The following is a 72,089-nucleotide window of genomic DNA, read 5'->3' on the forward strand; positions in this document are numbered from 1 at the left end:
GCGGCGGCGGCGGCGGCGGCAGCAGCGGCAGCAGTGGCTGCTCCAGCTGAAGGGCCATCAGCAGTGGAACCAAGGCGTCACAGGGACCAGTTAGGCCCTGCGCCCACGACCACTGACCTTCGCTGACCAGCCGGACAGCAAGCAGCTGCAGTTGTGCGGCGCCTTTCCTGCACGGAGGCCACTTCAGAACTCGGCCTCCCACCAGTCAGGAGAGGAGGATCCATCTTGGTTCCGTACTCCAGGAATCGGACAGACTGAGGTACACAAACATAATCCGAGGCCAACACCGCGGTGGTCTGAGCCCGCGGTGGTCTGAGCCCAACGGGCGTTGGCCTGCACCCAGGCCCTGGGCGGGTCGGGGGGCCATCGGGGTGCCAACCCAACCAGGAGGTTTTTTGCCCAGGCCTGCGAGCGCGCCGCCGCCATTTTGCCTGCAGGACGACAGAGAGCTCAGGCGGGCAGACCTGTAACAGGCATAGCCTAAGGCTAACAAAGCGGGGGTCCAGGCCCCAAAAGGCACAGGACTGACCCCAAGAACTGGGCGGCTTGGTGGGCCATCTGTGAGTCAACCCGCCCAGGTGATTGTTAGCAAAGCAGACTCTCCCGGCGCTTTCAGGGAGCGCGGGCGCACACGCCCGCCATCCTAGTCACCTGGCAAACCCAATTAACAGTCAAAGCCGTAGGGGAACTTTGCTGGGACCTTGGCCTCCCAGGCTTTTGCCTGGACTCAGGGACTGGGCGGCCAGGCTAACCTTGTGTGCGATAGCCCGGTTGGCAGATCGGCTGCCCAGCGGAGTGAGCGGAACTCAGGGGAGGTCACAGTAGCATACACCTTCGGCACTCCCTGGGAGTGCACACGGGCTCCATCTGCTCCACAGACACAATCTGGGGCAAGGCCTCAGGCAGAAGCCCTTAGCTCTACTCTCTCCGCTTCCGGATCCAGATCAGTCTGGGCGGCAGCATTACATCTCCAAGACCTGCAAGTGGCTAGCTGGGCTTCCGGGCGGCCAGCTGGGAGAAGTCAGTGTGCTCCAGTGAATCCAGCGGGCCCCAGCGGGAGCCTTCGGGTGCCTGCTTTGGGATCTGAACAGCCTGGGCAGCAGCACACTGTCTACAAGCAGTGCAGGAGGTAAGCTGTGCACCAGAGGCCAACTGGGAAGGGGCAGCTTGCACTGGTGAGTCCAGCACTGACAAGATAAACTAACACCAGTGAGATCTAGATGGCAAAAGGCAAACGCAGGAACGTCACTAACAGAAATCAAGGCAATATGGCAACATCTGAACCCAATTCTCCTCTACCAACATGTCCTGGATACCCCATCACACCAGTAAAACAAGATTTGGATTTAAAATCACTGGTCATGATGCTGGTACAGGAACACATGAAGGTCATACATAAAGAAATTCAGGAGACAATGGATCAAAAGGTAGAAGCCCTTGCAAGGGAAACACAAAAATCATTGAAAGAAATCCAGGAGAATACAAAAGCCAACAAGGAGGAAATGCAAAAAACACTTAAAGAAATACAGGAGAACTTTGCTCAACAGGCTGAGGTCATGAAAGACGAAACACAAAAATCTCTTAAAGAAATACAGGAGAACTTTGGTCAACAGGCTGAGCTCATGAAAGAGAAAACACAAAAATCTCTTAAAGAATTACAGGAAAACACAAACATGCAAGTGAAGGAGCTAAGCAAAACCATCCAGGATCTAAAATCAGAAGTAGAAACAACTAAGAAAACTCAAAGGGAGACAACTTTGGAGATAGAAAGCCTTGGGAAGAAATCAGGGGACAGAGATACAAATATCAACAACAGAATACAAGAGATAGAAGAAAGAATCTCAGATGCTGAAGATTCCATAGAAACCATGGACTCAACAGTTAAAGAAAATGCAAAATGCAAAAAGCTTGTAACCCAAAATATCCAGGAAATCCAGGACACAATGAGAAGACCAAACCTAAGGATTATAGGCATAGAGGAGAGTGAAGATTTACAACTTAAAGGGCCAGCAAATATCTTCAATAAAATTATGGAAGAAAACTTCCCTAACCTAAAGAGAGAGATGCCCATGAATATACAAGAAGCCTACAGAACTCCAAACAGACTGGACCAGAACAGAAATACTTCCCGTCACATAATAATCAAAACACCAAATGTTCTAAACAAAGAAAGAATACTAAAGGCAGTAAGAGAAAAAGGCCAAGTAACATATAAAGGAAGACCTATCAGAATCACAGCAGACTTTTCACCTGAGACTATGAAGGCTAGAAGGTCCTGGGCAGATCTCATGCAGACTCTAAGAGAACACAAATGCCAACCAAAACTACTATATCCAGCAAAACTCTCAATCACCATAGATGGAGAAACTAAGATATTTCATGACAAAACCAAGTTTACCCAATATCTATCCACAAACCCGGCCCTAAAAAGGATAATAGGAGGACAACACCAATACAAGGAGGGAAACTTCACCCTGGAAAAAGCAAGATAGTAACCCTTCATCAAACCCAAAAGAAGTTAAGCATTCAAATTTAAAAAATAACGTCAAAAATGATAGGAAGTAACAATCACTATTCCTTAATATCTCTTAACATCAATGGACTTAATGCCCCAATAAAAAGACACAGACTAACTGAATGGATACGTAAACAGGACCCTACATTTTGCTGCTTACAGGAAACACACCTCAGGGTCAAAGACAAACACTACCTTAGAGTAAAAGCCTGGAAGACAATTTTACAAGCAAATGGTCTCAGGAAACAAGCTGGAGTAGCCATTTTAATATCAGATAAAATTGACTTTCAACCCAAAGTCATCAAAAGAGACCCTGAGGGACACTTCTTGCTGGTCAAAGGAAAAATACAAAAAGAAGAACTGACAATCCTGAACATCTATGCCCCAAATGTAAGGGCACCCTCTTTTGTAAAAGAAACTTTATTAAAACTAAAAGCACACATTGCACCTAACACAATAATTGTGGGTGACTTCAACACTGCACTTTCCTCAATGGACCGATCAGGAAAACAGAAACTAAACAGGGACACAATGAAACTAATTGAAGCTTTGGACCAATTAGATTTAACAGATATATATAGAACATTCTATCCTAAAACAAAAGAATATACCTTTTTCTCAGCACCTCATGGTACCTTCTCCAAAATCGACCATATAATTGGTCACAAGACAGACCTCAACAAATATAAGAAGATCGAACTAATCCCATGCCTCCTATCTGATCACTATGGAGTAAAAGTGGTCTTCAATAGCAACAGAAACAACAGAAAGCCCACATACACGTGGAAACTGAACAATACTCTACTCAATGATACCTTGGTCAAGGAAGAAATAAAGAAAGAAATTAAAGACTTTTTAGAACACAATGAAAATGAAAACACAACATACCCAAATCTATGGGACACAATGAAAGCAGTGCTAAGAGGAAAACTCATAGCCCTGAGTGCCTCCAAAAAGAAAATGGAGAGAGCATACATTACCAGCTTAATGACACACCTGAAAGCCCTGGAACAAAAAGAAGCTATTTCGCCCAGGAGGAGTAGAAGGCAGGAAATCATCAAACTCAGGGCCGAAATCAATCAAGTAGAAACAAAGAGAACCATACAAAAAATCAACAATACCAGGAGCTGGTTCTTTGAGAAAATCAACAAGATAGATAAACCCTTAGCCAGAATGACCAAAGGGCACAGAGAAAGTATCCAAATTAACAAACTTAGAAATGAAAAGGGAGATATAACAACGGAAACTGAGGAAATCCAAAAAATCATCAGATCCTACTACAAGAGCCTATACTCAACACAACTGGAGAATCTGGAGGAAATGGACAATTTCCTTGACAGATACCAAATACCAAAATTAAATCAGGACCAACTAGACCATCTAAACAGTCCCATAATGCCTAAAGAAATAGAAGGAGTCATAGAAAGTCTTCCAACCAAAAAAAGCACAGGACCAGATGGCTTCAGTGCAGAATTCTACCAGACCTTCAAAGAAGAGTTAACACCAATACTCTTCAAACTATTCCACAAAATAGAAACAGAAGGAACACTACCCAATTCCTTCTACGAAGCCACAATTACGCTGATACCAAAGCCACACAAAGATCCAACAAAGAAAGAGAACTTCAGACCAATTTCCCTTATGAACATCGATGCAAAAATACTCAATAAAATTCTTGCCAACCGAATCCAAGAACACATCAAAACGATCATCCACCATGATCAAGTAGGCTTTATCCCAGGAATGCAGGGTTGGTTCAATATACGGAAATCCATCAATACAATCCACTACATAAACAAACTCAAAGAACAAAACCACATGGTCATTTCATTGGATGCTGAAAAAGCATTTGACAAAATTCAGCATCCCTTCATGCTTAAAGTCTTGGAGAGAACAGGAATTCAAGGCCCATACCTAAACATAGTAAAAGCAATATACAGCAAACCGGTAGCCAGCATCAAACTAAATGGAGAGAAACTTGAAGCAATCCCACTGAAATCAGGGACCAGACAAGGCTGCCCCCTTTCTCCTTATCTTTTCAATATTGTACTTGAGGTACTAGCTCGGGCAATTCGACAACATAAGGAGGTCAAAGGGATACAAATTGGAAAGGAAGAAGTCAAACTATCATTATTTGCAGACGACATGATCGTCTACCTAAGTGACCCAAAGAACTCCACTAGAGAGCTCCTACAGCTGATAAACAACTTCAGCAAAGTGGCAGGTTATAAAGTCAACTCAAGCAAATCAGTGGCCTTCCTATACTCAAAGGATAAGCAGGCTGAGAAAGAAATTAGGGAAATGACCCCCTTCACAATAGCCACAAACAGTATAAAGTATCTTGGGGTGACTCTTACCAAACATGTGAAAGATCTGTATGACAAGAACTTCAAGACTCTGAAGAAGGAAATGGAAGAAGACCTCAAAAAATGGGAAAACCTCCCATGCTCATGGATCGGCAGAATCAATATAGTTAAAATGGCCATTTTGCCTAAAGCACTATACAGATTCAATGCAATACCCATCAAAATCCCAACTCAATTCTTCACAGAGCTAGAAAGAGCAATTATCAAATTCATCTGGAACAACAAAAAACCCAGGATAGCTAAAACTATTCTCAGCAACAAAAGGAAATCTGGGGGAATCAGTATCCCTGACCTCAAGCAATACTACAGAGCAATAGTGTTAAAAACTGCATGGTATTGGTACAGTGACAGACAGGAGGATCAATGGAACAGGATTGAAGATCCAGAAATGAACCCACACACCTATGGCCACTTGATCCTCGACAAAGAGGCTGAAAACATCCAATGGAAAAAAGATAGCCTTTTCAACAAATGGTGCTGGTTCAACTGGAGGTCAGCATGCAGAAGAATGCGAATTGATCCATCCTTGTCTCCTTGTACTAAGCTCAAATCCAAATGGATCAAGGACCTCCACATAAAGCCAGACACTCTGAAGCTAATAGAAAAAAAACTGGGGAAGACCCTTGAGGACATCGGTACAGGGAGAAAGTTTCTGAACAGAACACCAATAGCGTATGCTCTAAGAGCAAGAATTGACAAATGGGACCTCATAAAATTACAAAGTTTCTGTAAGGCAAAGGACACCATCAAGAGGACAAATCGGCAACCAACAAATTGGGAAAAGATCTTCACCAATCCTACATCAGATAGAGGGCTAATATCCAATATATATAAAGAACTCAAGAAGTTAGACTCCAGAAAACCAAACAACCCTATTAAAAAATGGGGGTACAGAGTTAAACAAAGAATTCTCACCTGAAGAACTTCGGATGGCGGAGAAGCATCTTAAAAAATGCTCAACTTCATTAGTCATTAGGGAAATGCAAATCAAAACAACCCTAAGATTTCATCTTACACCAGTCAGAATGGCTAAGATTAAAAATTCAGGAGACAGCAGGTGTTGGAGAGGGTGTGGAGAAAGAGGAACACTCCTCCACTGCTGGTGGGGTTGCAAATTGGTACAACCACTCTGGAAATCAGTCTGGCGGTTCCTCCGAAAACTGGGCACCTTACTTCCAGAAGATCCTGCTATACCACTCCTGGGCATATACCCAGAAGACTCCCCACCATGTAATAAGGATACATGTTCTACTATGTTCATAGCAGCCCTATTTGTAATTGCCAGATGCTGGAAAGAACCCAGGTATCCCTCAACAGAAGAGTGGATGCAAAAAATGTGGTATATCTACACAATGGAGTACTATTCAGCCATTAGAAACAATGAATTCATGAAATTCTTAGGCAAATGGATGGAGCTAGAGAACATCATACTAAGTGAGGTAACCCAGACTCAAAAGGTGAATCATGGTATGCACTCACTAATAAGTGGATATTAACCTAGGAAACTGGAATACCCAAAACATAATCCACACATCAAATGAGGTACAAGAAGAAAGGAGGAGTGGCCCCTGGTTCTGGAAAGACTCAGTGAAACAGTATTCAGCAAAACCAGAACGGGGAAGTGGGAAGGGGTGGGTGGGAGGACAGGGGAAGAGAAGGGGGCTTTCGGGACTTTCGGGGAGTGGGGGGGGCTAGAAAAGGGGAAATCATTTGAAATGTAAATAAATTATATTGAATAATAAAAAAAAAAAATGCTCAACTTCATTAGTCATTAGGGAAATGTAAATCAAAACAACCCTGAGATTTCACCTTACACCAGTCAGAATGGCTAAGATTAAAAATTCAGGAGACAACAGATGTTGGCGAGGATGTGGAGAAAGAGGAACACTCCTCCACTGCTGGTGGGGTTGCAAATTGGTACAACCACTCTGGAAATCAGTCTGGCAGTTCCTCCAAAAACTGGGCACCTCACTTCCAGAAGATCCTGCTATACCACTCCTGGGCATATACCCAGAAGATTCCCCAGCATGTAATAAGGATACATGTTCCACTATTTTCATAGCAGCCCTATTTATAATTGCCAGAAGCTGGAAAGAACCCAGATATCCCTCAAGGGAAGAGTGGATGCAAAAAAATGTAGTATATATACACAATGGAGTACTATTCAGCCATTAGAAACAATGAATTCATGAAATTCTTAGGCAAATGGATGGAGCTAGAGAACATCATACTAAGTGAGGTAACCCAGACTCAAAAGATGAATCATGGTATGCACTCACTAATAAGTGGGTGTTAACCTAGAAAACTGGAATACCCAAAACATAATCCACACATCAAATGATGTACAAGAAGAATGGAGGAGTGGCCCCTTGTTCTGGAAAGACTCAATGAAGCAGTATAGGGCAAAACCAGAACAGGGAAATGGGAAGGGTTGGGTGGGAAAACAGGAGGAGGGATGGGGGCTGATGAGACTTTTGGGGAGTGGGGGTCCAGAAAAAGGGAAATCATTTGAAATGTAAATAAAAAATATATCGAATAAAAAAATGCTGTCTTTTTTAAAAAAAAAAAAAAAAAAAAAAAAAAAAAAAAGAATGAAGGGGCTTATACATATACATACAATATGTGTCATATATATACATAAATATACAAAATATACACACATAAATATATACACAAGTAATATATGTTCATAAATATACACACAAGTCATATATATATATATGTATGCATATATATATGTATATATATATATACATATATATATACACATATTGGTGCCAAGAGTTCATTGGGCATTTTATAGAGACAGCATCCTTCCCTGGTCTCCAGGAGCTTTCTGTCCTTTTTAATGTTGGGGGAATGAGGAAAGCCTAGTTTATATAGCACATGTGAGTGTTGGCAATATTCATATAGGGAGACCTGTCAAGGGAAGCCTTTACTGGCACTTGAAATCAATGCCTTGTTGACAGAACTCTTTTTTTAGAGCTGGAATTCTGGCAGTTCCACAGGCCTTGCAGTGCTGTCCCCAGGAAGCCTGGCAACGGGCAGGAGAATCTTGTTCCAGCTCATTCAGAAAGGAAGTTGATTGTGCCTCACATAAACTAGACATCAAATACAAGTCTCAAGATTCATCTGGTGTTGTCTACCTCATGCCTGAATTTCATAGTTTCAAGGCATCTTTTCCCCTTGGGGAGGAATTAACTGGGAAGATGCTCTGTAAGAAAATAGGTATCAATTCTCATTTATTTTTTTTCACGAAATACTTTCACATGGTAGGAGGATTTGTAGGTATAACAGAAATAAGATTAGTTTAAAGAAAATCAGGCAAAACTCCTTGTTTGCTGTTATTGAAAACCAAATAACAACCGGATTGCATGATACTAATATTTTTACTTAAAATTATTTTCAAATCTTTTGGTTACAAAGCATACAAACACATTTAGTTCCATAGTTTGCATAATCTGTAAGAAAAAAATAAAATGTATCAGAGAAAGTCTGATACTCTAAAAACAAGTACATGGACTCTGTACAAATAACCACAGTGAAATAAGTTATCCATTAGAAGAAATCAAGAGAAATTGTGAAGGGTAAAATTACAAATTCAACAAAGTGCTCTGTGATTTCATGAAGAAAAGCATCTGTGCCTTTCGAGGAGCTCTGGGCTCATCTGCAATGCAGCGTGAGATGATGAGCTTTTCCACACACTTTGATACAACACTGATGTTAGACGACAAGCACTATGAGGGGAACAGTTATTAACAATGGTGGAGACACAATTCAATGACAGTAGGACCTAACAGGAAAATAGTCTTTATGGAAGTCCAGATCATAGCAGAGACACTTCTTAAACTAAATTCTTTTCATTCCTTTAGAGCAGGAGGCGGGCCTAGCAGCTTGTTTCTGCAGAGGACAGAATGGGAGGAAATGGGACTCACCACTCCATCACCAACCCTCATTCCTATATCTGCAGAAGTATCATGGTCACGTGCAAAGTTAACATTAGAGATGTTGTGCAGATGGTAGAAACATGGTACTTCTTATTTTCAAAACTGTTTTTAAAAAAAATTACAAATGTGTACTTGTTTTTCCTTTTCTAGAGGTAGGTTCCATGAGCATGGGCTTAAAGCCTTCAGCCAGTTTCCCTGCTTGTCCCTTTATAAATAAGAGCAGATAAGAGAAATTCCTTTGTTTTTATTTTTTTTTAATATTCCTGACTTTTGTCTTAGGTGCCATGTGGTCCCAATTTACTTATTCAAAAAACACGCTTATCTTTATTTGTAACATCTAGACAAAGCACATTTCAAAAATTAGAAATAAAAGCATAGCATCCTCCCAAATTTAAATTCAAATGAATACAGAGATGAGGGCTCCCAAGGAAAGTTGAAACAAGAGTAAATTGTCTAGTATAGTGAAATGACACCAATCTTGAAGTTCTCCTACAGATTTCTGAGTATATTAGCTGAGAATGTCCAGGCAAAAGTCAAAGGGTATAAAGATGCTTCCTATTTTCCCAGTGCTTTTCTTTCATTTTATTGCAGGGTCTAGGAGTAAGCTCTCAGCATAAGCTTACTGTTCACCAATCACTTGCTAATAACTAGAGCTGAAAGAGGGCTCTGCCCTAATGCTATTATGTTCAGGAGCCATGATTGATTGTGTTATAGTATGTTTTTGAAACCTAATTACTGTCTGAGTGAGTATCTGTACTCATTAATCTTTAGTCCTGTAAATAAGTAAAATTGACTAAATAACTGGATTTCTCTAATGATGGCTTAGGTTATCTTTGAACCACTGCCTTGCCCTACCCTCTTCAGAGCAGCAAATTATTTTCTTAATGGTAATTGCTCCCCAGTTTTGAAATCAATTTGTAAAAGTCGGCTTATAAAACAATTTTCTGTGTTGCCCTGTGGTTGCTTGGTCCCTGTTCTGTGTTTGCGGTATAATGAGTGTATCCTGTGCAGTGCTCACATCCACTGTGCTTGCTGGTGACCTCCATGGCACAGAGGGTCACATCACTTAAGAAGAGAAGAGGCTGGAGACGGGCCTGGTTCTGTTTCACCTTGTTGAACTCTACCTCATTCTCACCCAAATGGAAAGAGTTCTGTTTAGTACAGCCTAAGCCATGTACTCCAAACAAGGCAGTAATTATCACAAACACAATTTCCATTTCTATCTCTTAATAACCAACACTGCAAAGCTAAGGAGTTGGATTTAATGATGCATTTTTCTCTCTCTCTGTTCCCCATCCCACCTACCTACCACTTTATTACCCATTAGAATTGTTCCTTAGAGAGCCAGCTTGAGGATTATGTAATGCTCATAAATTCCATGGGACTTCTACTTCCTGCCAAAATCAAAGAAAATTGACCAGACATGCTCTGTTCTCAAAGAGTTCAAATAATAAAATGTACACAAAAGAAATGATATTTTGGCACATTGGACATAAGCATTGAAGAAGAATGACGCTTGAGATACAAGGTCAGGTGAACTGTGTTCTATTGCTGTCACAACCTCAGGAAAATTTCACAGTGGTGATTTGGAGAGGAAAGACACAGAGATGAGGCAGCCAGTGACCACAGCACCAAACTGATATAGGAAGAAAGTTCTAGCATTCTGTGGAAGGTTCACTTTGAGTATCCAGTTAAAAATGAGTTGAAACGTCTGCTTATCAGGAAGAAGAAAGGTATTTGGTAGAATCCAACAGTACAGGATGCTGAACCTGGTCATAACCCTGTGAATAAGGATGACTGAAATAGAGTGATCAGGAAATCATCTAGGTCATGGGGACTTTTGAACTGAAATGTGAGAGATGACGAGATAGACGGTTGTTGAAATAAATAAAGAGAATTACCAGCTGATTAACTGCCAGACAGTAGGGCTTTAAGGTGGATCAGAATGAAGACATTTATAGAAATGTCTAGGTACCCATGTGATAAGTGTGTAGTAAGAAAGGGGAAGGTAGGGGTGATGCAGAGCAGAGCAAGAGTCTCTCTCTCTCTCTCTCTCTCTCTCTCTCTCTCTCTCTCTCTCTCTCTCTCTCTCACACACACACACACACAGAGGGACTTGAAGTTGCTCAGGAATTGGACTACTCCCTTTAAAACACAAAGGGAAAATACTGCAGTGTTTTCAGTCTGTATGAGCGATGGCCTGTTTCACTTTAAAACACAGAGGCCATATTTTGTGATCTGTAGAATGGAAGGTTAGGAGCAAGCAAGATGAAGGCCGTGACAAGATGAGCATAAGAAATAAGCATATATTTTTGAAGCAGAACTGACAGGCCTTGACGTGAAAGCTGAACATGAGAAGGACCTACCAACCAATGAAGATGGGCTATGGCCCAGTTTTGCCTGAGTCCAAGGTTCTTCGTATTGAATGTTGACATTAACATGCTGGGCACTCACTATGGATGGCCTGTCATTCATGCTTGCAGCATAAGAAAGTGCACCACCATAGACCCTGTTGTCAAGGACATTGGCAGTGGATATAAAAAAAGATAGAGTCTAGGGACTAAGCGAACTTGGGCCAAGAAGTACAGAGTTAGGTCAATGGTATTTGGCAAAGAAGGAGTTAGTGTTGTTTGAGGGCAGTGGAGTCAAGGCCTGGAGGAGGTGGGGGTTCACATAGTTCTCAGGGAATAATAAACAAAATAGATGTCCCACATGAATCAACTACGCAGAGAGGAAGGTGTGAGGTAGTTGTGGGTGGAGCTCAAGAACTAGATGAAACGACTGCATATAGTATAAAAGTTTTAAATGAAAACCCTCAAACCAATTTATCCTCATTTTGGAGTTATTGATTTATAGTAGAGAATTAATGTCATATATTACATTCCTCATAGCATTATTTTAAGTAAAAGTTGGAGGTAGCACCATTCATTAACAAGCATCTAGACACAGCCTGGCATACATAGCAAAAGCAGAAATTGAATTTTTGTGTTATGTTTTTCTATCACTTTGCATAAATGAAAGGCATTTTCTTACCTCTGCCATCTTTTTATTCTCTTCTGTTCCTTTACACTTGACTCTAAGTAGAAATGTACTATGTGTCTTGACTGCAGGGATACATCTGCTATCTATGATAGTTGGAACTTCCCTTAGACTTATGGGAACATATAGATTTTGTAGATTATCCTTTATCATTGATATATTTTTCTGAAAAACTGTAGCCAACTCCCAGTACCAAAGGGAAACACAGTTGAGAGCTTCGTAAATTGGGTCCTGAAAATCCAAGTCTCCATATTTCCAGCCCTGTGGCTATAGGGAAGACCACTGGGGAGTCTGCTGGAATCTCAGTAGTTGGTTCCGAAACCCAAGGGTGTCACTGCCAATCTTGGGTCCCAACCTCAGGGCTGGCTGGCTGATAAGCAGTTTATGAGCTCAGTTGCAAATTGCTTCCAACTGAATCTTACATACTGAAATATTCACCTCTGAGCTTCCAGCTGTGCAGCGAAAGGAAATGAGTCATTTCTGAAATTGTAACAACTGAATCAAGCTCTGCTGCTTTTTTTTCAGCCCAGACTCCATGCTGTATTCAAATGAAGGACAATTGGCATCCGTATACTTTATCACCACCTTTACTCGCATCAATCTTCTGGTGTACTGAGCTTGTCTAGGCTCTAAATTAGGTTTAAGTTATGAATCATTGGTCCAGTGTGCTATTATTCACACTCCGTCTGCACACACACACACACACACACACACACACACACACACACACTTCTCAATTCTTGGGCAAAGTGCTCCATCCAGTCAAATGATTCCTCCTTTGGTGGGAAAAAGTCAGAACATTTATTAAGAAAGATTCATAGATTGAAAACTTCATTTTTGTTTTGAGCCCCATGAGCAACATTATTTGTTCTATATAAAATATTTGAACACATGAATAAAAAGAATGTATTTCCACAGACTTTTGACTGTTTCATATGCAACAGCTCCATTTTTTCCATCTTGCTAGTGACAATTTGCAAAGCTCTGACATTTGAATCAGACTATAAGCTCAAGAAGGTCAGTATATATTTAATGCTTCGTGTAATACAAACTTCTATTGTTTAGAGATGGGTTGTTTGCTGTTCATTGTTACACACCATCTAAAACCCTTTATTAAAAAAAAAAATCTTAAAAGGGGCGAAGTCAGAAACCAGGTGCAGAGATCACTTAAACTAGTCTTTTACTAGGGCCTTGACCTTGCCATGGGTTTCTCTGCCTCTGCACATTTGCTGAGCTTACTTCCATCTTTCTCTACTGAGTTATTTTCCTTCAACATGGCACTGCCAGTTTTTTTGCAAAGTCACTTAACTGTACTGACCTAACCTGGTGGCCTCCTCTTTTGAGATCTTTCCTTTGACTTCTTGCTGCTTTGGGTTACCAATTATACTCCCATTCCTCTGTCCAGCCTTTCAACTAGATTTATGCAGGCAGCTGCAAACGATGTCAGAGTCAGATGATTTCTACCTCAGAATTTCCACTCTTCCAGCTCCAATCTGGTAGTTCCTTGTTCACTTTCTCACATCTGTTGACATTTGCCCTATCCTTTAGCAAAACAACAGTAGTAAGATCCTGTCTGGGGCCTGTGACTCCCAGAGCCCTGAGCTTTTGACCAGGCTTTCAGTACAGGGTCTGGATTCTTACCTGTGGAGTAGGCTCAAATCCAATCAGAAAGCGGTTGGTTACACCAATAACCTTTATGCCACTATTGTACTTGTTGCCATCATTTGCCTAGATCTTTAGTATCAGAGTGCAGGTCTGGCTTCAGGAATACTATTGGTGTCATTTCTTTCTAAGGAGAGGTCTCTAGAGCATTTCCCAGCATTATGATACCTAGTCAGCAGGGGCAGGGCTGGGGAATGTTTTACATAATTATCAGCTTTATTTTTCTATGTCCTGCAACTGAAATATGTTGTTTTCAATGTAAGATTTTATTATCTGATTCTGATGCCAAGAGCAATGGCGATAGTCTGTGCTGTTTTAAGAGGCCTCCTGGGCTCTCCCTGACCAGTAACTCACAAGGAAGTATCCTATGTCTGTTACTGAGAGATGAGAGATTTTCATTTAATAACCCATGTCTACTAGGGGAATCATTTTCAAGCTATCTGTGGTTTTAATTATATTTTCAATTGTTTTAGAAAGTAGTGGCTTTCCAAAGTTGTTTTTATATATTCTTAGTTTTCATTAACTAATCCCACCCCTTCTGTTAACTGTTGAGGGAAACAATCTACGTCTTCTCAATAATCAAGTATCTATAGACTTTCAACTGGACTCCAGATTCTACCCTAGATACAGCAGAGCACAGGACAGCACTTGTCCACTCTTTCAAGGAGCATACGTTCTAGTGAATAGATAAGTAAATAAATTAGTTAACAAATAAGCAATCAAGATATTTAGAATATGATAAGGAAGGCTAAAACTTGAGAAGAATTTTAAGACCCAACAGACGAGAGAGAGAGAGAGAGAGAGAGAGAGAGAGAGAGAGAGAGAGAGAGAGAGAGAGAGAGAGAGAGAGAGAGATTATAAAAATAGTGCTAGGGATTTTTGCAAGGATGTCAGGTGGCAGCATTTGAGCTCAGGTCCACGTATGACAATTTCAGAGAGTGGAGGAGAGAAGTGCTGTATGCAGAATGAATGAGGTCTGATCACAATGTGCTCAGTGCACACTACAGGAGAATGAAACTAAGCTTAAGTGGAGTCTGCAGAGGGAATGGAGCAAAATAAATGAAAGATAAATTTTGAGGTAGACATACATTTGCTTTTGCTTTTATTTTCGGGAGGCAGTGAGGGTACATACAGTATGCAAATCTTAATTGTAAAGTTAAATGAACATATATATTTTCTTCCTAAAATGCAAAAGATTTCTGATTTCTTTTCTTTTTTACTTGCTATTAATATTCTTTTCATTTCAGCCTTTCTGCTAGGCATGCATGGGTGTGGTCTTCACTGTGGATTTTTTTTTTAAGTGGGGAAGGTTTTTAAAATATTCTGTTTGTACAGCATTCCTATACTTTAAGTACTTGACATATTTTAGTCTCATAGATATTTATCACTATGTTTTATATATATGAACATTTATGCGAGTACACACACACACACACATCCTCTATGTTCAATATAATGTCAGCACACCCTAGAAGTCCTTCCTCTCTCCTGCCAGGTGTGATTCATCCTTGGCACCTGTCTTTCATTCTATATACAGAACTTTTCTCCCAGATTCTTTGTCATTGTCATCAGCCAACCTCAGTTCAAATGCCACCTCCTGAGAGGCTTTCCTACTGCCTTAGCTCAAACTTTCCACAATTATCATGAGACCTTCCGTCTCTATTGTTCAGTTTTGTCTATTTTTTGAACAACATAGAAGTGAGCACAACGTGTGCTTGTTTGTGTTAAAGAGAAATGTGACTACTTCATAGTTTGTCTTACTCTTGATAGATTTTGTACGGTGTCCAATATCAATCTATTGTGAATAAATGTGTTATAAACATACCTGTGCATGCCTTTGATAGACATGTGAACTCAGTTTGAGTTCATTTGTTAGGATTATTTAACAGATGCCACACAACAGTTTTTTAAGGTGTTGGTATTGACATATACTCTTCCTAAAAATGCAAAAGGGTTATAATTTCTTCCCTTCTTTACAAACATTTGCTATCATCATTCATTTTAACTCCATTCTGTTTGGACATGTGGGTATGATTCTCATTGTGGAGATACTGAATGAGTAGACAAGGTTCTTAGTATATTTTTAATACATCCCTACTTCTTTTTTTTTATAAAAGATGTATTTATTTATTCATGTGCATACACTGTAGCTGTCTTCAGACACACCAGAGAAGGCCATCAGATCCCATTACAGATGGTTGTGAGCCATCATGTGATTGCTGGGAATTGAATTCAGGACCTCTGAAAGACCAGTCAGTGCTCTTAACCACTGATCAATCTCTCCAGCCCACATTTCTACATCTTAGAAACTTGATATATTGTTTTCTCATAGAGTTCACCATTAGGTTATTGATTCCATGGTTTGATTTTAAAACTTTAGATTTCAGGCTTCCTGGCTTCCCCTTCTTAATTCCAACACCACATTATTTTCCCTCTGTAATATTCCGACTGCAGTGCAAGGACTCAAGTATGTTGTCATGACATCACAAGTTCATTGTCTTTTGAGAATGCAATATTTCATCATTTATAGGGTGGCCCTATTCCAGGATCAAAGGGAAAATAGAAAACAGGACTTAGAACTTGAAAGAGAAAACTTAAGTGAGCCTCCAGTTTAATGTAGTTTCCATTCATGGAGCCAAAAGGCTGTGTAGTCAATCCACAGAAGGAGTTGCGGAGCGGCGGAGCCTGCTGGTTTCATTACATACTCCCTGTACCACTGCATCAGGGTGTCTAGGATTTTTGCCCTCATGATGAAATTACGGGTGTTATCCTTCATTTCCTGTTTTGGAAACTAGTTTGACGTATGAAAAAAAGGTTAATTGCATATTGTTTTGGTGAATTAGGTTGATAATTTTTCATATCATAATTAAGCTAATTAGAATTCTATTATTTTTCCGGCAGCTTTAATGAGGTCTTCTACTTGGCAAGGAAACTGTGAGTCCAAAAATCATTGCCATTTGTTAAAAGATGGAGAAACCCTGATGACAAGCGGAGTTTCAATTGCATTTCACTTAATAAGATTTATTCGTTAAGCTGATTATATTTTGTTGCCTCAAGTCTGACAAACTTCTAAAGTTGTCCACTTTTCTGCTATGTCTCTGTTGCTCTCTCCACTCCCGCCTCCATCCCTCCTTAGAGAATTTGTGGCGTCTGGGTTAAAATAGGTGGAAACAGTCTCCGTTTCCAGCCACAGCTCCCCAGCTCGGCTGGAATGCTCATCTGCTTGCGATAGAACCTGCGGGTTCGGCCAGCAGTTCTTAAAATAGCTCCTTGGCTTATTAAAAAGAAGTCGACATTTGGGCAGCTCAGGGTTTGCTCTCTGGCTGCTTCTGGCAACTTGCTTTGGGGGGCACTGTTGCTCCAGTTTGGGAGTCACAGCTGTGCTTCAGTGACTGATGGCTCTCTCTTGCACAATCTCGGATCTGCACCCCTTGTCAAGTAATCATTACAAATGTTTCACATAGGAGCAAGCTGGCACTAAGCAAAGGTCTGCCTTTTAAAAGAAGCATGGGCCCGAGGGGTGGGGACCGCGCTGTCCTGGCCATGGTTGCATTTTCCCCTTTGACGGTGTAATTAAGTGCTAATTAACTAAATGAGTGTAAATGTTGAAGGTTGAGATAAATATCTACATCTTCTTAATCTGTTTTCCCCTCGAAGATTTGATAAAGGAAATTTGGATTTAATGGAGGATATCTGTCAATTATTTTTCTAAGATGGCAAATCTGTTTAGAAGAAACTCGGATACACCAGTTTTAATTTCTACAGGACAAGTTAACAGCATATGAATATAGCAAAGGTGCAATAAAATGGGGATGTGATGCTGCAATAATTATGGTAAGGAGGCTTAGTGAAACTACCTTTCGCAAACATCTGCTTTCTGATGTTTTTTTCCCCCATATTCTGCAGATGTTGCTGAACTGATGAAAAATACTGACAGGAGAAAACATTAGCCCATGAAGTCATTTCAATGAATAAAGCAAAGACTAGCTCTTAACTTTCTAAAAAAAAATCTACTTAGAAAAGAACTCTGCTTCCAGAATAGGGAGAAATTACGCCAATAATTGAGAGGGGCCCAGGGCCTTCTAAAAGTGTCAATAGTGATCTGTTGTTGCCAACAGGGAGAAGAGATGCTTTGTGGGGGAGCGGCCACTGTAATAAACGGAAATCTTTGTAACTCCGGCACTTTGCCATTACCTTCCATGGTGGAGATTAGAACCGAGGAGCAGTCATGGGAAGCACTCTTGCGCTTGGCAGCAGAGTGAAAAGCTGCAGTTTCGCCCCCAACCACCCTGCCTATCTTGCTAGCTCAGAGGCTGAGACCAGAAGCAGACAGACAGCTCTTGGGTTGGAGCAAGAGTCTTGGAAAGGAGATGCTGTTTGTGGTTCAGGACAGCCAATACCCTTCCCAGACAGGAAGTGGCACGTCAGACACATGTATGCTGAACGTCCTGGAAAGCGAGAGATGAGCCTGGGAAACTGCATTTAATGGGGTTCAGTTGCACATGAGATTAAAACCCTGAAATAAACGCAAAAGAGCTATTTTGGCCTGTACCCTATTTGGCAGGAGGATTAGGAGCCTGAAATAGTCCTCTGGCTGCCTGGGAACTCTGAATCACTCCCATTATTGATATCACCACTTCAAGTCACAGCATCATGTGTTCAGAAGGCCCCAATTACAACGTACAAGTGTTTTCCTGGTAACCAACCTGCCAGACAAGAAGCACAGCTTATATAAATGTTCTTGTTTAAAAGAAGAAAGAACGAGAGAGAGAGAGAGAGAGAGAGAGAGAGAGACAGACAGACAGACAGACAGACAGACAGAAAAAAGAAAGAAAGAAAGACAGACAGAAAGGAAGGAAGGAAGGAAGGAAGAAAGAAAGAAAGAAAGAAAGAAAGAAAGAAAGAAAGAAAGAAAGAAAGAAAGAAAGGAAGGAAGGAAGGAAGGAAGGAAGGAAGGAAGAAAGAAAGAAAGAGAGAAAGAAAGAAAGGAAGAAGGAAGGAAGGAAGGAAGGAAGGAAGGAAGGAAGGAAGGAAGGAAGGAAGGAAGGAAGGAAGGAAGGAAGGAAGGAAGGCTTCCAAAATAGAAACAGCACTTTTCTGGTTCTTCTCTGAGTTGTCCCTTAATTGCTCACAGCAGTATCATTCTTCTGAGGCAAAAGGACAAATCTGGGCCATGTCTCAGGAAAAACGTTTTATTGTCTACTCTATGAGGCCTGGAGGTCCCTGGAGAGGGATTCTCTCCTGGCCACACAGTCCTTCCGGTTTAGCCTCTCTCCTGCTCTACCGTTTGGCCCAGCGCTGGAGCACGGCATATTTCTTACTGGCTTTGTATAAAGGCTTTGCTTCATCTTTCCTCCTACCCAACCCTTCTTATCTCTGACCTGGCTAATGTCTGATTGTGATTTATCAGCTGTATTTCTCAATGCAGATTGTCAGGTTCAGCTCAATATGACCAGTTCTTGCTCCTTTGGGGGAATCTTGGCCCTAATGTAGAGTGGTATTTAAAGGCTATTTAGACTCACTGGCAATATCATCATAATAACTCTTAACATTATGCCCCTTTTAGTATGAGTGACATAGCTCCTGGGCTGTTTTATTCACTGATCATCTCTTCAGTGCCTTTGGCTAAAAGCAAATGTTGAATCTGCTGTGATAGTGATAAGAGTGAGCAGCAAAGTAGGGTGCTGAGGTTATAGGTAAAGAAATAGATGCTCAAGAAACTAAAGCAATTTATTTAAGATCATGCAGTCAGTGAAACTAGGATTCCACTTACTGTAGAACCTTTGCTCAGGACTTTAGCTGCAAACAAGCAAGCAAGTATTGAAGGTACTACTACAATACCTTCATAAGAGCATAACTAACATGAGCCACACAATGGAAATATCCTTGTGCGGTCCTGTAGATGTGCCAAGAATGGGACAAAGCAGGGAAAATGGAGGTACACAAGAAGGGATGAAACTGGGAGATGACATTTAGAATGGATTTATCCTCAAAAAAAAGTCTTTTGTAAAATGTCAATAGGTATTTTGTTATGAAATGGGTGGCATCGCCCATAAACTTGATAAATATTTAAATATAGTTGTACATTTTAATAAGAGTGTTATCAGAGCATTGATGTGCATCATCAATTCTTAAGACAGAAATCAGATATCCTGTAAGCATTTCACAAACATTAGACATAGGGCCAATTCCCTTCTAGCCAGGAGATCAAATATTGGGCCTTGCTCATGTTACCCAGTGCTCTACTACAGAGCCATTCCTGGCCAAACATATTTTGTGAGGACACAATCTGCAGACAAGCCCAAGAGGGTGGGTTAGTAACTAACAGAGGGGATAGCTGAGAACTGTTAAGATTTTAGGGAGAGGTAGAAGTCATATTTATTTGATCATGTACTTATTGAATCCAAAAATTTAATCATGCAATCCAGTAGGCTTGAAGGCTCTGTAAGGGGTAAACTGGTCTGTGAGATTTCCACATGCAGGATAGGACTGGGTGAGGTGATAGGGAGTAAGATGAGAGGCTGGAGGAGAGCAGGCTTCCAGCTAACCAGTCAGAGTTGTGTGACTCTGGTCAAGTCACCATTCCACCTGCATTTTCCTTCCTTCAAAACAAAGAATGGATTTTATTTTTTACAGATCAAAGTTTAACAGTTCTGTAAATAATAGTTGTAAGTTATAAAAAGAGACAATGGATACATAATGTGGGGAGGGCTTGGAGCACTGATTGGTTTGGCAGTGAATGGGTTCTTTGTTAAATATCACCAGGGAGAAAGGTGGAAAGTCAGTAAGGACTATGATGGCCTTGTGGATACCAGCAGGATGAGGGGTACTTCATATCACTTGTCACATACACAGTGGCTAACTGTGCAAGCAGTAAACAGACATTTCTTGGAAAGTCCATTGGCAAACTGTATTCTGATTTTTAACGACCTCAATTTGATTCTGAGAGGGTACCAATACTAAACTGAAGAGTAAATGAACAGCCAATGGAATGCTTCTAAATAATGTCGATCTTTTGCAAAACATGACAAGCCTCTATTCAGCTGATCCTACTGCCTGATAGGGCACAGAAGTGTCTTGCCCCTGGGGTGTGTCTGCATTCCTATGAGAATGAAACAAAATAGGTGAGAAGCTTCATCCAGGAGAGACAGCAGAAAGTTCAGGCCTGTCTCACCCTGAAATTATAAATCTGTCCTGCGGCAAAGCTCAGTTTTTCCTTCCTGTCTGTAATGTGTTTGATGGCTCAAGAATTGTGCATTGGTGCAAAAAAAGGTCAGTACCAGAATCTTTCAAACTCTTTTTGCTGATCAAGAAGCTGTGGAACTCTGACTTTCTGGACTGAGAGGCCCAGCAGCTTGCCAGCTAGAACCAGTTTCCCTCTTCTCACACTTTGTGATTTGTCTCCCTAGAAGGACAGAACCAAATTCCATTTGTTTTTTGTTTTTATTTCTTAATTCTTTAAAAATGTGCAGGAGGATTTTGCCTGCTTCCATGCCCGCGTGCCATGTACATGCCTGGTGCCGGTGGAGGCCAGATGTGGGTGTGAGAGACTCTAGAACTGGAGTTACAGATGGTGAGCTATTATGTGGGTGCTGGGAATTGACCCCAGGTCCTCTGGAAGACCAGTGATACTATTATCCACTGAGATGTCTCCCCAGCCACTAAACCCCACTTAATAGTCTCCTGTGCTTTCTACTGTTATGCATGTAGATGCTTTACAGAAATGGATGAAGTGAATGATAATCAGTAAAATGCAGGACAAAGCCTAGCCTCTTCTAGGCCAAGCCAAGCTACCCTGCTCCCTGTTGTCTCAATTTGTATCTGTCACCTCTCCTTCAGCATCTCAATGTTCCTGGTGGCAATTGACTGAAGGACAGCACACATCACTCTTCCTTTTTGCCCAATGACGTAAATCTGTCCCTATAAAACTTGGCCCTCTAGGCTTAGATTTTTCTAGCCCACCACCCAGCAGAAGCAGTGGAAAGGAAAGGTTAGTAGGGCAAAGGGGTGGGGGGAGCGTGGACCTCTTTAGAAATAGTTCTTTGAAGGGATTCCAGTCTTTGTTGTCAGGATATCAGCAGTTCAGTTCACATGACTCAGCAGTGGTAACTCCATCCACTCACAAACACCATTCATGAATCAGCAATAACAGTTCAATCCAGAAGAAACTGCAAAGCTTTGCAAATTGACCTGAGTCAGTGGAAGTTACAAGAAGCCACCTGAATATCACAAGAAGTTCTTTGGTGCTTTGCTCTCTATGAAGTCACCACAAGCAATGATCAGCAAAGAGGGGAAGGTGAACCAATGACACAGCATCATCAGTAAAGACAAGCAAAGAGTGGCAAGGCAGACCAATACCAGAGCATTGTCCACTGTTTGTTGGGTTATATGTATACTCTTTCCAAACGTCACCTGTCCTCTCAAACATGTGCTCCAGCAAAACATCACATGCTCTTTCACCAGGCAACTTCCAGCAACAAAACATTTTCTCATGTGTCTGCAGCATAGCTTCCTCTCATAAGACAGTTTTCAGAACAACATCTCATGGCACAACTGAGTCTCCAATGAAGCCAGAAATTTCTATTACAAGGACTATTTTTAGAAATTACAGATAAAAGCAATAAACAGGGCTGAGTGTGTTGGTACCCACCTATAGTTCCAAAACTTGGGGAACATTGAGGGAAGGATTATTGTAATTTTAAGGCTGGGATTGGCTATACAGTGAAAAACCTGTTGTTATAAGCAGACAAATGAAAGAAACAAAAAGAGGGGGAAAGAAACAGCTGGCTCTGTTGTGACAGTTTCCAGTGATTGTAACTTCCTCTGCTTCTCCTGTCTTCTGAGCTACCCACTGAGCCTCATGCAGCCATTGGGATGCCTGGCCATGTGTATATATCGTGCCATGGCATAGATTCATAGAAAAGGTATTTTATCAAAGAAAAGATGAAACAAAGAGTCATGCATTTTATTGTTATAAAAGAATTGGTGGGGACATGGCAAGGGACCGGGCGGCGGCGGCGGCGGTAGCAGTGGCTGCTCCAGCTGAAGGGCCATCAGCAGTGGAACCAAGGCGACACAGGGTCCAGTTAGGCCCTGCGCCCACGACCACTGACCTTCGCTGACCAGCCGGGCGGCAAGCAACTGCGGTTCTGCGGAGCCTTTCGCTGCACGGAAGCCACTTCAGAACTCGGCTGCCCGCCAGTCAGGAGAGACTCACCGCCATCTTGATTCCGGGCTCCAGAGATCGGTCAAACTGAGGTACACAAACATAATCCTAGGCCCAACACCGCAGGGGTCTGAGCCAGACGGGCGTTGGCCTGCACCCAGGCCCTGGGCTGTTCGAGTGGCCATCGGGGCGCCAACCCAGCCAGGAGTTTTTTTTGCCCCGGCCGGCGCACGTGCCGCCATTTTGCCTACAGGAGCCAGAGTGCTCGGGAGGGCAGAGACTGCTAACAAGCGTAGCCTGAGGCTAACAAAACGGGGGTCTAGGCCCCAAAAGGCACAGGACTGACCCCAAGAACTGGGCGGCTTGGTGGGCCATCTGTGTGTCAACCAGCCCAGGAGGTTATTAGCACAACAGACTCTCCCGGTGCTTTCGCGGAGCGCGGACGCGCACGCCCGCCATCCGGGTCACCTGGCGGACCCAAATAACAGACATAGCCCTAGGGGAACTTTGCTCGGACCTTGGCCTCCCAGGCGTTTGCCTGGACTCAGGGCCCAGGCGACAAGGCTAACCTAGTGTGCGCCAGCCCGGTTGGGGAAATCGGCTGCCCAGCGGAGTGAGCGGAGCACAGGGGAGGTCACAGCAACATTCACCTTCGGAGCTCCCTGGGGGTGCACACGGGTTCCACCTGGTCCACAGACACAATCTGGGGCAAGGCCTCAGGCAGAAGCCCCCAGCTCAAATCTCTCCGCTTCAGATCAGCCTGGGTGGCCGCCACATCTCCAGGTCCCTCAAGAGGCTAGTGGGGGCTTCCGGGCGGCCAGCTGGGAAAAGTCGGTGTGCTCCGATAAATCCTGCGGGCCCCAGCGGGAGCCTTCAGGTGCCTGCTTTGGGATCTGAACAGCCTGGAAAACAGCACCCTGTCTACAGGCAGTGCAGAGTGTAAGCTGTGCACCAGAGGCCAACGGGGAAGGGGCAGCTTGCACTGGTGAGTCCAGCACTGACAAGACCAAGTAACACCAGTGAGAGCTAGATGGCAAAAGGCAAACGCAGAAACGTCACTAACAGAAATCAAGGCAATATGGCAACATCTGAACCAAATTCTCCTCTACCAGCAAGTCCTGGATACCCCATCACACCAGTAAAACAAGATTTGGATTTAAAATCACTGGTCATGATGCTGGTACAGGAACACATGAAGGTCATTGAGGAGAAAATGGATCAAAAGTTAGAAGCCCTTGCAAGGGAAACACAAAAATCATTGAAAGAAATCCAGGAGAATACAAAAGCCAACAAGGAGGAAATGCAAAAAACACTTAAAGAAATACAGGAGAACTTTGCTCAACAGGCTGAGGTCATGAAAGACGAAACACAAAAATCTCTTAAAGAAATACAGGAGAACTTTGGTCAACAGGCTGAGCTCATGAAAGAGGAAACACAAAAATCTCTTAAAGAATTACAGGAAAACACAAACATGCAAGGGAAGGAGCTAAGCAAAACCATCCAGGATCTAAAATCAGAAGTAGAAACAACTAAGAAAACTCAAAGGGAGACAACTTTGGAGATAGAAAGCCTTGGGAAGAAATCAGGGGACAGAGATGCAAATATCAACAACAGAATACAAGAGATAGAAGAAAGAATCTCAGATGCTGAAGATTCCATAGAAACCATGGACTCAACAGTTAAAGAAAATGCAAAGTGCAAAAAGCTTGTAACCCAAAATATCCAGGAAATCCAGGACACAATGAGAAGACCAAACCTAAGGATTATAGGCATAGATGAGAGTGAAGATTTACAACTTAAAGGGCCAGCAAATATCTTCAATAAAATTATGGAAGAAAACTTCCCTAACCTAAAGAGAGAGATGCCCATGAATATACAAGAAGCCTACAGAACTCCAAACAGACTGGACCAGAACAGAAATACTTCCCGTCACATAATAATCAAAACACCAAATGTTCTAAACAAAGAAAGAATACTAAAGGCAGTAAGAGAAAAAGGCCAAGTAACATATAAAGGAAGACCTATCAGAATCACAGCAGACTTTTCACCTGAGACTATGAAGGCTAGAAGGTCCTGGGCAGATCTCATGCAGACTCTAAGAGAACACAAATGCCAACCAAAACTACTATATCCAGCAAAACTCTCAATCACCATAGATGGAGAAACTAAGATATTTCACGACAAAACCAAGTTCACCCAATATCTATCCACAAACCCAGCCCTAAAAAGGATAATAGGAGGACAACACCAATACAAGGAGGGAAACTCCACCCTGAAAAAAGCAAGATAGTAACCTTTCATCAAACCCAAATAAGTTAAGCAATCAAATTTAAAAAATAACGTCAAAAATGATAGGAAGTAACAATCACTATTCCTTAATATCTCTTAACATCAATGGACTCAATGCCCCAATAAAAAGACACAGACTAACTGACTGGATACGTAAACAGGACCCTACATTTTGCTGCTTACAGGAAACACACCTAAGGGTCAAAGACAAACACTACCTTAGAGTAAAAGGCTGGAAGACAATTTTACAAGCAAATGGTCTCAGGAAACAAGCTGGAGTAGCCATTTTAATATCAGATAAAATTGACTTTCAACCCAAAGTCATCAAAAGAGACTCTGAGGGACACTTCTTGCTGGTCAAAGGAAAAATACAACAAGAAGAACTCTCAATCCTGAACATCTATGCTCCAAATGCAAGGGCACCCTCTTTCATAAAAGAAACTTTATTAAAACTCAAAGCACACATTGCACCTAACACAATAATTGTTGGTGACTTCAACACTGCACTTTCCTCAATGGACCGATCAGGAAAACAGAAACTAAACAAGGACACAATGAAACTAATTGAAGCTTTGGACCAATTAGATTTAACTGATATATATAGAACATTCTATCCTAAAACAAAAGAATATACCTTTTTTTCAGCACCTCATGGTACCTTCTCCAAAATCGACCATATAATTGGTCACAAGACAGACCTCAACAAATATAAAAAGATAGAACTAATCCCATGCCTCCTATCTGATCACTATGGAATAAAAGTGGTCTTCAATAGCAACAGAAACAACAGAAAACCCACAAACACGTGGAGATTGAACAATACTCTACTCAATGACACCTTGGTCAAGGAAGAAATAAAGAAAGAAATTAAAGACTTTTTAGAACACAATGAAAATGAAAACACAACATACCCAAATCTATGGGACACAATGAAAGCAGTGCTAAGAGGAAAACTCATAGCCCTGAGTGCCTCCAAAAAGAAAATGGAGAGAGCATACATTACCAACTTAATGACACACCTGAAAGCCCTAGAACAAAAAGAAGCTATTTCACCCAGGAGGAGTAGAAGGCAGGAAATCATCAAACTCAGGGCCGAAATCAATCAAGTAGAAACAAAGAGAACCATACAAAAAATCAACAAAACTAGGAGCTGGTTCTTTGAGAAAATCAACAAGATAGATAAACCCTTAGCCAGACTGACCAAAGGGCACAGAGAAAGTATCCAAATTAACAAACTTAGAAATGAAAAGGGAGACATAACAACGGAAACTGAGGAAATCCAAAAAATCATCAGATCCTACTACAAGAGCCTGTACTCAACACAACTGGAGAATCTGGAGGAAATGGACAATTTCCTTGACAGATACCAAATACCAAAATTAAATCAGGACCAACTAGACCATCTAAACAGTCCCATAAAGCCTAAAGAAATAGAAGGAGTCATAGAAAGTCTTCCAACCAAAAAAAGCACAGGACCAGATGGTTTCAGTGCAGAATTCTACCAGACCTTCAAAGAAGAGTTAACACCAATACTCTTCAAACTATTCCACAAAATAGAAACAGAAGGAACACTACCCAATTCCTTCTACGAAGCCACAATTACGCTGATACCAAAGCCACACAAAGATCCAACAAAGAAAGAGAACTTCAGACCAATTTCCCTTATGAACATCGATGCAAAAATACTCAACAAAATTCTTGCCAACCGAATCCAAGAACACATCAAAACGATCATCCACCATGATCAAGTAGGCTTTATCCCGGGAATGCAGGGTTGGTTCAATATACGGAAATCCATCAATACAATCCACTACATAAACAAACTCAAAGAACAAAATCATATGGTCATTTCATTGGATGCTGAAAAAGCATTTGACAAAATTCAGCATCCTTTCATGCTTAAAGTCTTGGAGAGAACAGGAATTCAAGGCCCATACCTAAACATAGTAAAAGCAATATACAGCAAACCGGTAGCCAGCATCAAACTAAACGGAGAGAAACTTGAAGCAATCCCACTGAAATCAGGGACCAGACAAGGCTGCCCCCTTTCTCCTTATCTTTTCAATATTGTACTTGAGGTACTAGCTCGGGCAATTCGACAACATAAGGAGGTCAAAGGGATACAAATTGGAAAGGAGGAAGTCAAACTATCATTATTTGCAGACGACATGATCGTCTACCTAAGTGACCCAAAGAACTCCACTAGAGAGCTCCTACAGCTGATAAACAACTTCAGCAAAGTGGCAGGTTACAAAATCAACTCAAGCAAATCAGTGGCCTTCCTATACTCAAAGGATAAGCAGGCTGAGAAAGAAATTAGGGAAATGACCCCCTTCACAATAGCCACAAACAGTATAAAGTATCTTGGGGTGACTCTTACCAAACATGCGAAAGATCTGTATGGCAAGAACTTCAAGACTCTGAAGAAGGAAATGGAAGAAGACCTCAAAAAATGGGAAAACCTCCCATGCTCATGGATCGGTAGAATCAATATAGTTAAAATGGCCATTTTGCCTAAAGCACTATACAGATTCAATGCAATACCCATCAAAATCCCAACTCAATTCTTCACAGAGTTAGAAAGAGCAATTATCAAATTCATCTGGAACAACAAAAAACCCAGGATAGCTAAAACTATTCTCAGCAACAAAAGAAAATCTGGGGGAATCAGTATCCCTGACCTCAAGCAATACTACAGAGCAATAGTGTTAAAAACTGCATGGTATTGGTACAGTGACAGGCAGGAGGATCAATGGAACAGGATTGAAGATCCAGAAATGAACCCACACACCTATGGCCACTTGATCCTCGACAAAGAGGCTGAAAACATCCAATGGAAAAAAGATAGCCTTTTCAACAAATGGTGCTGGTTCAACTGGAGGTCAGCATGCAGAAGAATGCGAATTGATCCATCCTTGTCTCCTTGTACTAAGCTCAAATCCAAATGGATCAAGGACCTCCACATAAAGCCAGACACTCTGAAGCTAATAGAAAAGAAACTGGGGAAGACCCTTGAGGACATCGGTACAGGGAGAAAGTTTCTGAACAGAACACCAATGGCGTATGCTCTAAGAGCAAGAATTGACAAATGGGACCTCATAAGGTTACAGAGTTTCTGTAAGGCAAAGGACACCGTCAAGAGGACAGATCGGCAACCAACAAATTGGGAAAAGATCTTCACCAATCCTACATCAGATAGAGGGCTAATATCCAATATATATAAAGAACTCAAGAAGTTAGACTCCAGAAAACCGAACAACCCTATTAAAAAATGGGGTACAGAGTTAAACAAAGAATTCTCACCTGAAGAACTTCGGATGGCGGAGAAGCATCTTAAAAAATGCTCCACTTCATTAGTCATTAGGGAAATGCAAATCAAAACAACCCTGAGATTTCATCTTACACCAGTCAGAATGGCTAAGATTAAAAATTCAGGAGACAGCAGGTGTTGGAGAGGGTGCGGAGAAAGAGGAACACTCCTCCACTGCTGGTGGGGTTGCAAATTGGTACAACCACTCTGGAAAGCAGTCTGGCGGTTCCTCCGAAAACTGGGCACCTCACTTCCAGAAGATCCTGCTATACCACTCCTGGGCATATACCCAGAGGATTCCCCACCATGTAATAAGGATACATGCTCTACTATGTTCATAGCAGCCCTATTTATAATTGCCAGATGCTGGAAAGAACCCAGGTATCCCTCAACAGAAGAGTGGATACAAAAAATGTGGTATATCTACACAATGGAGTACTATTCAGCCATTAGAAACAATGAATTCATGAAATTCTTAGGCAAATGGATGGAGCTAGAGAACATCATACTAAGTGAGGTAACCCAGACTCAAAAGGTGAATCATGGTATGCACTCACTAATAAGTGGTTATTAACCTAGAAAACTGGAATACCCAAAACATAATCCACACATCAAATGAGATACAAGAAGAAAGCAGGAGTGGTCCCTGGTTCTGGAAAGACTCAGTGAAGCAGTATTTGGCAAAACCAGAACGGGGAACTGGGAAGGGGTGGGAGGGAGGACAGGGGAAGAGAAGGGGGCTTACGGGACTTTCGGGGAGTGGGGGGGGCTAGAAAAGGGGAAATCATTTGAAATGTAAATAAATTATATCAAATAAAAAAAAAAGACAAAAAAAAAAAAAAAAAAAAAAAAAAATAAAAGAATTGGTGGGAAAATGATGGACTATGAACTAAAGTGTTTAAAAGGTTGTTTTGTTTCAAAAATGAAGCTTTATGGAAATACAGTTGACCATGTTTATGTATTCTCTGCCTTCAGGTAACCATAGCATATTGAAGTATTACCACATATAATGCTCAGGCCTTGAAGTAGAAGGTGTGGACCTTCATAGGAATCATTTATTCATCGGTGTTTCAGAAGATGCCACTGTGAGAGAGCATGCCACAAAAACAAAACAAAACAAGACAAAACAAAACCAAGCAAAACAAAACTATTGCCCTGCTTCTGTCTCACTGAAAATCCCCCCAGGGACAGCTCAGTTCAGCTCTCCCTACTGTTCACAGAAACACCTTGAGGGAATTTGTGCCTATAGACCTTCTGTCTTCCCTAGGGGGAATGAAGAGGAGGCTAATGGAGATCCTAGAATCTCTGGTTGTTTTACAAAGAGTCATCTTCTTACAGCTGAACCGGCTTATCCTGAAGAGGGGGCTTACAGCACAGTTAGCTCCTGGCTTTGTAATCTTTACGTGTTCTTCTGAGTCTAGAATGCTCCTTTGTACTTTTTTTCTCTCTGTTGTCTTTTTTTAAAAAAATACATGGTCTTTCCAGGTAATCCTACTTTCTTGTCGGTCACCATGATGACCAGACTGGCCTCTGTCTCACACAGATGCACCTGCTTCTATCTCCTGAGCACTGAGATAAAAGTGTGGACCACCACACCCAGTGTGCCAGTGTGTATTCTTACACAGAGAAGACACTTACTCTATCCACACAAATTTCAGGTAGGAAATTTCTCAGTGTTCCTGAGAAGGGACACCCTTCTTAAGGCTTTTGCCTCCTAACCCAACCTGGTCATAATCTCTTTAGAACATTTTTTCCTTCCTTTTTCTGTTTACCATGCATTTTCTAGTAGAACTAATATCACTCACTAGATATCAACACTTTGAAAGCAGTGTATCAACACTTTCAAAGCAAAAGACAAACAACCAGGGCATGACTGGCTGACATTTAGGTATCTTTACAGCTTTAGGGCGTTAAACCCTAAGAATTGTTGGACAATAAAAATGGGACCTCAATTTTAAATAAAATTGGGGGTAATGATTCATTATTGTATTTTCTTTTTTTTAACACAATTGTATATGCTTTTGAATTATCAGATTAGTAGAAACACTAAGGTGGTGTTTCATTTCATTAAGGTATTTAGAACAGAGGAGCAAAGAAACAGAGGGGGAGAGGAAAAGAAAGACAACTCTGGGATGGTCCTGAAAAGGCTCATCTTTCTCTGAGATATTAAGTGGTTCCCAAAATTGAACAAGTATCTAATGAAATATTAAAGGTGAGGGACCTTGAAAAGCTCCAGGTGAGCTTGCTTTTTTTTAACTACCTGGTGATTTTTGTTTTATCTTTTAATTTACTTCTGTGCAAAAGTTAATGTTCTTTTGCTGAAACACCTGAGCTTCTCTCTTCTGTCCCACTCTTCCTTATGGGTCACTTCCAAACAGAAGGAGATGTTATTAACTGGATGTATAACAAAGACATACAAGGAAGACTCAAGATCATCTTAGGCCAAGAGATGTCCAATGTACACAATCTTAAGCAAGGATTGATTCTGCACCTTGACTGACCCATATGAAGTTCTTAAATTCATCATATAAAGCAAAATGATGTACCAAAAAATAGTTCCATAAAGCCAAATTAGACTTTTGGTCTCATGTTGATACAATTATGTTTTTGATTAATTTCTGTGACCTTTACAGATCATGTCTATAATAGAAGGGAACCCATGAGGAAGACGAAGACAGAAGAGCAGAAATTTGGATACTATATTAAAGGACATTAACTTTCTCAAGAAAGTGAATTCAAAGACAAAATACAAATTGCCAGGTCAGTTAATATTCAGGTTACTGAGGACTTGTTGGAGCATATAAAAAACAAGTTTTAGACTGGTAGGTTAGCTTAACAGGTAAAGGAGCTTGCTACCAAGCTTGATGACCTGGGTTTTAATCATTAAAACTCACGTGGTAGCAGGAAAGAACTGATTCTCTGATCTCCACATATGGTGCCATAGCACAAGCACACGCCCTCCATCCTACCAAATAAATAAATATGCAAATAAATGCAAATTTAAACATTTTTAAATGAGCAAGTTCAGAAAGTGGTTTCGTTTGAATTGTCACTCAAAGGAAATATCTGCATGGGCTTTATGCCTTCTTACCAATTTATCCTGTGAGGGATAGATGTGCTTGGTTTTACTGTGCATATAAACCAAGGAGGCAATTCTAATTTGCTCAGCAGTATCTAATACAGTTCACTTTCAAAAAGTCAGCAGTGGTGGAAATCGCCTTCAAATACTGTTTTTGTATTATCATAGATTTTTGAAAAGTGATAAGGAGACTATTTGTAGAGAAAACACTAGCCCAGGAAGAAAGCCCCAGGTTTGGCCTGTTTTGTTTTGAAAGGGGCTTTCAGTTGAGCATGACAAGCAAGATAACCAGACAAATGATTCATCAACCTTGTAACTCAGCAGGTGCATAGCTGTGCACCCAGCCAAGCAAACGTTCATGGCTCGCTTCAAACTGTGAGTTTCTCTGTGTGGCAAGAACAAGAGAGGAAGGCTAGGCTCTCAGTCTTCCTCTTATCTGTGCATTCCACATCCTTCTATTCAGTTCAACTCAGGACAACTTCATTAAACACTCATTTGTGACTAAGAAATGATCCTGGCTGCTGGTGGGAACAAGAGTGTGGGTGTGTAAAGAAAAAGAATAAATGAAAAAAAATAGATTGTTTTTGAGTCAAGGAATTTGGTGTAATTAGAACATCTAGTTTCACCTCATGTAAAAACAAAACAAAACAAAAAACTTCAACTAAAAGACATATCATATCTAAAAATCAAAGAGACAGAACATAACAGTAAATGAAAATAAATTATCTGAATTGAAATTGTATTCAGTAACTATGTAGGAATAAATGTATGCATAAAGCTGACTTGCTCACAATATTAAAAAACTACATGCTCAAATGCCAATTCTAGATATCTCTGAATATAGAATTATTACTAAACATTTTCTTTATTTACAAAATTTGGCTTCTTTTATCTCTCTTGCATTGAACAAAGTTTACTTTCAACAGGAGAAGTATTTCAAACTCATCAGGGAAATAGCATCTATAGACCTAGCTCTTCACAGGAGAGAAACTTTTCTCACAGAAAGAACTTTCTCACAGTTCCAGGGCATAAAGCAACACATCTATCTCTCTTGGCTACTGTTTAATGTTTCCTATTTACCTGCTACAGAAAAAGGCAGAGAAAACTTGAAGTTTGTCTTTCTATGGTTTGGACAAACTGTGAATAATGAATTTTCTTTTTCAAACTGTTTCCTAACATATCTGAACATACAGCTGGTTAGTGAATCGACATGTGCCTAGTAACAGCTTTGGCACACAAGGCAGGAGGCGAATTTGCTAAGTGCAAAGTTACCCCCAGATTTAGGGAATTTTTCTATGGTTCTCTTATCCTTGGGTGTTCTGTCACCCATCTGTCAATCTTTACTAAGAAAATGGTAAAAGGGGGATTTTTAGATTTTGACTTGCTATAATTTGTAAAGAATACTCAACTCCAAATACTTGCATGTTTGGAGAGTGTCTGATAAAAGAACTCATGGTCTGAACTTTGGTTTCTTTTGCGCTCTTTGTGAAAACTTGTAAAGAGGGTTCATTGAAACCTCTGCCATTTGAGGGCTGCGTCAAGGTATTCGCTGAGCCGTTGTTTATGTGACATTGAAGCTTGGTTCGTTCAGCACGGTGCTCATTCAGCTTACTCTTTCGTATAGCCTGTTTCGGGGAAGGAGGGGCTTGATTTTTCTTTTTTTTTCTTTTGGATTCATCTTTATTTCCATGCTTGAAAGCCATTTGAAAACATGAGATGGGAAATACCAGCTAAAGTGAAACAAACAATATCTGCTGCCAAGGAAGACATTAATACTGTTTGGGTAATAGATTAATTGCAGAAGTAAGATTAAGATTCTTGGAAAATTTGTCTTCCTGTATTTTAATTCCTGCATTTTACTTTGTGTACTCTTAAAAATAGTTTTATAAAATGTATTTAATAAAACATATAAGCAGATCATGTTACAAACATGAACATTTTCCAAAGCCAAATATACTATGTAATTTCAATGTCCCCTAGTCAAAATCTACTTAAAAAGTGTGCACTCAAAATTAATGAAACCATTTTTACGTGTCATTTTGTAATTAGTGTGTGTTTATGATGACTTGTCAGAAGTTGAAACTTTGGTGGCAAGTATAATGAACCAGCAGGAGATTTACCTGCATGGGTATCCTCTGGGCTCCAAAAGTAAGAAATAAATGCTGTCTCTGACCCAACATGATTGTCTCTAGAAGAATTTTCACAGAAGTATGCAGGATGCCTGCTTCATGGTGGGTAGTGGCCTTATGGGGAAATAATATCAGGAAATGATTCCATTCCTGCAAGGTGAGGATAAGGGTTGCTTACATTATATTGTATGCTAGTCAACACTGCTTAATGTTGCAGCATCCCAAAATGTGTAAGAAGAATATGCCCGTTGGTGATACCTGCTTGGGGCAAGGGTCTCAGCATGATCTGAATGACTTCTGTGCATGAGTTATTCTGTCAAGCTTGGATCACTTATGAATTAATATCAATTATCTCAGAACTGAACTCATGCAACATCTACTTAAGCCAAGAAAAGCTAAGCTGAAGGAACACTAAATGCCCATTTAAGCATTCATCCTAGCAAAAGCTATAGAAAATTATTTTAAATGGTAGGAACATACTTGCACAACCACTTCCAGACATAGATTCACAACCTAAACCAGTACCTGGTCAAAAAATCCACAGCCTCAGCCAAAGCCAAATCTGAAGTAGGAGCCAGAAACAATAAAAAAAATAATAATTGCCAGAGACCAGAGCTAGTCCCAGAAGCAGATCCATAAGTCTTCATAAGCAGAAAAGGCAGGAAAGTGACCAGGAACCACAGAGGAACTTCAAACTACAAGATAGTTTTCTAGGAGCTGGGATAGGAATATTAGACACAACAGAAGGAACCACAAAATTATGGGCATACACCTGGAAGACGGTAATCTAATCTCAAGAGAGTTCTAAGGATATAGGTTGGCTGATGCCATGAACAACCAGCCTAATAGAGGAAAATGGTATTTCAGTCATATGACAACTTGGTCTCTTTAGAACCCTGCAAATGCTCCCACTGAAAAAAGAACGATGATTAAAAAAAAAAGAAGAAGAACCAAGAACCCCACAACAGTTCAATTCTTGATGCATACCTTCCAGTGGAAAACACTGGTAACATAAAAAACTTAAAGAGCTCCACTTCACTAAAAATTCTAGTTCCAGATAAGTACCCCACATTAGAAAGAACTAGGCAAAATTTAAAAGAATGAATGTAAACATGAATAAACATCTGAACAAGATAAGGTAGTCAATATAGGATATAAAAGTAGTTTAGGTATATGGGAATAGGACCAAGATGGGGGGTAGAGGTGACTGAGTCCTATGCCAAATTCCAGGAATTCAGACTCTGGGACCAGCACCAGGATGCAGATATGAGTTTATTGCCCGGTACATAAGCTTACATACAGAGTTTGAGCCAACCCCAAGCCCTTAAATCCTTGGCCAACCGTATCTCACCACACCATCAGTGTGCTCCAATGAAAGCCCTGCCTGATGAGGTAACTCAGAAGAAACTGGGGGAGAATTTTCTTCTGTAAGGACTTCTGTGAAGATGGGGAAGCAGCCACCATCCAAGACTTAGTTTCTTTTTGCTGTCTCACCGATGTTCCAGGAACTGTACATCAGATGTAATGCCCTGTATATCAGATCAAGACTCCTCAGGGAGTTTCAGGGACCTCACTCTCAATCTCACTTTTTCCTTCGCAAAGTTGACTTCTATATCACCCACATAGAAATGCTGAAGAAAACACATTCTGACATGCTAGAGGTAAATGAATTAAATTAAATGAATCAGATAAAAAGATCAAAAAATGGAATACATGGAAGGTAACATATCAGGGGTTAAAGACCAGGTGGAATTTTCATATCTAATTAAGTACACTGACAAATTTTATATAATATATATATGTATATGCCAGAAAATGAAAAACAGCTGTGATAGTGTGAGAACATCAAATTTATGAATTATGTTTATAGAACTCCTTAATAAAAGCATATAAAATATTACCAATGTAACCTTAGCAGAAAAGTTTCCATCTCTAGGAAAAAAAGGTCTTTGCCAGTACAAGAAAGCATATAGAATATATAAGCAGGATTAGAAAAATCACTACTCTCATTATTTTATATTTGGAATACTAAATATACTAGGCAAAATATATTAAAAGTTTTTAGAAAGAAATATTAATTCACACATATATTCTCAGGCCCATAAAATAGTGCCTAACACTCTAAATAAAAATTTAAACAAAAGAAGGGCTTGCAATATTGTACATCAATTTCTGAAGTCTACAACTATGAAACCAGACTAATATACCCAGCAAAACTATTTGTCACAATTGAGGGAGAAAAAAACATTCCACGATGAAATCAGACTAGAGGAATTTATAAACATGATCATTACACTATTTTTACAGATGATATTGAAGGAATTCTTCAGACTGAAGAGAATAATAAACACATAAAGCAGACTATATATAAAAGAACAACAAATGCTAGAACAACAGATAGATGAAGATTAAGAAAAGATCAGCCTGCACTGGTGGTTCAGTGGTAGAATTCTCGCCTGCCACGCAGGAGGCCTGGGTTCGATTCCTGGCCAATGCACACTGATAACTTTCTTATTGATAGAGACCATCATACTAAGTGAGGTAACCCAGTCTCAAAAGATCAATCATGGTATGCACTCACTAATAAGTGGATATTAGCCTGGAAAACGAATACCCAAAACATAAACCACACATCAAATGAGGTACAAGAAGAACGGAGGAGTGGCCCCTGGTTCTGGAAAGACTCAGTGTAGCAGTATAAGGCAAAACCAGAACAGGGAAGTGGGAAGGGGTAGGTGGGAGAACAGGGGAGGGGAGGGGGCTTATGTGACTTTCGGGGAGTGGGGGGCCAGAAAAGGGGAAATCATTTGAAATGTAAATAAAAAATATATCGAATAAAAAAATGAATAAAAAGAAAAGATCATATCCTTTTGCTCTGCACTTCTGGCTGGGCAGATTAGCATGTTTGCCTTTTTCAAAACCCCATTGTCTGCCAATCTCCTAGAAGATCTGCTGCAGCCAACACCAAAGGTGTCTCAGGAGATTTGCTGTAACCCAGGGATAGAGGAGGCAGGCTCCAAACAGAGACACCCAGGCAGGCCACTTAACACCAGAGATGACCAGATGGTAAGAGGCAAGTGCAATATCATGAGCAACAGAAGCCAATATACTTTGTCCCCATCAGAAACTAGTTCTCCCACCACAGCAAGTCCTGGATACCCCAACATACCTGAGAACCATGATGCTGACCTAAAATTCTATCTCATGAAGAAAATAGAGATCTTTAAGGGGGATATAAATAACCTACTTAAAGAAATTCAGAAAAACACTGTTAAACAGGTAGAAGCCCTTAAAGAGGAAACAAGTCTCTTAAAGAAACACAGGAAACCATTGAAGGCAGGAGAAGGAATTGAACAATTCAGTCTGAGACCTAAAAATGGAAGTAGAAACAATAAAGAAATCACAAAAGGAGGCAACCTTGGAATTGGAAAATATAGAAAAGAGGTCACGAGCTACAGATGTAAACATCACCAATAAAATACAAGAGAAACAAGAGAGGATCTTAGTTATAAATGATACCATAGAAGATATTGACACAATGCTCAAATAAAATACAAAGTATAAAAAACTCCTAACCTAAAACATCCAGGAATCCAGGACACAAGACCAAACCTAAGAATAATAGGAAGGGAAGAGAGCAAAGATTCCCAGCTCAAAGGACTAGAAAACAACATCAACAAAATCATAGAAGAAAACTTGCTAACCTAAAGAAATAGATAGCCATAAATGTAAAAGAAGCCTACTGAACACCAAATAGATTGGACCAGAAAAGAAAATCCCCCCATGACATAATAATCAAAACACTAAAAGCACAGAACAAGGAAGGAATATTAAAATCAGCAAGGGAAAAGGGCCAAGTCACACATAAAGGCAGACCTATTGCAATTATACCAAACTTCTCAAGAGAGACTATGAAAGCTAGAAGACTCTGGACAGATGTCATGCAGACCCTAGGAAAACACAAATGCCAGCTCAGGCTACTATGCCCAGAAAATCTCTTAATCAGCATAGATGGAGAAACCAAAATATTACAGGACAAACCCAAATTTAAACAATAACTATCAATCCAGCCCAACAGAGGATTCTATAAAGAAAATTCCAACACAAGGAGGGTACCTACACTAAAGAAAAAATAAGAAATTAATCATCTCACAACAAATCTAAAAGGAGAGAATCACATACTTAATACCATCTCCAACAACAAACATAACAGCAACTAACAATCATCTGACTTTAATATCTCTCAACATCAATGGACTCAGTTCCCCAATAAAAAGACATATGCCAACAGACTTGATATGCAAGCAGAATCCAGCGTTTTGCTGCGTACAAAACAGACCTCAATTACAAAGATGGATACTACCTTAGAGTAAAAGGCTAAAAAAATAGTTTTCCAAGCAAATGGTCCCAATAAACAAGTGGGAGTTGCAATTCTAATACCCAATAAAAGAGACTTTCAACCAGAAGTTATCAAATGAGATGGGGAAGGACACTTCATATTTAAAAAGGAAAAGTCCACTAAAAGAAAGTCTCAATTCTAAACATCTATGCTCCAGATACAAGGAAACCAATTTCATAAAAGAAACTTTACTAAAGCTTAAAATGCACATTGAGCCTCACACAGTGTAGAGAGCCTTATTCAGGTTCCATGCCACCTAGCAGGAACTTGACATTGACCAATGTGAAGTTCCTCTCCCACCCTTTGAGCAGGAACTCTGGTGTTAGCCATAATCCCCTCCACCTAGGGTGGAGTGCTCAGACCAAGGTGAAGTTCATTGTTCTTCAAGGACCTGCAGTTTCCTGAGAAACACTAGCCACCTGCAGAGCAACTAAACTGGTTCTGCTGAGAAGCTTCCAGACTTTTTCCCTGCCTATATATTTGGAGTTCTTCATTAAACTTTGAGACCTTGAATAGCAAGTGTTATCTTGGGCACCATCTCTTTTTGCTGCCTTCCCATACATACCCAGATTCCCTTTCAGGTCCCAGTAATAGTGGAAGACTTAAACACCTCACTCTTACCAATGGACAGGTCATTGAAACAGAAACTAAACATAGACACAGTGAAATGAAAATTAATAGTAGTTATGAACCAAATGGATGCATATATATGTATATGTGTATGTGTATGTGTAGGTGTAGGTGTAGGTGTAGATGTAGATGTAGATGTAGATGTAGATGTAGAAGTAGATGTAGATGATGTATATGTGTATGTGTATATGATATATATGTATGTGTATATGTATATAAAACATTTTCCCATAAAACAATAAATATACCTTCTTCTTAGCACCTCTTCTCCAAAACTAACCATATAATCAGTCACACAACAAGCCTCAACAGACACAAGAACATTGAAATAACCCCATGCATTCTATCAGATAACTATGGACTAAGACTAGACTTCAATAGCAAAAAGAAAAGAAAACCCACCTACCCATGGAAACTGAACAACTCTCTATTCAATGATAACTTGGCCAAGGAAGAAAGAACGAAATTAAAGACTTTCTAGAATTCAATGAAAACGAAGACACAGCACACCCAAACTTATGGGACACAATGAAAGCAGTGCTAAGAGAAAAATTCATAGCACTAAATGTCCTTGTAAAGAAATTGAAGAGATCCTACACTAACAACCTAATAGCATACCTGAAATCCCTAGAACAAAAAGAAGAAAACACACCCAAGAGGAGTAGGGGGGGAATAATCAAACACAGGGAGGATACCAACCAATTAGAAACAAAGAGAATGTTACAAAGAATCAACAAAATCAAAAGCTCGTTTCTTGAGAAAAATCAACAAGATATATAAAACCTTAGCTAAACTAAAGGAAACAGATACGGTATCCAAATTAACAAAATCAGAAATGAAAAGGGAGACAGAACAACAGATATTGAAGAAATTAAAAAGAAAATCATCAGAGCCTACTACAAAAGCCATTCCTCAACAAAGCTAGAAAATCTAGAAGAAACTGATGACAGATACCATATGTCAAAGTTAAATCAAGATCAGGTAAACTACCTAAACAGTTCCTTATCCCCTAAGGAAATAAAAAAGAAAAGGCATTAAAAACCTTCCAACCAAAAAAGTCCAGGGCCAGTAGCTTGAGTACAGAATTCTACCAGACCTTCAAAGAAGAGTTAATACCAATACTCCTCAAATTATTCCATACAATAGAAACAGAAGGAACACTGCCTAATTCGTTCTATGATGCCATGGTTATGCTGATGCCTAAACCACACAAAGACCCAACAAAGAAAGAAAGTCAGACCAATTTTGCTTATGAATATAGATGCAAAAATACTAAATCTAAGAATCTAAGAATCCATCAAAAACTATCCTTCACCATGATCAAGTAGGTTTAATCCCAGGGATGAAGGGAAGGTTCAATATACGAAGACCTCAGAACATGGAGAGATCTCCCATGTTCATGGATTGGTAGGATTAACAGTAAAAATGGGCATCCTACCAAAGCAATCTACAGATTCAACAGTCCCCATCAATATCCCATCATAATTCTATACTGATATGAAAAGAACAATTCACAATTTAATGTGGAAAATCAAAAAATTCAGGATAAAAAACAATTCTTAATAATAAAAGAACTTCTGGGGGAGTCACCATCCCTGGCCTCAAGCTGTACCACAGAACAATAGTGATAAAAACAAACAAACAAACAAACAAACAAACAAAAAATCTTGCATGGTGTTTGTTCAGAGACAGAAATATTAATCAGTGGAATTGAAGACTGAGAAATAAACCCACACTCTTTTTTTGTTTTGTTTTTTTTTAATTCGATACATTTTTATTTACATTTCAAATGATTTCCCCTTTTCTAGCCCCCCACTCCCCGAAAGTCCCATAAGCCCCCTTCTCTCCCCCTGTCCTCCCACCCACTCCTTCCCACTTCCCCGTTCTGATTTTGCCGAATACTGCTTCACTGAGTCTTTCCAGAACCAGGGGCCACTCCTCCATTCTTCTTGTACCTCATTTGATGTGTGGATTATGTTTTGGGTATTCCAATTTTCTAGGTTAATATCCACTTATTAGTGAGTGCATACCATGATTCACCTTTTGAGTCTGGGTTACCTCACTTATGATGTTCTCTAGCTCCATCCATTTGCCTAAGAATTTCATGAATTCATTGTTTCTAATGGCTGAATAGTACTCCATTGTGTAGATATACCACATTTTTTTGCATCCACTCTTCTGTTGAGGGATACCTGGGTTCTTTCCAGCATCTGGCAATTATAAATAGGGCTGCTATGAACATAGTAGAGCATGTATCCTTATTACATGCTGGGGAATCCTCTGGGTATATGCCCAGGAGTGGTATAGCAGGATCTTCTGGAAGTGAGGTGCCCATTTTTCAGAGGAACCGCCAGACTGATTTCCAGAGTGGTTGTACCAATTTGCAACCCCACCAGCAGTGGAGGAGTGTTCCTCTTTCTCCACATCCTTGCCAACACCTGCTGTCTCCTGAATTTTTAATCTTAGCCATTCTGACTGGTGTAAGGTGAAATCTCAGGGTTGTTTTGATTTGCATTTCCCTAATGATTAATGAAGTTGAGCATTTTTTAAGATGTTTCTCTGCCATCCGAAGTTCTTCAGGTGAGAATTCTTTGTTTAACTCTGTACCCCATTTTTTAATAGGGTTGTTTGGTTTCTGGAGTCTAACTTCTTGAGTCTTTATATATATTGGATATTAGCCCTCTATCTGATGTAGGATTGGTGAAGATCTTTTCCCAATGTGTTGGTTGCCGATTTGTCCTCTTGATGGTGTCCTTTGCCTTACAGAAACTTTGTAATTTTATGAGGTCCCATTTGTCAATTCTTGATCTTAGAGCATATGCTATTGGTGTTCTGTTCAGAAACTTTCTCCCTGTACCGATGTTCTCAAGGGTCTTCCCCAGTTTCTTTTCTATTAGCTTCAGAGTGTCTGGCGTTATGTGGAGGTTCTTGATCCATTTGGATTTGAGCTTAGTACAAGGAGACAAGGATGGATCAATTCGCATTCTTCTGCATGCTGACCTCCAGTTGAACCAGTACCATTTGTTGAAAAGGCTATCTTTTTTCCATTGGATGTTTTCAGCCCCTTTGTCGAGGATCAAGTGGCCATAGGTGTGTGGGTTCATTTCTGGATCTTCAATCCTGTTCCCATTGATCCGCCTGCCTGTCACTGTACCAATAACATGCAGTTTTTAACACTATTGTAGTTAATACTCTGTAGTATTGCTTGAGGTCAGGGATACTGATTCCCCCAGAATTTCTTTTGTTGCTGAGAATAGTTTTAGCTATCCTGGGTTTTTTGTTATTCCAGATGAATTTGAGAATTGCTCTTTCTAACTCTGTGAAGAATTGAGTTCGGATTTTGATGGGTATTGCATTGAATCTGTATATTGCTTTTGGCAAATGGCCATTTTAACTATATTGATTCTACCGATCCATGAGCATGGGAGGTTTGCCCATTTTTTGAGGTCTTCTTCCATTTCCTTCTTCAGAGTCTTGAATTCACCCAGGAGGAGTAGAAGACAGGAAATCATCAAACTCAGGGCTGAAATCAATCAATTGGAAACAAAGAGAACCGTACAAAGAATCAATGAATCCAGGAGCTGGTTCTTTGAGAAAATCAACAAGATAGATAAACCCTTAGCCAGACTGACCAAAGGGCACAGAGAAAGTATCCAAATTAACAAACTTAGAAATGAAAAGGGGGATATAACAACAGAAACTGAGGAAATCCAAAAAATCATCAGATCCTACTACAAGAGACTGTACTCAACACAACTGGAGAATCTGGAGGAAATGGACAATTTCCTTGACAGATACCAAATACCAAAATTAAATCAGGACCAAATATATCATCTAAACAGTTCCATAATGCCTAATGAAGTAGAAGGAGTCATAGAAAGTCTTCCAACCAAAAAAAGCACAGGACCAGATGGTTTCAGTGCAGAATTCTATCAGACCTTCAATGAAGACTTAACACCAATACTCTTCAAACTATTCCACAAAATAGAAACAGAAGGAACACTACCCAATTCCTTCTATGAAGCCACAATTATGCTGATACCAAAACAACACAAAGATCTAACAAAGAAAGAGAAGTTCAGGCCAATTTCCCTTATGAACATCGATGCAAAAATACCCAATAAAATTCTTGCCAACCCAATCCAAGAACACATCAAAACGATCATCCACCACGATCAAGTGGGCTTCATCCCAGGGATGCAGGGTTGGTTCAATATATGGAAATCCATCAATGCAATCCACTACATAAACAAATTCAAAGAAAAAAAACCACAAGATCATTTCATTGGATGTTGAAAAAGCATTTGACAAAATTCAGCATCCTTTCATGCTTAAAGTCTTGCAAAGGACAGGAATTCAAGGCCCATACCTAAACATAGTAAAAGCAATATACAGCAAACCGGTAGCCAGCATCAAACTAAATGGAGAGAAATTTGAAGCAATCCCACTAAAATCAGGGACTAGACAGGGCTGCCCTCTTTCTCCTTATCTTTTCAATATTGTACTTGAGGTACTAGCTCGGGCAATTCGACAACATAAGGAGGTCAAAGGGATACAAATTGGAAAGGAAGAAGTCAAACTATCATTATTTGCAGATGACATGATAGTCTACCTAAGTGACCCAAAAAACTCCACTAGAGAACTCCTACAGCTGATAAACAACTTCAGCAAAGTGGCAGGTTATAAAATCAACTCAAGCAAATCAGTGGCCTTCCTATACTCAAAGGATAAGCAGGCTGAGAAAGAAATTATGGAAATGACCCCCTTCACAATAGCCACAAACAGTATAAAGTATCTTGGGGTGACTCTTACCAAACATGTGAAATATCTGTATGACAAGAACTTCAAGAAACCCACACTCTTATGTGGTGAGTTCCCAGTTCCACAGGAACCCCAGGAGAGCTCAAGAATGGCAGTGCCCGATGCAAATATACAAAAAATCTCTATTTCATTAATATAAGTTGGACGCAGATTGGAAACCTTCCTACTGCACAGGGAGGAGTGTGACCTCAAGTCTAGAGGGCTTCACATTTATACACAGCATAGTTAGGGATTCTTTAGATATTAGGGCAACGGGGGAGGCTACGAGGCAAGTCATTTTTCAAACACAGTATCGTTTTTTCAGGTAGCAAAGCAGAATCAAAAGATGGGGAGGGGGAAGTCTTCTGACCTAAGGAGTAACTTTATGGTGCTATCAGGAACTAGTGTTTTTCAACTTGGCTATAGCTGTCTGTGACCCCTGATTATTCCTCTTTCATGATCCAGATTTGGGACTTTAATCTTCCCAAGGAACTTTGGCTTTCGAGTTCCTTTCCCAAGCCCTCTCTGAATGGCTCTGAATGGGAAGGGAAGGGGAAGCAGAAAACAACCCAGATGCCCCACAAAGAAAGAATGGATACAGACAATGTAATTCATTTACTTAGTGGAATACTGTTCAGGTATTAGGAATGAGGACATTATGCATTTTGTAGACAAATGGATGGAACTAGAAAAAATCATCCTCAGTGAAGTAACCCAGACCCAAAAGGACATGCATTATATGTACTCACTAATAAGTGGTAATAGCCAAAAAGTACAGAATACCTAGGATGCAACCCACAGAACTCAAGAAGGGTTAACAAACAGAAGTGACCAAGTGAAGACGCTTCACTCCATTTGGAAGGGAGAAGAAAGCAATCACAGAAGGCAGAGGGAGGGAAGGAACTAGGTGGGAGAGTGGGAGGGGTGAGGGGAAAGGGAACCGATCAGATATGGGGAGGCTAGACAGAAGGGGAGATGAGACAGGAGGGGAGACAGGAGGGGAGACCTGAGGGCCAGCAGAATGAATGGAAATATACAGCCTTGGGGTGGGTACGGGTAGACACTCCAGAAAGGTGAGAGGACTGCCAGGACTCAATGCAAATGAACTTTTAATGAAATGCCCAGCAGTGGGGAGAGGGAACTCATAGAGTCCGCCTCCAACAGACAGATGGGGCCTCAAGTGGAGGGATGGGATTGCCAACCCACACTCAAATTTTCTGACCCAGAATTGTTCCTGTCTAAAAGAACTGCAGGAATGAAAAATGGAGAAGAGACTGAAAGAAAGGTAGTCCAGTGACCGACCCAACTTGGGATCCATCTCATGGGGAGATACCAAGGCCCTGACCCTGTTATTGATGCTATTAGTATGCTTACAGACAGGAGCCTAGCATGGCTGCCCTCTGAGAGGTCCAACCAGCAGCTGACTGAGACAGACACAGATACTTACACCTAACTGGTGGTCTGCACTGAAGTTGCAGACCCCTATGGTTGAATTAAGGAAAGGATGGAAGAAAGCTGAAGACAAGGTCAACCCCATAGGAAGACCAGCAGTCTCAACAAACCCGGACCCCTGGCAGCTCCCGGACACTGACCCAGCAATGAAGAAACATACAGGAGCTTGTCCAAGGCTCCAGAAACAAGTATAGCAGAGGACTGCCTAGTCCTGGCCTCAGTGGAAGAAGATGCACCTAATCCTCCAAAGACTTGAGGCCTGAGGGAGTGAAGAGACCTGGTGGTGGTGGTGAGTATCCTCTTGGAGAGTGGGGGAGGAGGAGTGGGATGAGGAGCAGTGGGAGCAGGGCCAGGAGGAGGGAGGGAGCAATTGCTTGGTTGTGAATAAATGAATAAAATAAATAAATTAATTAATTAATTAATAATAACAATGATGGAAAGATCATATACAGCAATGTCAACAAAATGAGAAATAATAATAAACACATCTTTATAGCACTATTAATGTTATCATCCATAACTAAAAAGACAGATTGAAATATTGGATAGAAAAACAAGATCTAGGCTCTGGTGAAATGGATCAGTAAGTGGGGGGACTCGATACCAAGCTTAATGGCCTGAGTTTTATTGTCAGCACCCACACTGTGACAAGGGAGAACCAACTTCTGCAAACTGTGTTCTGCCTTTCACATGTATACAATCCTGCATGTTTGTATGTCATGCATGTGTGTGTGTGTATGTATGTGTGTGTATGTGTATGTGTGTGTGTGTGTGTGTGTGTGTGTGTGTTCAGTGAGTAAAGCACTTACCGCATAAGTCTAATGATTTAAGTTTTATTTATCCCTGGAATACACATAAATGTGGAAGGGGAAGAACCATCTTCATGAAATTGTTCTCTGATCCCCATATGCAAGCTTTGGCAAACCCTCACAACCATCATACATACATATATATCTATACATACATACATCTATACATATGTACATTTATGCATACATACATAAATACATAGATCTCTACATACATACATAAAATCAATTAATTAGGATATAAGATCCACAAAATATGTCTTACCTCCAAGAATCACATCTTTACATAAAAGAGACATTAGCTTAGGGTGAAAGTAGAAATCAATGCATTCCAAGCAGATAGAAGTACAAAACGAGTCTACTTGACAAAATAGATTTCAAATAAAAAAAAAAAAAACAATGCAAAAAGATGAAGCAGGGCATTTCATTCTGATTAAGTGATAAACCCAACAAGTAAACTAGAAAATTCTAAGCATGAGCTCATCAAACATGGGTGTACATAAGTCAGTAAAACACACACTTTAACCAGGGAAATACATATCAACCTCGACAAAATTGTAGTGGAAGACCTACTGCCCCACTTGGTAGATCAGTGCAGCGAAAATAAGCAGAGAAGCACTGACTTTAAATGACATCTATAGAACATTCTATCCCAAACTGCGAAAACCATACCTCCTCAGGAGCCAAGGGGCCATAGACAGTAAACAGCCTGCTACTAATGATGACTGTGCCACTGAAGAAATAATGTGAGAAATAAAAAATATCCCGGAATAAGATGGCAATGAAAATGTAACACACCAAACCCTGTGGTTTATGAGGAAAGCATTCCACTAGTTGAAGATTATAGCTCTAAGTGTCAGCAATACTAAACCAGAAAGATCTCAGTTTCACAATTTAAGGATACACCATGTATCTTAGAAAAACAAAAGTGGCCACTGATGAACTACCAAAACTGTGTTGTGGAAGTCAATTTAATAAATCTTCTCGTTTTATTTTTAATTTTTAAAAATTTTAAATTTATTTTTCGTTTTTGTTTTTTCGTTTTTTTTTTTGTGTGTGTGTGTGGGGGGGGGGGTTGTTTGTTTTTTTGTTCTGTTTTGTTTTTTGAGACAGGGTTTCTCTGTGTAGCCCTGGCTGTCCTGGAACTCACTCTGTAGACCAGGTTGGCTTAAATTTATTTTCATCTCATGTTCATTGATGGTTTTTGTTTTGTTTTGTTGTTTTTGTTTTTGCTTATTTGAGGGTGTCAGACACCTGTGAGCCACCATGTGGGTATTGGGAATTGAACCCTGATCCTCTGGAAGAACAGCCAGTAGGCTTAACTGCTAGAGCATCTCTCTAGACCAAGAAATCAATTTTTAATGGGTATCCAATTTATTACTTCTGTTCTTCTGGAGAACCCTAATTTATACAGAATAAAACGAAGAGGCAGTAAGCCTGACCATTGATTTGTAGGAAGGCTGTGGAATAGTTTAGAACTTCTGGCTTGAAAAACCTTTGAAGCTGTGAGCAGAGTTTAAGAGGCAATCTTACAGGACTCTGAGATAAGTGTGGAGTTTATAGGTCTGGTTTGTGGGGGTGGGAGGGTGGGGGTGGGGGTGGGGGGTGGGGAGGAGGGGGATATTGAGGGAACTAATGTAGGCACAGAAAAGCAAGTGCTGCTTGTTCTCCCTCATATGTGGATGACTCTTGCTTCCAGACTCTATTGGACATTAATATGAAATCCCTCTGGATAAGGAGAAGCTAGAGGGGATGCATTGGGAGGAATGTGACAAAATGGATAGGAGAGTGAGCATGTGAAAGGGAGAAGGAAATAAATACTTGGTTTAAGGATTTTTTTTTACGCTAAAATATTTAATTTTTATTCCATAAATAGTTAAGCCTAGATAATACCACCTAGATATAACTTGGAACTTGTGACAATCTACCTGTCTTTACATCTTTTTTAAAAAATATTTTTATTTTCTATATTCTTTGTTTACATTCCAAATGATTTCCCCTTTCCCAGATCCCCCCTCCCCATATGTCCCATAAACCTTCTTCTCTCCATCCATTCTCCAATCACCTCCCTCCTTTTTCTCTGTCCTTATATTCCCCTCCAATGCTAGATCAATCCTTTCCAGGATCAGGACCCTCTCCATACTTCTTCATGGGAGTTATTTGTTATGCGATTTGTGTCTTGGGTATCCCGAGCTTCTGGGATAATTAATATCCACGTGCTGGTTTAAGGATGTTTTAAGAAAATTGTGGGAGGATAGAAGAAACGGGGGCATGAGGAAGCATTAATTAAAACGGACTATAAAAAGCCATATTGAGACTTACTATTTTGTAACCAAACTAAACATAGTTTATTTAAAAATAGCTTAAGGGGAGTAGAGAGATGGGTCCGTGGTTAAGAGCACTTGTTGGTCTTGGGGAGGATCTGGGTTCAGCACCCACATGGTGCTTCACAATCGTTTGTGGTTCTAGTTCCACAGTATTCACTATTCTCTTTTGACATCTCTGTGTGTGAGACACACACATTGTGGTGATACCCATATGTACACGCAGGCAAAACATTTATACACATACAATAAATCAGTAAATAAAAATAAAAATCTAAAACAGTCTGAAGGGAAATCCATTGCAGAGCTGGAAATGGATTATTAAACAACCCCCTACCCTGCCCCAGTGCTAAGTCAAGCTCTTGGTCAGAGATCCAGGATGCGCTGCTTCCCCAACAATACAGGTTCCTGCAGTATTCTTGGTTGCCCCTCCCCAGAAGATGATAAGACCCTCTTGCTGAAGGCATCATGCACCTTATTTGCAGGATGATAGAGAGCCAAGCTGAGGTGATCTGGAAGATTAGTTCTCCCCTGTTAGTTATCTTTCATAGTCCCTGAAGGTGTTGTTCAGGCTGCTGGGAGAGAAATAGCATTAGTGGTTGTTCCAAGCTAGGTTTCCTACAAACTTCAAGACCAGCTTACAAGGCAAGATGTATATGTACTTTTGTGCAATAGTGGTACTATGGTCATGGGTGTAACTCACTGCTCTTGATGAGATTTACAATCTGCTTAACAGGAGGGAACTCATGCTTCTTACTATAAAACTGGTCAGAAATTCATGGCAGTGTGGTCTGGGGAAATCATAAGCCGTGAGACGAAACTGAATATTACTGTCTAACTAAATTAGCATAGTGTTAAACTACCTTCCAAATATTTATTTATATCCATACACAAATATTTCTCTCAGATTTAAACTGGGAAGACTCTTCCTGGTGATGAATGCAGAGACTCATGGCTGCATAAAATAACAAGGATAAGTGACAGATGAGTTTCCAGCACGATATTTGTTCATACCTTTTAAGGATCTGGAAATGTTTCTGAATTGTGGCATGAAAGAATGTATGTATTTGCAAGATAGGGGAAGAACTGCAAAATACCATATCTGGGCAAGATGTAATCATTCCAACCACTCACAGAAACTATTAGTGTCTGCATCAGCTCTGTACAAGAATAGGTCAGTCAACAGTTGAGCATGGATGGAAGGGAAGGCTCAGTGGTCTTCACCCCTTGATGCTGAGCTACTTGATATTCATAGATTCAGGGAGCTATGGAGTCATTACCTTCAATTATGTACCTACTGCTGACCCCAGAAGGCTCCATGCATAACTCTAAATTAATTCTTATACAACAAAATTGTCCAGTTGCAGAATGCATATGTATATCAAGCTAGTAAGCAGTAGAGCTATGATAGTTGATTTGTCCTAGCTGGGCTAGGTGTCACATATAAACTGGAAATGACAGAACTAACCACATCACTAAGATCTGTACAATCTGCCCTTGGTATTGGTTAGTCTACTGAAGGGGTAGGTGCACTTGGATCTCACTGAGCATGAGTCACCCTGCTAAAGGGATATGGCTGAAGATGCTTGAGTTGTCCACTGCCCAGATGGAAAACGTCAAGGCTTGCCTATGATTCCCTTGGCTTTCTTGTTTCTATGATCCCTGCATATGTTTCTAGGCACACTTCACATGACCTGTCACATCTCTTGTGGATGTCACGAGCTATTCCTTTCTTTGGTTAATTAATATGACTTTATTCTATTTTTTTAATTGTTGGGGTGGAGCTCAAGTCTTATGTGCACATATGGAAGTCAGTCTCTCCCTCTATGTTGGGATCAAACTCTTACAAGCTGACTTGTTACACATCTTTACCAGATGAGGCATCTCACTGGTGTTCTATATAGATTATTGTTATTCTGATTCTTTTTCTTTACATGGTCTCATAGAGGCAGCTTCTAGTCCATCATGTTACCTGGAATTTGGAATAATGTATTCCAAAATCCTGTTCATTCATATGGAGTCACTGGTAAGTAAACAATAGGTATCACCCTACTTGGACTAGTACCTATCATTAATTCTGGAGTGACAGCTAGTGGTACTCTGCCCCACAATGACCTTCCCAAATCTCTGTCTTTGTCTCACTTCAGAAATCCAACACTATGCCAGTAAAGTAAAAAGAAAAAAATATTGGAGTTTGGTTGTTTTGTCTCTTCCAAGTTTTATGGAATTATCTTAGCTTTCAGTTATCTGCTTATTTTGCAAAAAATTGAGCCAGGACAATATTGTCATAATAAAATAGGGGACTAATACATGCACATGGGGCACATATATACACTCAGACAAAACACATATACATGAAATAAACTTAATAAATCTTTTTAAAAATAGGAGACTTACATCTAGGACTTCTTTCCCATTTTAAAGTAATAGTTTTAATAAAACTTTCAGAAGTATGAAATAATTCAGCAAATATGTTTTATTGTTTTATAAATAAAAGTCTATACTCTGCATGTCTAGCTATAAATGAGATGACCTCTCAGAGAAAGGTGAGATGCCCTGGCTGCAGAGCTAGTGGGTCGGACTGGGTGGGCATCTTCTGGAAATAATGTACATATCTTTCTACTGATATTTTTGTTAGGCATTTGTAATTTTTATTTGTAATTAAAATACAATGTATTTATTACATGAAACATATGCACATTTTTATAGTTTTATTGAAACCACTCACCATTTAGCAATTATACTTCATAATATTAAATCATATAACAATTTTTTTTTGTTTTTCCTATTGTGAATGTGTCTTCTCTAAGACCTTTTTCTTCTTGTTTTAAATTTTCTATATTCTTTGTTTACATTCCAAATGATTTTCCTTTTCCCAGTTCCCCTCTCCCCATAAGTCCCATAAGCCCTCTTCCCTCTGCCCTTTCCCCAATCAACCCCCTATCACTTCTCTCTCCTGGTAATCCCCCACAATGCTACATCAAGCCTTTCCAGGACCAGGGCCCTATCATTCCTTCTTGGGAATCATTTGATATGTCAGTTGTGTCTTGGGTATTTAGAGCTTCTGGGCTAATATCTATTTATCAGTGACTGCATTCCATGTGTGTTCTTTTGTGAATGAGTTACCTCATTTAGGATGATATTTTCCAATTCCAACTGTTTGCCTAAGAATTTCATAAATTCATTGTTTTAAATTGCTGAGTAGTATTCCATTGTGTAAATATACCACATTTTCTGTATCCATTTCTCCACTGAGGGACATCTGGGTTCTTTCCAGCTTCTGGCTATTATAAATAAGGCTGCTATGAACATAGTGGAACATGTGTCCTTATTGCAAGCTGGGGAATCCTCTGGGTATATGCCCAGGAGTGGTATAGCAGGGTCCTCCAGAAATGTCATGCCCAGTTTTCTGAGGAACTGCCAGACTGATTTCCAGAGTGGTTGTACCAACTTGCAATCCCACTAGCAGTGGAGGAGTGTTGCTCTTACTCCACATCCTTGCCAACATCTGCTGTCTCCTGAGTTTTTAACCTTAGCCATTCTGACTGGTGTGAGGTGAAATCTCAGGGTTGTTTTGATTTGCATCTCCCTAATGATTAATGATGTTGAACATTTCTTAAGGTGCTTCTCAGCCATTCGAAATTCTTCAGGTAAAAATTCTTTGTTTAACTCTGTACCCTATTTTTTAATAGGGTTATTTGGTTCTCTGGTGTCTAACTTCTTGAGTTCTTTGTATATATTGAATATTGTATATATATATATATTAGCCCTCTGTCGGATGTAGGGTTAATGAAGATCTTTTCCCAATTTGTTGGTTGCCATTTTGTCCTTTTGACAGTGTCCTTTACCTTACAGAAACTTTGTAATTTTATGAGGTCCCATTTGTCAATTCTTGTTCTTAGAGCATAAGCTATTGGTGTTCTCTTCAGGAACTTTTCCCTTGTGCTCATGTCCTCAAGGGTATTCCCCAGTATCTTTTCTATTAGTTTCAGTGTGTCTGGTTTTATGTGGAGGTCCTTGATCCACTTGGAGTTGAGATTAGTACAAGGAGATAAGAATGGATCAATACGCATTCTTCTACATGCTGACCTCCAGTTGAACCAGCACCATTTGTTGAAAAGGCTATCTTTTTTTCACTGGATGGTTTCAGCTCCTTTGTCAAAGATCAAGTGACCATAGGTGTGTGGGTTCATTTCTGGGCCTTCAATCCTATTCCATTGATCTACCTACCTGTCACTGTATCAATACCATGCAGTTTTTATCATTATTGCTCTGTAGTACTGCTTGAGGTCTGGTATACTGATTCCCCAAGAAGTTCTTTTGTATATCTTCCCTCAGAAGTTGAGAATAGTTTTAGCTATCCTGGGTTTTTTGTTATTCCAGATGAATTTAAGAATTGATTTTTCTAACTCTATGAAAAACTGAGTTGGGATTTTGATGGGGATTGCACTGAATCTGTATATTGCTTTTGGCAAGATAAGCATTTTTACTATATTAATCCTGTCAATCCACTAGCATGGAAAATTTTTCCATTTTTTGAAGTCTTTTTCGATTTCCTTCTTCAGAGACCTGAAGTTCTTGTCATACAGATCTTTCACTTGTTTGGTTAGAGTCACCCCAAGATACTTTATATTGTTTGTGGCTATTGTGAAGGGTGTCATTTTCCTAATTTCTTTCTCAGCCTGCTTATCCTTTGAGTATAGGAAGGTTACTGATTTGCTTGAGTTGATTTTATAACCAGCCACTTTGCTGAAGTTGTTGATCAACTGTAGGAGTTCTCTGGTGGGTTTTTTTGGGTCACTTATAAATACTATGATATCATCTCTAAATAGTGATAGTTTGACTTCTTCCTTTCCAATTTGTATCCCTTTGACCTCCTTATGTTGTCTAATTGCTCTAGCTAGAACTTCAAGTACTATATTGAAAAGATATGGAGAGAGGAGGCAGCCTTTAGTCTAGTCCCTGATTTTAGTGGAATTGCTTCAAGTTTCTCTCCATTTAGTTTGATGTTGGCTACCGCTTTGCTATATATTACTTTTACTATGTTTAGGAATGGGCCTTGAATTCCTGTTCTTTCCAAGACTTTTAGCATGGAATGATACTGAATTTTGTCAAATGCTTTTTCAGCATCTAATGAAATGAGCATGTGGGTTTTTTTTCTTTGAGTTTGTTTATGTAGTGGATTGCATTGATGGATTTCTGTATATTGAACCATCCTGGCATCCCTGGGATGAAGCCTACTTGATTATGATGAATGATCATTTTTATGTGTTCTTGGATTCGGCAGGCAAGAATTTTATTGAGTATTTTTGCATCGATATTCATAAGGGAAATTGACCTGAAGTTCTTTTTCTTAGTTGGATCTTTGTGTGGTTTTGGTATCAGCATAATTGTGGCTTTGTAGAACGAGCTGGGTAGTGTTCCTTCTGTTTCTATTTTGTGGAATAGTTTAAAGAGTATTGGCATTAGGTCTTCTTTGAAGGTCTGATAGAATTCTACAGGAAAACCATATGGTCCTGTGCTTTTTTTGGTTGGAAGACTATGACCCCTTCTATTTCTTTACGGGTTATGGGACTGTTTAGATGATCTATTTGATCCTGATTTAATTTTGGCATTTGGTATCTGTCTAGGAAATTGTCCATTTCCTCCAGGTTTTCCAGTTGTGTTGAGTATAGGCTTTTGTAGTAGGATCTGATGATTTTTTTTCTAATTTCCTCAGTTTCTGTTGTTATATCCCCATTTTACTTTCTGATTTTTTTTAATTTGGATACTGTCTCTGTGCCCTTTGGTTAGTCTGTCTAATGGTTTATCTATCTTGTTGATTTTCTCAAAGAACCAGCTCCTGGTTTTGTTGATTCTTTGTATAGTTCTCTTTGGTTCTACTTGATTGATTTCAGCCCTGAATTTGATGATTTCCTGTCTTCTACTCCTCCTGGGTGAATTAGCTTCTTTTTGTTCCAGGGCTTTCAGATGTGCTTTTAAGCTGCTAGTGTATTTTCTTTCCAGTTTCTTTTTGGAGGCACTCAGAGCTATGAGTTTTCCTCTTAGCACTGCTTTCAATGTATTGCATAAACTTGGGTATGTTGTACCTTCTTTTACATTAAATTCTAAAAAGTTTTTAATTTCTTTCTTTATTTCTTCCTTGACCAAATTATCATTGAGTAGAATGTTGTTCAGTTTCTGTCTATGTTGGCTTTCTGTTGTTTTTGTTGTTATTGAAGATCAGCCTTAGTCTGTCCGTGGTGATATGATAGGGTGCATGGAATTATTTCAGTCTTCTTATGTCTGCTGAGGTCTGTTTTGTGACTGAATATATGGTCAGTTTTGGAGAAGGTACCCTGAGGTACTAAGAAGAAGAAGGTATATTCTTTTCTTTTAGGACAAAATGTTCTATAGATATCTGTCAAATCCATTTGGTTCATAACTTCTGTTAGTTTCACTGTGTCTCTGTTTAGTTTGTGTTTCCCTGATCTCTCCATTAATGAGAGTGGGGTGTTGAATGCATGTGGTGCAATGTGTGTTTTGAGCTTTAGTGAAGCTTCTTTTATGGATGTGAGCACCCTTGTATTTGGAGCATACATGTTCAGAATTGAGAGTTCATCTTGGTAGCTTTTTCCTTTGATGAGCATGAAGTGTCCTTCCTTATCTTTTTTGATTACTTTAGGTTGAAAGCCAATTTTATTTGATATTAAAATGGCTACACCAGCTTGTTTCTTGGGGTCATTTGCTTGGAAAATTGTCTTCTCGGGTTTTACTCTGATGTAGCATCTTTCTTTGTGCCTGAAGTGAGTTTCCTGTATGCATCAAAATGTTTGGTCCTGCTTATGTATCCAATTTGTTAGTCCTTGTCTTTTTATTGGAGAATTGAGTCCATTGATATTAAGAGATATTAATGAGAAGTGATTGCTGCTTCCTGTTACTTTTGTTATTTGTGTGTCTCTCTTTTTTGTTTTTTTAAAAGAGGATTAATTTCTTGCTTCTTCTAGTGTGTAGTTTCCCTCCTTTGCTTGGTGTTTATCTTTCATTGTCTTTTGGAAGGTTGGACTTATGGAAAGATATTGTGTAAATTTGTTTTTGTCTTTGAATACCTTGGTTTCTCCATCTATGGTAATTGAGAGTTTGCTGGGTATAGTAGCCTGGTTTGGCATTTGTGTTCCCTTAGGGTCTCTATGACATCTACCCAGACTCTTCTGGCTTTCATAGTCTCTGGTAAGAATTCTGGTGTAATTCTGATAGGTCTTCCTTTATATGTTACTTGACTATTTTCCCTTACTGCTTTTAATATTCTTTCCTTGTTTAGTACATTTAGTGTTTTAATTATTTTGTGAAGGGAGGAATTTCTTTTCTGGTCCAAACTATTTGGAGTTCTGTAGACTTCTTGTATGTTCATGGGCATCTCTTTCTTTAGGTTAGGGAAGTTTTCTTGTATAATTTTGTTGGAGACATTTGCTGGCCCTTTAAGTTGGAAATCTTCACTCTCTTCTATAACTATAATCCTTGGGTTTGGTATTCTCATTTTGTCCTGAATTTCTTGGATGTTCTGTGTTAGTTGCTTTTTGCATTTTTTCATTTTCTTTGACTGTTGTTTCATGCCTTCTGTGGTATCTTCTGCATCTGAGATTCTTCTTTTTAAAAAAAAATTCAAGAACTTATTTTATTTATTTTAAAATAAACATTAGAAGCTTATTTTCTAATTATCCACTATCCACCACACTACAAAAATTTTGAATGTGGAATGTTCAACAGCCTAAGTAGTTTAATAGGCTACAAAACCAACAAAAGCTTCAGGTGTCTAATAATGTGTTTCTGCAAATAATTGTTTCAAGTAGATGATTACCGGCTTGGAAAAAAAGTGTTTCCAAAAGGCTAAAAGTAAAATTAATTTTTGTACAGAAAATAACATTAGCTTAGTAAGTAGCCTTTGCTTTAACAAGTGGAATTAATTGTCCATGATGTAAACTGGATGGGATGAGCAGCATTCAGTTCATAGGCACATAGAGCTAGTGCTCAAACTGCTAGCACAAATTCCAACACAGAACATAAGGCTATGTCACTGCTAATCTTTCCATCTACAAACTATACTCTCTATGGACCTAAGGCAAAGAATCAACACTTTGAACGTAAGTGTCTCCTTGAGAAAAGGAGAGAATTCAATTAGGGTTAAATAAGACAAAAGATAAATGAAAATACTTCAGAAACAGCTACTAGACATAACCACAAAGTCTGTGACACTAACAACACATGAGGTGAATCACTTTAGCTGCTAGCTGTTGAACACCAGTGTTTCAAGATTCAACTTTTCGAAACATGTTTTGTTTTGCTTACACCATCAGAACTGAAACTACTGCCTGTCATTTCCCTAAAATAGGGAAATTAATCTAAAACATGTAGATACTTGTACGCATGATTCCTGACTTCTTTCCTGGGTTTTCTATGTTCAGAGTTGTTTCCCTTTGTGATTTCTTTATTGTTTCTACCTCTATTTTTAGATCCTGGATGATTTTGTTCAGTTCCTTCATCTGTTTTTTTTTTTTGTGTGTGTTTTCCTGTAGTTTTTAAAGGCTTCTCCTTGTTTGTGTTCTCCCGTATTTCTTTAAGTGAGTTATTTATGTCCTTCTTGAAGCCCTCTATCAACATCATGAGCTGTGATTTTAAATCCAAATCTTGCTTTTTCTGGTGTGTTGGGGTATCCAGCACTTGCTGTGGTGGGAGAATTGAGTTCAGATGATGCCATGTTGCCTTGATTTTTTTTGGTAACATTCTTTTTTTTTTTTCCTTTTTTTAAATTTGATATCTTTTTTATTTACATTTCAAATGATTTCCCCTTTTCTGGCCCCCCACTGCCCGAAAGTCCCATAAGCCCCCTTCACTCCCCCTGTTCTCCCACCCACCCCTTCCCACTTCCTTGTTCTGGTTTTGCCCTAAACTGCTACACTGAGTCTTTCCAGAACCAGGGGCCACTCCTTTATTCTTCTTATACTTCATTTGTTGTAGGGATTATGTTTTGGGCATTCCAGTTTTCAGGCTAATATCCACTTATTAGTGAGTGCATACCATGATTGATCTTTTGAGACTGGGTTACCTCACTTAGTATGATGTTCTCCAGCTCCATCCATTTGTTGAACACCAGTGTTTCAATTCGTTAGTTCAAGTGTAGAATTCGTTGTTTCTAATGGCTGAATAGTACTCCATTGTGTATATATATACCACATTTTTTGCATTCATTCTTCTGTTGAAGGATACCTGGGTTCTTTCCAGCTTCTGGCTATTATAAATAGGGCTGCTATGAACATAGTGGAATATGTATCCTTATTACATGCTGGGGAATCCTCTGGGTATATGCCCAGGAGTGGTATAGCAGGATCTTCTGGAAGTGAGGTGCCCAGTTTTCTGAGAAACCACCAGACTGATTTCCAGAGTGGTTGTACGAATTTGCAACCCTACCAGCAGTGGAGGAGTGTTCCTCTTTCTCCACATCCTTGCCAACACCTGCTGTCTCCTGAAGTTTTAATCTTAGCCATTCTGACTGGTGTAAGGTAAAATCTCAGGGTTGTTTTGATTTGCATTTCCCTGATGACTAATGAAGTTGAGCATTTTTTAAGATGCTTCTCAGCCATCCCAAGTTCTTCAGGTGAAAATTCTTTGTTTAACTCTATACCCCATTTTTATAGGGTTATTTGTTTTTCTGGGGTCCAACTTCTTGAGTTCTTTGTATATATTGTATATTAGCCCTCTATCTTATGTAGGGTTGGTGAAGATCTTTTCCCAATTTGTTGGTTGACGATTTGTCCTTTTGATGGTGTCCTTTGCCTTACAGAAACTTTGTAATTTTATGAGGTCCCATTTGTCAATTCTTTTTGGTAACATTTTATCGTTTGCCTTTTGCCATCTGGTTATCTCTGGTGTTAGTTGGTCCTGCTGTCTCTGACTGGTGCTTGTCCCTCCTGTAGGCCTACAAGCCTGTCTCAGCACCCCTGGGTGACTGGATCTCCCCTGCCACAGAGTGCTGTGGTGCTGCCCAGCTCCTGGGTGCAGGTGGAGGCCAGACTGACTCTGTCCCAGCTGCTCTGCCACTCCTGTGTTCCCTGTCTCCTGGCTGTACCTGTCTGCTCCGGTCATAGGAGAAAAGATGGCGGTGGCCTGACCTCCAAATCCATCCCTGCAGAGTTGTACTCCCTTGGCAGGATAGGTGCACAAAGTACTGTGGAGCTGCCCAGCCCCTGGATGCAGGCAGAGCCCAAATGGACCCAGCTATTCTGCAGCTCCTGGTCTCTGCCTCTTGGCTTTACCTGCCCACTTTGTCACAGTAGAGAAAATCTGTTTAGCTTTTAAAGATTCTCATAGAAAAGCTATGTTTGATCTATTTGATACATTTTTGTTACTATGTCTTACCTTGATCCTTTGCGAAATGGATGAATAACTTTTTAATTTTAGGACTTACATATGATAGTTTTATTTTATGGGAATAAAAAGATGATCCACTTTTAGAAATTAATTCCCAGAGTACAGCTCTAGGAGGTCTTTGGTATGTACTGATACACTTGCTGCAGGGTTGTATTTAGTTTTTCTTGGACTTGAAGTTCTAATTTTCACCTCATCAGTCATTTCAAAAATGACAAGGAAGTTATAATTGAAATAGAAAAAAGGAAACAAAACAAAACCAGTTGACCTAAGAGAAAACAACTGGAGTCAAGTCCTATTCTTAGCATGAGCAGCTGTTTCTCCTCCAGCAAATGCCTTGGTGACCAAGACCTCACACTTCTCTTTTCCCAAACAAAATAGTAGACAACTTGAGAGATTTCCCATGTAACCTTATAGTCCATGGCTTGAAAGTAATGCTTTTGTGAAGACATTTTGACAGGCATTGAATCTTCTTATTTGGGTCTCCAAGGAGATTCTGGCTTCTATGATGAGTGTTCAGTTTAGCTCAGTCTATCACCATTTGGGTTACTTTTAGAACTATCTAGTTAGGGCCACAGAAGACATGTTGCTCTTCTGGGAAATACATAGGCTTAGTATATTTGTATCATTTTTTGAGCTGGACTACTGTGGTCAAGACACAGTAGGGTTTTAAACTTAGAAACCATGTGCTTTTTTTGTTGAATACCCATATAGGAACAATAAACATTTCTTTCCCTTCAAGCATTATTTATGTACTTCATCAGAAACATGACTTATCACACACAAGCTGGGAGGTGATGATACACTTCTGGGAGTCCTACACAGAGTAACCCAGAAGACAAAATGCCCTATCACACAACTGTCGAGAATGAGTTCATCAGAGTGTTCTTTTTCCTCTAGGGAAGAATATATCTTTTATTAACTGAATAATTCATCTATTTTGATTTTTCAGACTAGATTATGATGTGAAGTTACTGTAGTACTACGGGAAATCAAGTTTGATTTTGTAATATAGTCAAATGAGTACTTCAGAGTGCCATGTCTGCGATCAATAAGGAAGCTGTAACTACATTTACTGTCAGATGATGATATTGATGCAAAAACATAATGGTTGAAATTATAAAATCAATTTCATAATTTAATCAGAAATGTTTATTGATACTGTTAAAGTTGAATTCAATAGCTTCTAGTATGTAGTTAATTTCCTACCTGTCAGAAAAATGTATTGAAATGCTCTTTCTTGAAAATGGAGTTAATTCAGAAGAGAAAGCAGTAAACTTTCATGCTAAGAGAGAGAAGAAATTGTTCTCCAGTTCTTATTGGAGGCAAATACTATAGTCTTTAATACACACACACACACACACACACACACACACACACAATGAAAATGCCCTCTGGTCCCAAATTGTTGTGATAACTGCCCAAGACATGGCTGGAGAGAGAGAGCTTTATGCTCATTGTGATGTTGCAGAGAAGCTATAGCAGCATGTGTGTAGAGATATGCAGATGCTAAGTAGGCCTTTTTAGAATGATATTTAGTTTAAAAATGAATATAAAGATTACACTCTAAGGAGTGGGATCTTTGATGCTTTTACTCCTCCACATGCTATCAGTTCTGGTCTGTTTTTCCACATTACAGTGAAAATATCTTAATTGAAGCAAAAGTTACTTAAGGGAGTGTCTAGGCATGACTTCTATGCTTGTAATAATGCTGTGAATTTTTGAGAGCCTGCCCTGATTATATGAGCTAAAGACCTACTTTATGGCTTAGCAATTGTGTGTCTTTGTGTTGTGGTAAGTAACATAAATTTTAAATTCTCTATGGTTATTCAGAAATTATCAGTTTTCCTATTGTGTAGTGAAAGTAGTGACACTTTCCTATAACAGCATTCAAAGGATTTCAGTAGCTGGCTAAACTATTTTCTGGGTCATTTGCTTGCTATCCTGCTGCAGCCCTCTACTTTGGAAGTCAAACCTGCATGTCAACTGCATTTCAAATGAGCCATCTCTTTATTTGGCCACCACATAATTCTCCATTATATTACCAACACAGCACGTTTAGCCTTGACTTGCATCATATACTGCCCTTTTCTTGCATGATCTTTTTGGCATACGTTGTTTCCCAAATGAAAGTGTTGGATCCCTCAAAGGCTGGTATTGCGTCAAATATCCCCAGATCATTAAGCAATTAGGCAGATGCATATAACATCATGACTATTCAGTGTCTGAGCAACTGAATGTTTCAAAATTTCTGAAGGTTTGGAATCTAGATGCATCATTTGGAATGCAAACATGTTAGACTTTGACGTGTGTTCCTTCAAATTAAATCTTAAGTGGAATCACAGAATTTTTGGAAATGCCCTCATTGTTTAAGGGGAGTCCAAGTTCAGATAATTCGCATTATCATAGACATTATTTAATTCCTGGCCTCTTAACACATACCCATTTTTCTTTTTTCTGTACCATTTTGATTCCTAGGAAATGAATTAGTATCTGGTAAGGATAGAAAGAGGAGTCATGTTGCTACAAATGAACAAAGTCCTTTGAGAAGAAAGGAATGCTACAGAAGTATAGAGAATTGATGCCAGAACGCATGAAAGGTTTGAATTACATCTCGAAGCATTGATTTTTAGATCTTTGGGAATATCTTTTACTATAATAAGCGAATTCAGCATTTAACTACTTGAAAATATATACAGATGATAGCTAGGCATGGCAGTTCAGATATTTGACATAATACCAGCCTTTGGGGCATTTAGTGGGTTTTGCTTTCATAACCTCCTTCCCCTTTCAGTAGGGTTGCTCAAGGACCATGCTGAGCTGTCCCCTAATTCCTGACCTTTGTCATTTCTGCTGTTATGACTATAAACAAAGTATTTAAATCCAAGTTATTTTGGATCAACTGTTTATAAAAAACAAACTATTTGTATAAAGATGAAAATATCAATAGGTGAGGACGTATAAGTCTTCATCTAAAGCCAACATGAGTCTACCTATAGAACCCAAGCGATTGAAAAGACAAATCTTATTGTCTCATAAAACTTCTGATATGTCTGTAAAATGAAATGACTGATCACATGACTTAAGATAGCTAAATCATTATGATGGTTCATCGATTCACACAAACACTGTCACAGCATTTTGGAGATAAAACCTACACTTCATTTAATGGTTATCATGTTTGACTTTTAATAAGTGCTTTATGTACAATACTTAATTATTCTAATAACTTTATAGTATCATCACCCCACAAAAATAAACTTAACAAAATGCTCTTTGAAAATAGAGATGCTTGAATTTAATTCTCCTTTCCCAAGTTTATTAACAACAAGGCCTTAATGACTTTCTCATTTTAATCCTCAGTTTTCATATTAAAATTGCTTTATAGTGTATTTGGGTGTGTACACACTTCTGTCATGCATACATATAGACATCAAGACTGACTTATAAGGAGTTGGTCATTTCTTTTATCATTGTGTTCTGGAATCAAATTCTGGTTACTAGGACTGGCAGCAGTCATCTTTACCCACTGAACCCTCTGGCCACCTAAACTTCAGTCTTGTTAGGAATGGAAAAGTGAAAATTAGGGCTTGTGGCATAACATGAGACCTGTTATGATAGCTTGTTGACCAAAATACCATAGCCCTCACCCAGGTAAAGGTGGAAGGAGAGAACTAACTCATAAAGTTGATCTTTGACCTCTGTACACATGCCTGTGCTTTCTCATTCCCTCTCCCTCCCTCTCTCTACCTCTTTCTCTCCTTCCTTTCCTCCTATCCCCCCTCCTCCTCCTCTTCTTCCTACTCTTTTGCTTGCCAAAATAATAATTTGAAAAGGAGAAAACTAAAAACCATGGCATGCATCCCATAGAATTACTGTGTTGAAGTAGGAGATACTTGCAGAGTGCTTAGCAAAGATGTGGCTATTAGGATTATTTTGACTATAAACAGATAAGAAAGCATATTTTAGTGAAGTTAAGTAATTTTCTTCAGTTCCTAGACAAAGAAAATGGAAGAATGTTAATTCAGACGCACATCTCTTCAAATTTCAGCATCTGGGGAATGTTGCATAGACTGCTGTTGGACAGTGAACCAGGGTAGGATACGTTAGTATAGAAATGAAAGAATATATGTTTATGACATATGTTATGAAGAGAAAGACCACTAACATGTTATCACAAACAGGAGAATGATTGCATTATTCTAGATTGTGAGCCTATAGTAATGGGAAGGGGTCTTCTACTGTGCTTGGAATAAAATCCAGGGAATAATTCCACCAGCCCCTCAGATGCCTGGAACATCTAGACTGCATGAGAGGCTCCACACTCTGGGGGAGGAGCCCCCTCACCCTTGCTGATGCCTGCCTCTAAGAAACACTTAGCATCATCTATACTACGACAACTGAAGCAACAAAAAACATCAATGCATTGCCTCTGCTACGCCTACCTAAGTTTCCATCAGTTTCTCCAACTGTACGATGTAACAAGCAGACATGTAGTAAAAATGTCTGAAAAGTGTATTTTGTAGGCATATGCCCTGGAAGTCCAGTGATGCACACAGGCCACATAAGGAGGCAAAGAGAAAAAGAACCAACAGAGGAGATGTTACAAAAGTTAGAATTTTAGTGAAGAAGGAATGGATAATACATCATACAGAAGGATAAGTACTTCTGCTTTCAGAAATCCATTCAAACAGAATCCATTATTTGCAGGAATAGACCTATAAAAGCTAATTAAATTTCGTTATCTATGATCACATCTTAGCATAACAGAGAAGATTGATAATTGAAGGAAAATATAATAAATGCACAAACACAGTAAGGGAGCTCTTAACATATTTTCCCTCTTATCACTATTTCTTCTTTTTTTTTTTCAGAAACAATGGTAACTCAATTTCTGGGCACAACAACTAAAACCTAATCTTGTAATCCTTATTAAAATCTGATTCCTCCAGTGGCGAATCCTTGCTATCTGCCATGATACTGGGAAACTCTAGTAGCTACATCTTACCCCTGTGCTGCCCCAGTTCCTAAAGTCTTATCACTATTTCATAGCAGGATTGTATTTTCTCTTATATGTAGAACCTTTAATAATGCTAAAAGTCCAATCACACATGGGCCATAATTGGGTTGTCTCTTTGATATGATTTACATCGAGCATCCTTGGGAAGCAGAATACGGATCATTTGGCGTGGCTCTTCTCAGGAAAGGGCATGTGCTTAAACATGTAGTGATCCTGCAACTAAATTTGCCTTGAAGAAAGGATGGTTCTGTTTAGAGAGTTCCTTTCTATCTGGGTCGAGTCCTGCCTTTACTAACGTCCTCCACCTTCCTTCAGCTCATATAGTTAAAATCAAAAAGACCTACTGTGGGATGCACAGTTTTAAAAGGGTTGTCATTAAAAAATATGTACCTAGGTTTATGGATTGAATGTGAAATGCCCTCATAGATTCATGAGTTTGAGTACTTAGTGGTATTATTGGGAGTAGGGAGGTTAAGATCCTTTTGAAATAGAACCTAGATAGAGGACATAGGTCACTGGGGGACAAGCTTAGAGGGTTGGACCCCTGGTTGTGGGCTAGACTCTGCTCTTCTGGGCAGATGGAGACATGGCTTACCCCCTTCCCCACCACTGCTATGCCATACAGCCCCTGCATGAAACTGTGAGAGAAAATGAATCTGTCTTCCGTTGCATCTTGACATGTCACTTTGACAACATACTGTCTGGAGAAAAAAAATGTCCTTTCTATCGTCTCCAAAGACCACTTTTATGTGATGACTAAAGACATTTTCCACTGCCTGAATTTTGAAGTGTTTAAAAAGAAATAATTGGTGTCCTCACTGTTAATTATGAAACTATAATAAACTACATAGCAGGGGGTGTCCCTCAATTTGATAATATATACTTAGATATAGTGGCAAGTTGGTATCTTCATTAGCTCTAGGGAATGTGCTAAAATAACTAATAGTGAATGCTTCATTAAGCATTTGGTACAACACAAAGAGAAACAAGTTAGTTTTTAACATCTGTCTACTTTCCTAAATTGTTTCCCTTAATACCTAGAAAAGCGAAGCTTACTGTCTGCAGTAACTAGGATGGAGGTGTAGCCCAGGCTGCCACCTGCTACTTCCTGATGAGTTTGCTCCTCAGCTAGAGAGCTCAAGTAAAGCACAGCGGGGCTCCAGCTTTGTAACAGAACAGAACTTCAGGACAATACACAATAAAACTGGAGGTTATTAAAGAGTGTTTATATAGAAAATCATTTATTTTATAACCACATGTTTCATTTCTAGCACTTAATATTTTCTCCTTTTTAAAGTCTGTGTGTGTGTGTGTGTGTGTGTGTGTGTGAGAGAGAGAGAGAGAGAGAGAGAGAGAGAGAGAGAGAGAGAGTCTGTCTGCATGTGTGTATGTGGATCACATGTACCCAGTGCATGAAGGCCAGAAGAGGGCATCAGAACCTCCTGAAATGAAGTTACAGATGGTTGTGAATGGCTATGTGGGGGTGCTGGCTACAGACCTGGGTCCTCTGCAGGAGCAACAAGTGATCTGAACCACTAAGGCATCCCTCAAGTCCCTTGATTAATGTTCTCAATAGTCTAGATATTACTCCTTGGCAAATGTATAGCTCAAAGCGTTTCCTACACTCTGTAGCCTTTCACTTATCTTAGCACAGTCTTTTGTGATGTGTTGGCACTTTTGTAATGTTACGAGGTCATATTGTCCATTGCTGTAATGAACAAATGTTATAGAGACCTTCCCTCCTTTAATTTTCATTATTTTTATATATTGACCGGATAAAATAAGCTCAGAGTAGATGAACTTTAGATTCCTGCTTCAGTTGTCTGATTCTTCACCTACTTAGAAACTTTAAACACTTTCTCCATATCCCCCTCCTCTTCTTCCTTCTATTCTTCATCTCCTCCCCTCCCCCATCCTCCTCCTCCTCCTCTTCCTCTTTCTCCTCCTTCTTCTTCCTCTTCTTCTTCTTTGCCTAAACTGGTCCCAAATTTGCTGAGAACTCCTGGTCCTCCTTTCTCTACTGCTAACTACAGCTGAGCATCACTGCAATGGATCTTCTTTATTTCCTTTAAAACTTTTACTAACTATCAAAAATCACGGTGAGCCCTGGGGCCTTTTGGGAAAGGGATTTAAAGAGAGACCCAGGGCTTTATGTCACTATAGTCAACCCTGAACACTGAAGGTGCTCCTGCCCTTATTTATTGTTTGTACAGCGTGGAGATGAAGCCTCGAGCTTTGCATGTGCTAGGCAAAGCCTCTTCCACTTAGGTGTGCCCCTCTTCATCTAGGAAATCAGTGGGTGAGACCGAACACTTAGCAAAAACCCAAATACATTTCAAATGCTAATTGGTGTTAGCAAACTTCATTTCCCTTGGCAGATGTTAAATAATTTGCCTAAATTTATACAGCAAATGAATTAAATATTTCAAATATGAACCCATGTCTCTTTAAGCTTCAGCGTCTGACAGAATTTTGCAGGGGGCCTATAAACTATTGAGGGGTGAAGAGGTCTTTATTCATCATCCCTTGCCTGTTTTTTACCCACAAGTTCCCTCCTTCTGTCTCTTCATCTATATGTCATGTGGTTCACATCCAGAGTTTGAATGTTCAAAATTCCCAATGCACATTTCATAAATCCTAGATGTCGTGTAAATAAAATAAATTCACAGTGAGGAAGACATATCCTAACTGTACTCACCAACCTCTATCAAATCTCCCTGGGGACATTCCTGGGCCCCAGTGAACCATGGGACAGGTTCTGAAGTGTAAGCAGATTCCTGACTTCTAAAATCTCTCTTCTCTCACTTTCTACTTTCTAGGTGGAGTTCAGTAAAGAACTGAAAGTCTGAACAGTTTTCCAGGCACAGTCTAGTTCCCTGAGTAGAGATGGCTGACCTATTTCAGTAAGAAATCAACTGTGTGTCAAGAAGCTGAGATGTCACCATCATGTCACCACTGGCAGCCTAACTATCTAACTAGTGTATACTTCTTGAATGCTATCCATTTGCCAAGTTAGAAATTGTAGCTGAAGGAGATGAGGCAGGAGCTTGGACATCCCTCTGTTGGCAGAGTGTTTGTCTAGCATATGTCAGTCATGATTTCTTCCTAACACCATACAAGCTGGACATGGTGGTACAAGCAGTGGTGGGGCTATATAACAAGTTAGAGTTCATTTGACCTATGGGAACCTGTTTTAATGACAATGACAATGGCAACATTAAGTAGTTTCCTCGGGACCTTATACCTAGCGTGGGGTAAGCCTCATCTTCTCTACAAGATTTAAATCAGTTACACCTCAGGGTTTTTGCTGTTAATCCCACCCTGATTGCTATCAAGGGCCTTACAGCACAAAACTTAGAGATATTTTAAATCTGTTATGGATGCCCACTATTTCATTGAAGCGCAAAGTGACCAGAGATACTCATGACAAGTACTGGATGGGAAAGAAAAAGCAAACACCTTTTCAGGATGCACGTATCATCTTTCATCTTCCATGAAGGAGTATCAATACATCTTTTTCATTTCCATGGACTTTGAGATGAAAACCTCCAAGTGCTGCCTTTCATGTAGCTGCAAAGTAGATAGAATTTCAGTGATATACTTGAGAATAATCTGGGGCTGGTTGTTAACCTGGATTTGGTTGACAGGGTCAAGAAGCCCAAGGGAACCAGCTTCCATAGCCTTCAGCTTTAACAGTATTCAAATTGAGACTCAATTTTTCCATTTGGATAGTTAAGGAAATTGTGTCTTTTCTTTTTTTTTTTATCTATGTGATGAAGGAAACACAAAGAGGCAGGATAGGTTTCTCATCTGTTCTTGAAACTTCATTACTTAAGACTCTAAGTTAAAGTGGCAGAAGAGAGAAATCAAACAAGCTTGGACATTCTCTGTAGTCGGTCGCCACCATCGTTAATTTTGATGCATCCTGCTTCCGGCTTCTAGTTCTATGTCTCTGCTGTCCAACTCTCTGTTTCTCAAATTTGGACAAAGATTCAAGGATTGCTTTGGGTTGTTCTTTTTTAATGTATTTATGTGTATGTATGCACAATGTACATGTGTACTTGTATCTGTGTGCATATGTGTGTATACTCTGTGTGTGTGTCTGTGTGTGTGTGTGTGTGTGTGTGTGTGTAATGCAGATGGTTGTGTCTATGAAGGTTAGAGGACAACTTCAGATGGTGTGCCCCACCCTCTTTAAGACAGGGCTTTATTGATATTTTGCTGTGTTTTACAGCTGCTTAGCTTGCAAGCCTCCAGGGATCCTCATGTTTCCTTCTTCTCCCCACAGGAGCACAGGGATTACAGATGCTTGCGTAACTTGCCCAGTTTTTATATGGATTCCAGAGATTTAAGCTTGGGTCCTCATTCCATGCTTTTACCTACTGAGCCATCTCCCTAGGCCTGCCTTGGCTCCTTTAAGTTTCATCTGTTAAGTCAACACTAAAATTTTCCCAGCTTCTAAGTTTTGGAAGAAAATTCTGTAGACTGGATTTATGGTATTTTGCTCTCTCCCCTGATACTCTCTCCCCATTTTAGCTCAAGATGAAAGAGAGTGTAAAGTATTGCATTCTGCACTCTGTGTTTTGCAAACAGCACTAGCCTTATGAGACCTTGTGCCTTACAGGTTCCCATTAAGTGCCGCCTTCCCTCCCAGATGCTATAGCATTTGTCACAGGCAGAACAAATGGCTGCATTTTCCCCTACTCCATCAACAATGTGAAAAAGGCTCCGCCAGAGGCTAGTGCATTTATCCCCGCCCTCTGAAACCGAGCTCACTCTTTGCTGATGATGATGTTTGGAGCTTGATGGGACACCAGATGTGCCAGCAGCCTTTCCTTACTGTGGAACTCCTATGATCTGAAAGCTGAGTGGCTGTATTTGCATAGGAAGCTGTTCTCTATGGCAGTGCTGGGAATATTAAGTGGGTAAGTTCCAGGGAGCTCTGGAGACTTGAGTCCTTAGCACTGATTTAGGAAGACCTGTTGCAAACAACTCCAGTTAAGTTAGCAATCCGTGCAGTAGATATGGGCCTTGATATGGGCCTTAAGAGTATTTCTAAAGCCAGCTAGAACTTACAGCCCTGCATTTCCCTGAGTGCTCTGGAGATGGATGAAAAGAGAATGAAGATTCTACCCTAAGGGAACTTACATTCTAGTTATATCAGATGCACACATTCTAAGGTGACATACTAGCAAGGTGAAAGCGTGAGACACTGTTGTATAAGCTTGGAAGGGAGCTAGCAAGATGAAGAAATGTTGTCTTTCTACGCATTAGATATCTCTTCATTGAATACAACAGAGGCATCATTATTTGTTATAAACACTGTAGTCATAATTTTCAAAGCTGAAAATAAGCCAAAGGTTACACTTCTAATAACAGTCTATTAACATACACAAATGGAAATCAACTGTGCTCCATTTGTTGGGGAATTGGATGGCTTCTTTTTCTATAAGTCTTCTGCATGCTTGGTCCCTATTTTAGCTCATTATTTTGGACAGTTTCTAAGTGATTGGTTGACAACATTTTTCTTGTCATCTACATTAGCCAGCTACCATATTCTCATCAGGACCCTTTATTTTGTAAAGCAATCTAAAGTGATTAAAAGAAATTCTCAGATGGAATGTGTGTGGTCAGATTTACAAATATCAGACAATCTGAAACTCTCAGCTCTCATGAATTATCTAGCTGCAGGTTATTGTGCTATACTCTAGAATTGTCTCCTTCGCATCTAGGTGCTCTAGGAAGACGGAAAAGCACCTGGGTCATAAACCAATATAGACAAAAAAAATGAGGTGCAGTGTAAAACACTGCCCAGGCTCTCCAACCATGGAGGAGTGAAAGGATTTGGAAAAGATTTGTTACAAGTCACAAAAGCTGTAGCAATGTCACCCCAAGCCTTGGCTACAGAGTCTGATTTTTTTTTCTTAAGAGCCTGATTAGAATACTTTGATTAGGGTATCTGAATGAAGCCCAGGTCAACACTTGTTTCACAAGATTATAGTAGTTACTGAGAGGCATAAAGAAGAAAAGATAGAGTTGAAATAGAACCGACAAAAATGAAGTGTGCGCATGGACGTAATCTTTTATTTTTCAGGTGGATTGGAAAAACCATACGACATTTCCAAATCTCCTGTAGATAAATCTCCTGGTCAATCCTGGTGTCACCAATGACCCTTAAGATTGGCCCGCCACCTCCGTCACAAAAACATTTCACGGATACTTTATTTTTCTCTTGAAAAGGAGACATGCCCAGGCTTTGGAATTTGGGTTTTCTCATTCTGGGCTCAGGGTGAAGTGTGGTGTGTTTGGATTAAATCTTTACTATGGTGATGTTAGAAAATAAAGCTACAGGGTCTTTTTTATTAAATTTAAAATCATGGGCTACATGTGGATTGTCCTTCATTCTGTCTGTCCCCTTTGTTTGAATTCATCAAACAGTCACTCTGGAATTATTCCTAACAATTGGGATGACTTCATTTGTATTTGTTTTTCTTTTCTATTAATACATGACAAACTGTGAAATTTGCCATTTGACCATAACCAGGCCATGAAATTTGTCATCTCTCTCTTTAATTTACATGGAGTCTTGGCTCTAGATACATTTCAGTCAGGATGATTGCTTTCTGTCTGATGCAGAGCACAGAACAAAGGAGGAGTACACACATCCTGCAACAGCAAGCAGTTTGGAACAGACCTCAGGAGGGATTTCCATGCCTCCGGCCCTTTGCCACTGCAGACCCACTGGACCTCACTGACTGTTGCCCAAGGAAGAGGCTGGTGAGATAAGCCAAGGCCCCGATGCCCAATCTGAGAAACAGTGCAATAACATTCTGGGAGAGATTGCTTAAAAGCAGATATGTTCTGACAAATGGGGAAGGGTTGGATAAATGTGGTAGGAAATATATTGCATAATGTTGGTAGTCCTTTGGATGTAGAGTGTCCAACACAAGCCACCAGAACAGTACAAGAGCTTAAAGGTTTTTTTTGCAAGCTCTTGTTCAAAGAACTACAAATTTCCCCTTCTCTTTCCACTGCCTCTTCTTTAAAATTGAATTCAAATTAGGTTTTTCTATTTGAGATTCACACACAAAAAAAATGTCTTTTGAAAAATATGTGGTAAAAGTTAAACTAGGCATTCTTTATTTTTTTTCTTCAGGAAAGATCCTGCATCTGTTTCTAATGATCTTTCTTATAAAGAGGAGGGAAAGCTTTCCTGCCCTTTGCTTAAAGAACAGTACCTCCCTGCCCTGTGCTCCAACAGAGGGAAGAGCTGAGCCCCCTTCCCTGCACAGTGCTCCCACAGCAGAGCCTCCCTACACAGTGCTCCCACTACAGAGCCTCCCTGACTAGAACAGGACTCCATTGACCTGTGACTGATTTGCTGAGTATCTGTGGGCTGTGGAGTAGTAAAGTTAAAATTATGACAATAACTAACCACACACTTTAAAGGAGGGTCACGGAGCTAGTACACTGTATCACTTCACTGTGGATATGACTTTGGTGGGGTAATTTATTTTTGAATAATAAATGTGACAATGATTGGGAACAGGCATGAGGCTAAAAGGGAAATGGATGAGAAGAAGGAGATGCCCAAGTCATGGCTGACTGGCGAGTGTTCCTCTTTCTTCCTGAGAAGAAGGGAAGGTAAAGTAGGACGTCCGAGAAGCTCATGGATTTCACGCAGCTGCTTGGTCTCCTGGAGACTGAAAAGGGTAATGTAGGCTCTGTTAGAATGTATCTGTCATTTCCACCATCTGAGAGGGCTCTGGTTTTCTAGTGTGCAGAGTGATGGACTGAAAGTGGACTCTTACTTCTAGGATGGGCATCATATGGGAGCTGGTTGAAGAGAATGGAGCTGGGCTAGTTGCCCCAGGGACTCACGGTTAGCATTGTTGCCTGTAGCAGTAAGGGTTTCGCGGACAGCAGGAAACCTCAGTGGCACACTTAGTGATCATTTTTATGGCCTCTTTCACTTTAAATTCTTCATAAACATGTTAGCTTTTGATTTTCTCAAGTCACTCATTACTACATAAACCACCTGCTTCTGGTTCATTTTAACCTCTGCCTTATTTGCAAAACCCGACTTAAATAAATAGTTGGTTCTCGTAATTAGGTAGAAAATACAGAGGAAAAAAAAACAAGGAAGAGCACCCTCAAATGTTTTTATTATGTACCAGTTGCTGTTCAAACACTGACTGCTTCCTGTTGCAGCTTTTCTAGTCACGCATGCTTTCTTCTTGCTATTACTGCTTTTCTTATAGCATTTTTGATTTCTTGTTTCTGGTCATTGTTGCTGATTTGTTTCCTTTCATTTTATTTTCCAGACAGAGTCTTGCTAAATAGCTGGAAGTTTCTAGAACTCACTGGACAGTCCAGAGTGACCTTAAACTCTTTGCTTTTCTTTACATTCGTGTGTGTGTGTGTGTGTGTGTGTGTGTGTGTGTGTGTGTGTGTGTATGTTTAGAGGTATGGATGCATGATACATATGTGGAAGTCATAAGGCAACTTGTGGAAGCCTTTTCTCTCCTTCACCTTGTGAGTTCTGGAGATCAAATTCAGGGTCTCAGGCTTAGCAGAAAATACCTTACTTGCTGAGGAATCTTGCTATCTATGCTAAACAAGAGCTCTAGCACTGAACGACATCCTACAACTCCTTTGACCATCTTGAATATATCCACACATTTTTACACAATTGAGAATTTTATATTGAAATATCAATATATTTATATCAATTATATTTATATCAATATCA

General features: G+C 39.8%; 1 non-coding gene across 1 annotated transcript; it reads left to right on the plus strand.

Annotated features, from left to right (window-relative positions):
* The first annotated feature begins 35,928 nt into the window (after window positions 1–35,928).
* Window positions 35,929–35,999, plus strand: Trnag-gcc (transfer RNA glycine (anticodon GCC)). The gene has a single exon. It is a non-coding gene; the product is annotated as a tRNA-Gly (tRNA).
* The last annotated feature ends 36,090 nt before the right edge of the window (window positions 36,000–72,089 follow it).

Source organism: Apodemus sylvaticus, chromosome 11 (assembly GCF_947179515.1).
Source record: "Apodemus sylvaticus chromosome 11, mApoSyl1.1, whole genome shotgun sequence".
NCBI classification, from domain to species: Eukaryota; Metazoa; Chordata; class Mammalia; order Rodentia; family Muridae; genus Apodemus; species Apodemus sylvaticus.